This window comes from Lolium perenne, chromosome 2 (assembly GCF_019359855.2).
Source record: "Lolium perenne isolate Kyuss_39 chromosome 2, Kyuss_2.0, whole genome shotgun sequence".
Taxonomy (NCBI): Eukaryota; Viridiplantae; Streptophyta; class Magnoliopsida; order Poales; family Poaceae; genus Lolium; species Lolium perenne.
This window is the reverse complement of record NC_067245.2, coordinates 190,700,083-190,772,171: the sequence shown is the minus strand read 5'-3', so window position 1 is coordinate 190,772,171 and position 72,089 is coordinate 190,700,083. Positions and strand designations below refer to the sequence as shown.

General features: G+C 47.9%; 2 protein-coding genes across 2 annotated transcripts; one reads left to right on the top strand and one right to left on the bottom strand.

Annotated features, from left to right (window-relative positions):
* Window positions 1-26,484: 26,484 nt before the first annotated feature.
* Window positions 26,485-32,556, bottom strand: LOC127310214 (uncharacterized). Its single transcript, XM_051340904.1, has 3 exons — window positions 32,150-32,556; window positions 31,734-32,078; window positions 26,485-26,490 (listed from the first exon to the last, which is right to left on the bottom strand). The coding sequence occupies exons 1-3, from the start codon at window positions 32,516-32,518 to the stop codon at window positions 26,485-26,487; spliced, it is 720 nt and encodes a 239-aa protein (XP_051196864.1). The 5' UTR covers window positions 32,519-32,556.
* Window positions 32,557-40,670: 8,114 nt separating this feature from the next.
* LOC127306858 (wall-associated receptor kinase 5-like) lies at window positions 40,671-53,471 on the top strand. Its single transcript, XM_051337563.1, has 4 exons — window positions 40,671-41,649; window positions 50,453-50,941; window positions 51,718-51,867; window positions 51,951-53,471. Exons 1-4 carry the CDS (start codon window positions 40,737-40,739, stop codon window positions 53,201-53,203), a joined length of 2,805 nt encoding a protein of 934 aa, XP_051193523.1. The 5' UTR covers window positions 40,671-40,736; the 3' UTR covers window positions 53,204-53,471.
* The last annotated feature ends 18,618 nt before the right edge of the window (window positions 53,472-72,089 follow it).

Here is a 72,089-nt window from a genome sequence, read left to right as displayed (position 1 = left end):
CGTCGATTGCAGAGTGAACCTCTAAGAATTTCCAGTAGGGTAGCTCCCAAAATATCGACTTCTTCTTCCACATGGGTACGTGTCCGTCAACATCATGCGGAACAGATTGTCCGCCGGGACCCTTTCCAAAGATCACTTTTAAATCCTTGACCATATCATATATAACTTCCCCAAAGAGGGGCGGGTAGGCTTCGTTCGGTTATCTGCCTCACCTCCGAAATGCTTTCCTCTCTTTCTTACGTGATGTTGTTTTGGAAGAAATCGACGATGCCCCAGGTACACATTCTTGTTTCCCAAATAATTATTGTCAGTCTCACCTAAACAGTGTGTGCATGCATTGTATCCCTTGTTTGACTGCCCTGAAATGTTACCAAGAGCAGGCCAATCATTGATGGTTACAAATAACAACGCTCGTAGGTTAAATTCCTTTTGTTCGTGCTCATCCCACACAGGTACACCTTCGTCACGCCACAACTCTAAAAGTTCTTCAACCAATGGCCTCAGGTACACATCAATGTCGTTGCCGGGTTGTTTCGGGCCCTGGATGAGCACTGGCATCATAATGAACTTCCGCTTCATGCACAACCAAGGAGGAAGGTTATAGATACATAGAGTCACTGGCCAGGTGCTATGACTGGAGCTCTGCTCCCCGAAAGGATTAAAGCCATCTGTACTTAGACCAAATCTTAAGTTCCTTGCGTCATCTGAAAATGACTTGAACTCTCTGTCGATTTTTCTCCACTGCGACCCATCAGCGGGGTGTCTCAGCATCACATCTTTCTTACGGTCCTCTTTGTGCTATCGCAACAACTTGGCATGCTCTTTGTTCTGGAACAAACGTTTCAACCGTGGTATTATAGGAGCATACCACATCACCTTCGCAGGAACCCTCTTCCTGGGGGTGGACTCACCCTCAACATCGCCAGGGTCATCTCGCCTGATCTTATACCTCAATGCACTACATACCGGGCATGCATTCAAATTCTCGTACTCCCCGCGGTAGAGGATGCAGTCATTGATGCATGCATGTATCTTCTGCACCTCTAATCCTAGAGGGCAGACAACCTTCTTTGCTTCGTACGTGCTAGAGGGCAACACGTAGCATCTTCTTTATTATTTTCAGCAACTTTTCAAATCCCTTGTCAGAAGTACCATTCTCTGCCTTCCACTGCAGCAATTCCAGCGTGGTACCCAGCTTTTTCTGACCATTTTCGCAATTTGGGTCCAACAGTTTGTTGTGATCCTCTAACATTTTCTCCAACTTCAACCTCTCCTTTTCATTTCCGCAGTTCATCTTCGCATCAAGAATGGCCCGACCCAAATCGTCATCCGGGTCATCAAAAATCGCTCATCGAAAATGGGCTCTTCTTCAGCTTCGTCTTCCTCCATTCTACTACCACCGTCTTCAGTGAATAAGGGATAGTTGTCACTATCCTCTTCTTCTTCGTTGTCTTCCAATATAACCCCTCTTTCTCCGTGCTTGGTCCAACAATTATAGCTGGGCATGAAACCGTTCTCCAGCAGGTGGACGTGAAGGGTCTTCGAGGTAGAGTAATCCTTCATATTCTTACAGGAACTACATGGACAATACATGAAACCATTCGACCGCCTGTTTGCCTCAGCCACGTTGAGAAAATAATGCATGCCAGTAATGAACTCGGGATGGCACCGGTCACCGTACATCCATTGTCGACTCATCTGCATTTTATATGTATATCAAAAATCATTAAATACACAACATCATGGATATATGAGTGACCAACTTAATTAATATTCAAGTTCATCACATAAAACTAATTGTTTTTTATAAAAAAGAAGAGGGGCTCACCGAGGTGGTACCGTGCCGGCTAGGGGACGACGCTGGCGATCGACAGCGGTAAGGACGGAGATGATACTAATTAAAACCTACAAAACATACCATAATTTCAGCTCAAATTGCATATAAAAAAATAAAATCACTAACTTAGGCATTTCATCGAACACCTTGCTTGCACTACAAAAATAGTACGAGTTAAAACTACCAAAGAACTGAGCTAAATTAGGAACGCCGGAAGGAAGGATGATATTGCTAACCCTTGGATAGATGTATGCCGTTCCTTGTTAAAATGGTGGAGAAAAATAAAGATTATTGGAGTGTGAGAGGTGTAAAATATTTGGAAATGTGAGAGGAGAAGTGAGAATGAGATATGCAGAGCTCGGGCGCTGCCGCGCGCTCATATAGGGCACAGACCCTTTAGTACCGGTTCCTTACACGAACCGGTACTAAAGGTGCAACCCTGGCCCCACCACCGCTTGGAAATCGGGCCCAAACCCTTTAATACCGGTTCGTGTTACGAACCGGTATTAAAGGTCCATAACGAACCGGTATTGATGTCCCACGTACGGAACCGGTATTAATGCCCCCTTTAGTACCGGTTCGTAAGGGAACCGGTACTAAAGTCTTAGATGGATGAGAGGTTTTCTACTAGTGATATAGAAAATATTGCTTTCAAGGTAAGAAGTGGTATCAAGGATCTTGCGTTAAGCCCTGTGTGATTACCTACCGTGAACCATGCATGATGTTCTTGCTAGTCTTCATTTCTTGATTTGTTGTGTTCACCGTGAAATATATTCCTAAATAAGTCATAAAATATATTTGTCTAATTTACTCACATATCATAATATTTTGGATTTTTGTCCATGTGCATCTCATTGTTGTAGCACTGGAGTCTGGAGATCATTCCAAGAAAGAAACACTGCTATTAGGATGAGAATGAAGAACTTCAGAAAGGGAACCATTAGGAACGAAGTCATATTCCAGTAGTAACACTTGAGTTTCAAGGCAACACTGATGGATCTAGTGACTCTCAAACAGTTCGAAAATTAATATGCTAGTTTAAACATTTGAATATTCAATTTAGTCCCGTCTAACATTTTAACAAACAACACACCATTTTTTTTTTTGCAATGGGAGCATCGCCCCAGACTCTGCATCCAAAGGATGCACACAACTATTTTTTTATTAAATTATTCGCAAAGTCTTACAAGGAGATACAAAGATCAACTCGAAACCACCTTTCCAGCGACAACTCGCTATCCCTACAAGAGCGATGAAGGGAGTGAACATGAACAAGACCATTACCCTGACAATACACCAACACGCGTCATCTAAAACCGAATGCTTTCCCAAGCCGCCCATTGGCGGGTGAGAAGCACAACCAGTCAATCGGACCCTTAGCGCACGCCAGTACACACGCCATAGAAATCGCTACCGCCGTCTTCCTCGCACACACCTTCAAGAGGGAGCACCGCATTGACCTTGCCAGACCTGTCGTCGATGTCACCATGACGCCAGACAGCTCCACCATCATGCACGCGCCCAGCAGTCCGCGCCCGTCTTCGATACCCTGCAGCTCCACGCTGCCGAGAATCATCGATGTCAACGTGGTAGATGAACACCACTCCACCAAGATCCACGTCCGTCCAGCCGATGCTCAAATAACGATGCCCCAAGAGGTAGAACGACGCAGGAAGCGCCGTTATCATCCGATCTGGGATACCCGGATCTAGGGTTTCCCCCGGAGCAGCTGCGACAACGATGCCTTGAAGAAGGAAGCGATGCCTAACTGCGCCATCGCCCGCCAATCGTGGCACGGTTTCCACCGACAGCCGCGAGTCCCCAACTCGGCAAGAGCAAGCGGAGAGGCCAACAAAGATGATGCCTTTGCAAGGGAACGACGCCAATAGTCGCCGCCATCATCCGCCAAGAACGATGTCAAGGCGCGGTTTTCACCGGTGGCCCCTTCACCGCTAGCTCGTCGTCGACTAGATCTTCATCGCCGGAGTAGACAGATCTCATGATCCGCCACCCCAGCAACCAGCCGACCTCCTCCGGCGAAGAAGGAATCCATCACCACCAATCCCGGATCAGATCCCGGGCGCCTTCTATGACTCAGAGATATCCAAGAGGAAACCCTGCAACCGCCGAAGGTCGGCAGCGCCGCCGCCCGCCGAGGCCCAAAGGGCTCGGGGCCAACGACTACCACGAACGTCGCCGATGCGTGATCTCCCTAGTTGCCGCCATCTCGAATCACTGCCGCTTGAAAGGAGTGGAGGTACGCCGCCGCAACCCGATCGCCAGGCTGAGGAAGGCAGCCGCCGCCGCGCCACAGGGGCTTTTCCCAGCGACGCTCCGGGCGGCGGTGGCGGCGCCGGAGAGGAGACCGCGCAGAGGAGGGCTAGGGGAGGGAGGAAGGGGCGCGCCGGCCACCGCGCGGACGCGAGGGTGTTTTCTGGACGATGGTGGTCGTCAACACACCATGTATTGTGCGTGTGTTGGGTGGGGGAACTTGCCCCCATGCTCCCTACAAACAATATATAAACAAAATTAATAATACACATGAATGTTATTATGTTGAATATAGCGTAGTCTAACTTATAAACACCATCTATATCATCCGTAACTGATGGGGGGTCTGGTATTCAGTGACACGTGGTACCTGGCTCCGTCTCATCCACCCTCCATTTGCCATTCAACAGCCTATGGTAACCTGACCACAACTCAATGAAACAATCAGTTGTTTGCCCCTCTCAGACGGTGGCCCCCTTCCCATTCTTCCCCTCCTCCTCTATCCAAAGATGGCCACCACCTTCGGCGATCACCTCCTTTTCGACAACGGCAACCACCTCCTCTCTAACGACCACCTCCAACACCCTGATCCGCCACCGCTCCACCACCATCGGCGACTTGCTCCTCTCAGACGACGACGACCACCTCTGACGCCCACCTCCAACGCCCTACTCCGCCACCGCCGATGCCCAGCGCTGGCGACCGAATCCTCTCCTAGATCTCGTCAATGCCACAAAGAGGAGATATGGACTCGATTGCTTTGTTTTTGGTTTTAGGATGTTTTATGTAAAATTACGTGGATAGATGGTCAGTGCCTCACTGGTCCTAGCTTTTTTTTTAATTGCAAAAAAAAAATATTTATATATTGGTAGTGGACCGGACGAGAGCACGCGACTAATAACTTATTGGCAGCGTGACGGATGCGCACGCGACTAGTACCTGACATACTAGTCGTGTGCCGAGTACACATGCGACTAATAGGACCTTAGCACTGGCGAGGTACCAGTAGCGGGCCAAGGCTCGCGACTGGTACCCAAAAATGACACACGGCTGGTAGGAATTTCCCTTCTAGTGCAATCGACACTTTATATGATATTGTTGCCATCTCTCGTTATATCTAAACTCAATTCTATGGAAAATTGATGTGATGATTGTTGTTCATATAAGATGCCTTTTACACCATGGGATGCCCATGTATCATCAAAGTTGTTTGTTGCCTTTTGTAACTCTTCCAAAGTGAGTAACATCAATTTTCTAGTAGGACTTGTTCTTTCTAAAATGCATCTTCCTCATCTACTTCTGGATGTAGCTTCTCCATCTATGGATAAGCTGTATTGCAATCAAGCCAAGAAGTAATATTCGCTAAGAGCAGGTCTAACAGACCCAGTAAAAGGGGCAAACCCGTATAATAACCGCCGATTTGAGGGTTTCGGCTCTACCCGGCCGTCTAGCACGCCCCGTAAAAACGGCCCCCGCATCGTTTTTTGCTGTTTTCGATTACGGGGCGGGTCGTCGCCCCCTACTTGTGCGGGGTTGGAGCGGGGATAGTGGGCGAAACCAGTATCGCCCACTCCACTGCGCGCGAAGCATTTCGCTGAAGCCAACCGCCGCCGCCCGATCTCCTCCCCCGCGCCCTTCCCGGCCGGATCCCGCTGCCATGGATCGTCCGCAAGAGCCGCCTACCGCCGGCGATGCATCTCCTCCGGCCGCGGTGGTCGATGTCCCCGTCGGAGCTGCGCCGAACGCCGGCGAGGTGTCGGCCATGATCTCCGCCACCATCCCGTCGAAGAGGAAGAGGTTTCCGAATCAATTCTTCGAAGCTCCTGTGGCGGCGGCAGCTTCGCCGGCCGCAGCTTCACCGGGCGAAGCCCCGCCGGCTGCCAAGAAGGCGGGCAGGATGAAGACCAAGGCGGCCGGGCCGAGGGGCGCCGCGCCGGCCAAGGTGCGGACAAAGGCAATCAGCCGCATCGGCCTCGCGCCTCCACCGCCCTCCAAGGCCACGCCCTCTCCTCCCTCCGTTCCGTCCGATGCGCCGCCCGCGCCGCCGCCATCCACCATGGACGTAGACAAGGTGTTCGATCTTGAGTTCACAACATCCTACATGGACATGCTCAACGGTTCCGCGGTGAATTTGGACACGTGTATCGATGCATTCGATGGGGAGTGCAACGTCGAAGAGATTGATGAAGAGGAGGAGGATGAGGGTGACGAGGAGGAGGTGGTTGAGGTTGATCCAGCTGCCGCCGGTTCTTCGTCGACGCCGAAGCCACGCACGGCGAACTACAACGAGATCGAAGACGCCATCTTGGTCCGTGCTTGGAGCAAGGTGGGGATGCATGCGTGCACCGGAGTGGACCAAGGCGGCAAGCGCTATTGGCAGCGCATTGAGGATCTGTACCACCAGCTGAAGCCTCGCACGAAGAGCATGGCGGACAGATCCTACCGCTCCCTTGAAGGCCGATGGAACATCATCAAGCCGGCTTGTTCTCGTTGGAGTGCTGCCATGGATCAAGTGGCCGACAACCCCCCTAGTGGATGCGTGCCGGAGGACTATGTAAGTTTTCCTTGTGTTGATGATGCGGAAATATCACAAGCTATCCATATTATGTGTTGATGATGTGGAAACATCTCATACTATTGTTGTGCAGCCCAAGTATGCTCAACAACGGTACAAGGACATGGCCGGCTCGAAGAACAAGGAATTTTAATTTCATCATTGCTTTTCCATCCTTCAACATCTTCCTAAGTGGAAGTTGCGCGACAACGAGCCAAAGTGCAAGAAGGAGGCACTTCTCACCATGGATGATGAAGCGGAGGACATGAGTGGGAGAAACACCGGCAAGCCCGAGGGCAACAAGAAGGCCAAGGAGAGTGTCAAGGTAGAACTTGAAGCAGCTAGCTTCCGGGAGAAGTTGGATCAACTCATGAAGTCCAAGGAGGAATTGACGATGAAGACGTTGGAGACCAAGCTCCTCATCACCGACAAGAAGAGTGAGGTGAAGCTTGCCAAGGTGCAAGCAAGGAGGGAAGATGCCAAGTTGAAGGCCGAGCTTGACATGAAGATGATGGCAGCCAAAGAAGCCAAGGCCATGAAGGAGCTCTTGGCCGAGGAGAGGGCAATCATGATGATGCGCACCGACGGCATGGACGAGGATCAGCTGGCGTGGTGGAACGAGACCAAGGCGGACATCATTGCGAGGAAGAAGGCTGCGCGTCAAGCTCGTGCTCAAGGTGAGTCTCCGGCGAGCGGTGGCGCCGGTGGCGATGGATTCGTTGATGGTTGATCACATTTGGGAACTTCCGTGGCTTGAACATTGCCTATGATCGCGTTGTGATGTTAAAACTATGAATTATGCATCACATATTTTGGATGTGCTATGTTTGATGTGAAATTGTTGTGCAAATTGCTGTCTAAAACCCTGTTTTGAGGGGCCGAAAACTCGGACGAGCTAGCAGAACCCGTATCCCCACCCCGTAAAATAGAATATAAAAACCGGATACAGGGCCCTCTACTCGCGTTTTACGGGGCGAAAAAATACGGGGCCTGTTAGACATGCTCTAATCTTGGTGGGGGTCTAGTCGTCATCGGACAGCTCTTCTGCGACGACGACCATGAAGCCGCCGGTTTGGTAGGCGACGGCGCCGGGATGCCAACCCGGCGACAGCGGGGAGGGAAGCCCTAGCGACCCGTAGGATCCATGCTTTCATCATCTTGATACTAGCGCGCTCCAGCCGGGTGAAACAGGGGGAGATTGGTTGGATTCGTTTGGTCTCTTTGGGTGCTCGCTTTTGGTTCTAGATGTGTGTGGGATTGGTGATTGCGGTGGAGGAACTGGATCAGGCCTCGCCGACGCCGGATCCGACGATACCTCGCCGCCTCGCCGGCTTGGAAGTTCGATGGGAGAGAGAGCTATCGGCAAAGGGGGATCGAAAAGTAGCTACGGTTAGAGCATCTCCAACCGGGCGATCAAAACGGACGCGCTGGGCCGTCCGTTTTGGGCCGTTTGGGTGGCCGAGTGGACGCACGGACGGAGCCTCGCGTCCGCGCGTCCGTTTGGGTCGCGCCCTGCGCCCAAGGCGGCAGGTTTGGGTCGCGCCCCCGTACAGTACTTTTTCTTGTAAATTCACTATAAAAACACAAAATAAATTGTAGAAAATATATAAAATAGTTCAAATGCTCAAAATTTATTACACATTACATTGTCCACGTAATCAAGGATAAAGTATTATTCAAAAAAATGAAAAAATGATACAAATGATCTAGGCTTCCGGATTTTCTTCATCATTGTTGTTTGCAGCATTGTTGCCTACATGCTGCCAGACGTGCTCGATCAAATCTGCCTGCAGCTGGTTGTGTACAGCTAGATCTCGAATTTCATGGTGTGCATGAAGAATTTCCTGGAATGATGTCGGACCACCTTGAGGAGTAACCAACTCTCCCTGGCCCTCCCAGTCATTATCATAGAGTGAATCATCCCGCTCTACCTCAACAATCATGTTATGCATGATTACACATGCGGTCATCACCTCCCACAGAGTTTGCACATCCCAGGCTCTGGAAGGGTGTCTGACGATAGCCCAACGAGCTTGGAGGATGCCAAACGCCCGCTCGACATCTTTCCGGGCTGCCTCATGCTCTTTGGCAAACCTTGCCTCCTGCTCTGAGTTGGGTTTTCGGATTGTCTTCACGAGTGTAGCCCAAGGTGGATAGATACCATCAGCAAGGTAGTAACCCTTGGTGTATTGGTGGCCATTGATCTCAAAATCCACATCAGGGGACTGACCGTACGCTAGCCTATCAAACACCGGAGAGCGCTGCAGCACATTGATGTCATTGTGCGAGCCAGCCATTCCGAAGAATGAGTGCCAAATCCATGTATCCTGTGAAGCAACAGCTTCAAGAATGACTGTGCACCCCTCAGAATGGCCACTGTATGCCCCTGCCAACCAAAGGGGCAGTTCTTCCACTCCCAGTGCATGCAGTCTATGCTGCCAAGCATCCCAGGAAACCCCCTGGAAGCGTTGATTGACAACAGATGAGCTGTGTCCTCTGCATTAGGTTGCCGGAGGTACTGCCCACAATCGCTTGTGAAAGAATCAGCTCTTCTTTGCATGTTCGCAACTGTCTTATTTAGTACAGTTTCAGATTTCCTGATTTTATTTCTCCGAACGAACCGATCACAGCTCTGCAGAACCTGTACATCGCTTTCAAGCAGGTAGACTCACTCATGCGCGTGTACTCATCTACGAAATCACCGGCAACGCCATGTGCAAGCATCCTAATCGCTGCCGTGCATTTCTGGTATGAAGAGAGGCCTACCTTGCCAATTACATCCACTTTCGCGTGGAAGTAGTCATCGTAGAGCTTGACGCCATCCATTATCCGGCGGAACAACGGTCTGGACATCCGAAAATGACGACGAAACAAGGCCGGCGTGTAAAATTCCTTGGGTTGGAAGTAATCGGTGAAGAGCTGGTCGTGGCCGCGTTCTCTTTTGCGGTCCAAGGCGGCGGCGCGCCCCGGCAAGGACCCCCGGTGCACGGGGATCTGCGAGACAATGTTATCGTGGATGATCAGCGCAGCATCCGTGAAAAATTCGTCGTCCGAGTCCTCGTCGGACGACGTGTCGATGAAGTTCTTGAAGTAGTCGTCGTCGCTGTCCACCATGATCTACAGATGAAAAGGGACAAATTTTAGTTTGTCCATTTCATCGAACACCTCGCACGCGGAGGCCATCCAATGCGTCTGTAAGGACCTGCAGGCCATGGCCGTCTCGGCCGACTTGCGGTCTGCAAACACGGTGCACGAGAGCTCACCTCCGGCGGCAACGGCGCAGCTGCGAACGGCGGGAGGTCTCGCGACGGTGGGAGGACAGCGGCGACGGCGACGGCGTCCTCGGGCTCTGCTACGACGCGGCGAAGGCAGCGCGGGGCCGCGACCTATGCCGGCGTCTCGATGACGGTGGCCGGCGTCGACGCCTCTCCCAAATCGCCGGTCCTTGGCTGGCGGCGGAGCGGCGGGAGATGTGTGCGAGGGGTTTGTGTTTTGGGAGACAGATAGGCGGGCCAGGGGCGGACAAGGGGAGGACGCGAGCGACCAGCATCCGGCGTCCGCGGCCACGCAAACTCGTCCCAGATTTGGGCCGGGTTTGGGTCGTCCCGGACATCGCGGCCATCCGTTTTAGGGATGGGTCCGCGCGCTGGGCCGCGTTTTTATCCGGTTGGACCCATCCGGACGCGCGGGCGCGGTTTGGGTCGCGCGGTTGTAGATGCCCTTACGGGTTGGACACCAAGAGGATAGGGCGAATTGGAGTGCGAGTTGAGAAAGAAACAAGCGCGAGGTTGTTTTTATAAATAGCCCATCCGACATTTTTTCGCATCAGAGGGAGTACCTTAATACCGATGCCCCGGGCTCCGCCCTGGTGACCTTGTTTTTTTTTATTCCTTGATCCGTTGCGTTCACAGTGAAATATATGCCTAAAAGAAGTCATAAAAGATATGTGAGCAAATTATAACTCACCTATAAGAATGTTTAGAGCTTTAGGTTACGGTAAACTTGGTCAAAAGAAACAGGCAACATAGCAATAAACGCTGGCTTTTATATTATGTGTTGTTTCTGATACATCCAGTAACTGAAAACTTGTTCAATTCTCCCCTCCAGGAACCTTGAAAAGGTGTAACATTAAAAAAAACTCTAATAATCCATCTTGCCTAGTACATAGTCTCCGGCATGATGGGTTCTGAAGAAACCCCCAATAGAAATCAATGTCAGTTAATTGGTGCTCTAAATATCATTTTTTTTTTTTGAGAATTTAAATATCATTGTTATTGCAGTCTTTGCTCCCCAATTGGAGTCATTACCAATTAAGGCCATTCAAAAAAAACTGCCACACATCCTCCACAATATATATACATGCTTCTGCTCTGAATGATCGATGGTTTCCAATCAAGAAACATAGCTCACATGGAAGAAGAAATAGATGAAATGACTGCCCTTTCTCTTGGCATTGGAGCTACTAGCCAGCACTCCAAATATAAGAGAGGCACTGGCTCCAATCCAAAATCACCTGTTGGATTCAGTCGCCAGTTCCCAGATCAAGGTGACGACGAGAACAGCGATGGGCACACGAGTAAGAAGCTACGGCTTTCCGATGAACAGGTCACGGTACTTGAAGGCGTCTATAGAGAACATTGCACTGTTGATACTGTAAGTTCATGTAAAAATATTTCCTAGCATTTTCAGGCATTAGAACTCCGATGTTATTATCATAGGGAAGTTGATTCATGGTTAAAAAGACAATTAGTCTATGAAGCAAGGGCTGGCGAAGAGGCTGAATGTAAAACCGCGGCAAGTCGAAGTCTGGTTTCAGAACAGAAGAGCCAGGTACCGTGACCAAAATTGTCTATTTATCAGGTTGTTTGTAGTATTAGTTTTCTGATAGTTGATTTGACCAAAATTTTAGGAGCAAGCAGAAGCATATCGCAGCAGATTACGATTATTTGAAGAGAAAGTCTGAAAGGCTAATCAAGGAGAAACAGAAGCTGAACATGGAGCTCCAAGAACTGACGAGTATATCTCACCGTGGCAGTACTCGAAATGGCTTGAATTTAGTTTCCGTCTGCTCATTCTGCAACCAGATTTTCAGAGACCACCATGATCATAAGGATAGATCGGTATCTTACATCTGAGACAGCAAGGATTTTCTTCAGGATTTGTTTTACAAAAGATATGGCAGTGAAATGTAAATAATGGGAAATAGTGGTTTCCTTCCTGAATAAAAAGCGATGCTTTCATATAAAATAGTAGTACCCTTCAGAAATTCTTATTTGTTTTGAATACAATGGCATGCTTGAAGAAGAGAGTGTGTGTGGGAGTTCTTTACACTCCCTGCTTCCCATAGCATGATATAGTTATACAAGGATTTTACCGGCATTTTCTCTGTTAAAGTTCATGTAATAGAAAATACATGCTGAAAAATAGTTTAAAGTTTACTATGTAGTTCTTTGGTCAATAGTTAATTAGAACTACAAATTAGCACCCTCTTGTTTTGGCGCCGGGAGTAGGCCGCTTGTCCGTCGATCCTCGTCAACAAATCCCGGTGCCTAAATAACATCCTTATTACATTGTTTCTGAGGTCCCAGACTCTCCAACACAGGAGCAACGCCTTGCAACGCATAAATCATCTCTGTCGCAACAAGTTAAGTAACTGACGTACACCCGATTTGACAAGTTCCATCAATCCCCGGAGACTCCCAAATGTATGGGAGAGCGTGAACTGCTGTAATTTGTACGAGTCACACTAGTAGAAAACCTCTCATCCATCTAAGACTTTAGTACCGGTTCCCTTACGAACCGGTACTAAAGGGGGCATTAATGGTTCCGTGCGTGGGACATCAATACCGGTTCGTTATGGACCTTTAATACCGGTTCATAATGGTTTGGGCCCGATTTCCAGGCGGTGGTGGGGCCAGGGTTGCACCTTTAGTACCGGTTACCGGTTCGTGTAAGGAACCGGTACTAAAGGGTCTGTGCCCTATATGAGCGCGCGGCAGCGCCCGAGCTCTGCATATCTCATTCTCACTTCTCCTCTCACATTTCCAAATATTTTGCACCTCTCACACTCCAATAATCTTTATTTTTCTCCACCATTTTAACAAGATTAACGGCATACATCTATCCAAGGGTTAGCAATATCATCCTTCCTTCCGGCGTTCCTAATTTAGCTCAGTTCTTTGGTAGTTTTAACTCGTACTATTTTTGTAGTGCAAGCAAGGTGTTCGATGAAATGCCTAAGTTAGTGATTTTATTTTTTTATATGCAATTTGAGCTGAAATTATGGTATGTTTTGTAGGTTTTAATTAGTATCATCTCCGTCCTTACCGCTGTCGATCGCCAGCGTCGTCCCCTAGCCGGCACGGTACCACCTCGGTGAGCCCCTCTTCTTTTTTATAAAAAACAATTAGTTTTATGTGATGAACTTGAATATTAATTAAGTTGGTCACTCATATATCCATGATGTTGTGTATTTAATGATTTTTGATATACATATAAAATGCAGATGAGTCGACAATGGATGTACGGTGACCGGTGCCATCCCGAGTTCATTACTGGCATGCATTATTTTCTCAACGTGGCTGAGGCAAACAGGCGGTCGAATGGTTTCATGTATTGTCCATGTAGTTCCTGTAAGAATATGAAGGATTACTCTACCTCGAAGACCCTTCACGTCCACCTGCTGGAGAACGGTTTCATGCCCAGCTATAATTGTTGGACCAAGCACGGAGAAAGAGGGGTTATATTGGAAGACAACGAAGAAGAAGAGGATAGTGACAACTATCCCTTATTCACTGAAGACGGTGGTAGTAGAATGGGGGAAGACGAAGCTGAAGAAGAGCCCATTTTCGATGAGCCGATTTTTGATGACCCGGATGACGATTTGGGTCGGGCCATTCTTGATGCGAAGATGAACTGCGGAAATGAAAAGGAGAGGTTGAAGTTGGAGAAAATGTTAGAGGATCACAACAAACTGTTGGACCCAAATTGCGAAAATGTTTAGAAAAAGCTGGGTACCACGCTGGAATTGCTGCAGTGGAAGGCAGAGAATGGTACTTCTGACAAGGGATTTGAAAAGTTGCTGAAAATAATAAAGAAGATGCTACGTGTTGCCCTCTAGCACGTACGAAGCAAAGAAGGTTGTCTGCCCTCTAGGATTAGAGGTGCAGAAGATACATGCATGCATCAATGACTGCATCCTCTACCGCGGGGAGTACGAGAATTTGAATGCATGCCCGGTATGTAGTGCATTGAGGTATAAGATCAGGCGAGATGACCCTGGCGATGTTGAGGGTGAGTCCACCCAGTGAAGAGGGTTCCTGCGAAGGTGATGTGGTATGCTCCTATAATACCACGGTTGAAACGTTTGTTCCAGAACAAAGAGCATGCCAAGTTGTTGCGATAGCACAAAGAGGACCGTAAGAAAGATGTGATGCTGAGACACCCCGCTGATGGGTCGCAGTGGAGAAAAATCGACAGAGAGTTCAAGTCATTTTCAGATGACGCAAGGAACTTAAGATTTGGTCTAAGTACAGATGGCTTTAATCCTTTCGGGGAGCAGAGCTCCAGTCATAGCACCTGGCCAGTGACTCTATGTATCTATAACCTTCCTCCTTGGTTGTGCATGAAGCGGAAGTTCATTATGATGCCAGTGCTCATCCAGGGCCCGAAACAACCCGGCAACGACATTGATGTGTACCTGAGGCCATTGGTTGAAGAACTTTTAGAGTTGTGGCGTGACGAAGGTGTACCTGTGTGGGATGAGCACGAACAAAAGGAATTTAACCTACGAGCGTTGTTATTTGTAACCATCAATGATTGGCCTGCTCTTGGTAACATTTCAGGGCAGTCAAACAAGGGATACAATGCATGCACACACTGTTTAGGTGAGACTGACAGTAATTATTTGGGAAACAAGAATGTGTACCTGGGGCATCGTCGATTTCTTCCAAAACAACATCACGTAAGAAAGAGAGGAAAGCATTTCGGAGGTGAGGCAGATAACCGAACGAAGCCTACCCGCCCTACTGGGGAAGTTATATATGATATGGTCAAGGATTTAAAAGTGATCTTTGGAAAGGGTCCCGGCGGACAATCTGTTCCGCATGATGTTGACGGACATGTACCCATGTGGAAGAAGAAGTCGATATTTTGGGAGCTACCCTACTGGAAATTCTTAGAGGTTCACTCTGCAATCGACGTGATGCACGTGACGAAAAATCTTTGCGTGAACCTGCTAAACTTCTTGGGCGTGTATGGGAAGACAAAAGATACACCGGATGACAAGGTATCAACTACTGACATAGGCATCCCAAATGGGCCTGCCGAAGATAGTACCCGGGGTTTACTGGAGGCCCAATACTCGAAGAATAAGAAGATTCGGGAGCCCAAGATCTATTAAGGAAAGATAAGAGTTGTAATAGGAAGTGTTATTTGTAATCTGGCGGGATGAGTTAGAAACCGTCCCGGACTCTGTAACTTGTATAGCACGAATCCCTCGGCTCCACCTCCTATATAAAGGGGGAGTCGAGGGACGAAGAGGGAATCGAATCATTGTCTGCAAATCCTAGTTTTCATAATCGTCGAGTACTTTTCGGCTGAAACCTTCGAGATCTACTTACCCTCTACTTCCAACTAAACCCTAGCCTACAATCCATAGGCATTGACAAGTTGATACCTTGTCAATTGGCGCCGTCTGTGGGAACTAGAGGCGTAAGGATCTGATCTCGATGGCATGCTCAAGATCTTCGACATCGTCAACCGCAAGCAACACAATGGATCGAGGTAAACAGATCGCTGCTGGTCTTGTCGATTTTGTTCCTCACCCACCCTCCCGTTTGGATGCATATGCGTATCTGGCGGAGCCCATGGAGATGACGTTCGGAAGGTTTCACTTTCGCGTCGAGAAGGAAGGATCGTATCGTGTCGAGATTCCGATTTCGTCGGGATCGTCGGTGGTCGATTCCGATTTTTCAAACTATGCATCGTCAACCGAGTCAGGAGAAGAAGAAACCTCGGCGACACGTTACGTCAGCACCAGAGCAAGAGAGAAACTCACCAAGATCTTCAACGACATGTCGTTTGAGTCATCTGCGGACTCATATATAAGCGATGGCTCAAGCGATGTCGACAGTTGCGACTTCATCGACAAATCTATCACAGTGGGCAAGGTCTTCATCAATCTCAACGATGATGTCACCAAACCCAACGTAGATCTGAGTACAAAGTACCATCAGATTTACGCCATTGAAGATCAAGAGGAGACATCCGAGGCTTTCGACAGTCTGGGAAATCCATACGTCGATCCCTCCAATTTGCGCCAAGGCCTGGGCAACAAATACGTCGGGCCAGAGCCGCGAGATAGAGTTCAGCTTTCACAAGCAGCGTGGGACAGAGCCGCGAGAGCTATGAACGGCACAGAACCAATGGCTACCACGGCCACACCAGAGGAATTGCAAGCATATCAATATAGGCTCGCACGAGCTGCCAGGGAATTGGAAAAATAGACAGCTGAGTTGAACAGGAGAAAGGAGGCAGCCTCTGCATCCAGTAGAAGAAGGGCAGATCTAAGCCGACAATCTAGAACTTCAGGTGATAGCCACAGGGAGGCGCGGAACAGAGCAAGATCAAGGCTGCAACATATACCCGAAGCAGAAAGAGAGCACTTGGTTCAAAACCTCGACATGTCCTTTATGTCGATAGATACAAGAGGAAACATCATCCCTAAGACACCAGAGGCTGGGTATATGGCGACACATGCTTTTATCCTTGCATCTAAACCACCCCCAGGTGATCCAAGGGAAACATTGTACAATATGGCGGTAGCAGGAGTTGGAGCCATGGGGACAGCGTTTGTATCAACGCCTCCCGAAGGAGCGGCAAGGCAAAATAGTCCACGACCCGCAAAGAAGAACAACGGCAAAGCACTCGAAGGGCCAAGTGGAGCAAGAGACACAGCAGCACAAGCAAGAGTCGATAGAGCGCGGCAGAGCAGAAGGGATCATCGGCAATCTCCGGAGCTTATCGACGAAGATATGTGTGGCTTGCCATGCTTCACGAGGAGAGTCCAAAAACTCGAGTCCCCTCAGGATTCAAGTTACCCGATAATTTCAAGAAGTTCGATGGCCTCCAAGATCCAGAGGATTGGCTAGTCGACTATCTGGAGACGGTGAAGCTGACAGGAGGAACCAGGGCAACAGCTATGCAAAGCATCCAGGTACATTTGAGTGGAGCCGCACGATCTTGGATAAAGAAACTCGCTCCAGGATCCATCGACAGCTGGGAAAGTTTCGAGGATGTGTTCGTTAAGAACTTCAGATCCATGTGCAAAAAACCCGCGTCGTTAGAGGAGTTGAGAGCATGTCGACAAAAGCCAGATGAGCCAATGAGAAAGTACATCCAAAGGTGGAATATCATCAAAAACTCGGCAGAAAATATATCTGACGAGAGGGCAATAGATGCGTTTGTCGCAGGAGTCAGGCGGGGAGATTTTGTCGAGGACTTGGGAAGGACCAATCCAAAGACAGTATCCGCGTTAATGGAGATAGCAAATAAATGGGCAGATGGAGAAGACGCTGTCCATAACAAACGGCACAGGTCGCCAGAAGAGGACCGTGGTCGAAACTATCAACCGAGGCGAAGATTTCCTCGGCCGTACCAGAACTATGACGCTCCAGGACAAATTTCGGCAGGTTTTCGGACAAATACAGGAGGAGGCAAAAGAGATGATTACCAGAGAAGCAATGAACAGCGAGGTGATAACAGGGATGATTCACGCAACAGGCAAAATAGCGGACCTAGGTTCCCAAGGCCTTTTGTGTCCCCTGAAGAGATGATGAATGGACCGTGCCAGATGCATTTTTTCCTCGACAGCAACGGTAAAAGACAGTCAGGGCACTTGCAGAAAGACTGTCGAAATTTTCAGGCAATGTTGCGGTATGCAGAGAACGCTAACGCGCGGGCAGCACAGAGAAATCCTCGAGAACCCAGAAGCGAGATTCACTTGCCGCCTCCTCCCGCGATTACAGAGGACAATCGGCATCAGCTTAGAATAGCGGCAGCACCTCCACCACCACCTTATGTTGATCCTAACTCCAACGGAGCAGTGTCGATGATTCAGAAAGGAAGGCCGTCCAATAGAGCTCAGAAAGTAATCTCACGACAGGTGTTTATGGCAGAGAAAATGCCTCCACCAACAGTTGAGTACCTTAATTGGTCAGGACAAGATATCGGTTTCACAATAGCAGATCATCCGCAGCAAGTTCCTCGACCAGGGCAGTCAGCACTTATTCTGCCAGCAGTTATCGCGGGATTTGATGTCTCCCGAGTGTTCATAGACGGCGGCAGCAGCTTAAACCTTATGTATGCAGATACATTGAGGAAGATGAACATATCCTTAGCAAACTTGAAACCAACAGACACAAGGTTCCACGGCATCACACCGGAGAAACCAAGTTATCCATTGGGAAAGATCAATCTCGACGTTCAGTTTGGGACCCGAGAAAATTATAGAATCGAGAGGCTCGAGTTTGAAGTCGTGGATTTTCCGTCGCAATACCACGCTCTGTTGGGACGACCAGCATATGCTAGATTTATGGCGGTGCCACACTATACATAACTGTTGTGGAGGATGCCTGGGCCAAAGGGACCAATCACAGTCAAAGGAAGTTTTGCCTTAGCCGATAAGTGCGACAAGGATTTTCACCGGTTGTCAGAAAGTTTCGGGATGCAAGCTGAGTACTTGGCGTCAAAAAGCATGACTGATTACGACGCATCGCGTACGTTGGAAGGCCAAACAAAGAATCAACTTTCAGTACCGAGAAAAATTCAAAAGAGGTGCAGATTCACCCGACAGACCCGAAAAAGACGACATCTATTGCAAACGACATGGATATCGCATAGGAAAGCGCGCTCGTCGAGTTCCTCCGTGAGCACTGGAAAATCTTCGCATGGTGTCCAGCTGACATGCCAGGAGTACCCAGGGAACTTGCTGAGCACCACCTAAACTTGGATCCACTAGCGAGACCAATCAAACAACCTTTGCGGCGTTTTTCGGAACCAAACCGCAAAGCTATGCTGTCAGAAATCAATCGACTACAAGAAGCTGGTTTTATCAAAGAGATATTCACAGAAGCCACATGGGTAGCAAATCCTGTGCTGGTGCCGAAGAAAAACACTAAGGTCCTTCGCATGTGCGTCGACTTTACGTGTCTCAATAAACATTGTCCAAAGGATCACTTTCCCCTCCCGAGGATCGATCAAATTATCGACTCCACGGCTGGATGTGAACGTCTTTCCTTCCTGGATGCATATTCTGGTTATAACCAGATCAGATTGAAAGAAGAAGATGAAGTAAAGACCGCGTTTATTACACCATACGGCGTGTTTTGCTACAGAACAATGCCCTTTGGTCTAAAAAATGCGGGAGCAACATATCAGAGGATGATGCAGAAGTGTTTGGCGACACAGATTGGGAAGAACGTGCAAGTATACATCGATGATGTCGTCATAACATCAAAAAAGGGGGCAACGCTGATCGAGGATCTCAAGGAAACCTTCGACAACCTTGATAAGTTCTGCCTCAAACTGAACCCGACGAAGTGTTCTTTCGGCGTTCCAGCAGGAGAACTTCTGGGGTTTCTAGTTTCAGCAAGAGGGATCGAAGCAAATCCCGATAAAATACAAGCTATCGTAACAATGAGGAAGCCAACAAAGTTGAAAGAAATACAACAGCTAACTGGGCGAGTCGCAGCTTTGAGCAGATTCGTCGCTAGGCTGGGTGAAAAAGCGTTACCATTCTACGCTCTGATAAAGCAAGGAGATAAATTCCAGTGGAACGAAGAAGCCGACAGAGCTTTCGAGGATTTGAAGCGCACAATCTCGACACCACCAATTTTGGTGGCGCCAAAAGAAAGGGAACCCCTCCTGCTGTATATCGCAGCCACGCCTCAAGTGGTGAGCACGGTGCTAGTTGTCGAAAGGGAAGAAGAAGGAAAACTCCACGGGGTGCAGAGGCCAGTATACTTCGTCAGCGAAGTTTTATCACCCTCAAAACAAAGGTACCCTCAGTACCAAAAGATAGCATATGGAGTGTTCACAACAGCACGAAAATTGCGCCACTATTTTTCGGCACACCCGATCATAGTGGTCAATGAAGCTCCCTTGTCAAATATATTGAACAATCCAGAAGCTACGGGTCGTGTCTCCCTTTGGGGAATAGAACTTTCCCCTCGGGACATCACATATGAAAAAAGAAAAGCAATCAAGTCGCAAGTTCTGCCGGACTTCATCGCAGAGTGGATGGAGTTGCAAAACACAGGACCCCCAGACTTATCGAGAACCTGGACCATGAACTTTGATGGGTCCAAGAGACTAGAAGGGGCTGGCGCAGGAGTAGTACTCATATCACCTGAAGGCGACAAGTTGAAGTACATCCTTCGGATGACGTTCCCTAACGCATCTAACAATGAAGCAGAATATGAGGCTCTCATACACGGGATGAAGATGGCGAAAGCCTGCGGTGCAACTCGACTAAAAATCTTTGGCGACTCACAGTTGGTGGCTCAGCAAGTTATGAACCAATGTGACGCAGTCAATGATAGCATGATGGCATACAAGGAGGTGTACAACGAGCTCGAGAAGTTGTTCGATGGATGCGAAGTAAATCATATTAGTAGATTGAGCAACGACGAAGCCGACGTTCTTGCAAACATCGGGTCGCAATGCCTTGCAGTCCCGCCAGGTGTATTCTGGGAAGAGATAACAGAGAGATCCACTAAGTCGACAAAATCAAAAAAGAAGGAGAAGAAACCCTCGGGGGCTACCAAGGAAAAGCAAGAGGAAGAAGAAGAAGATCAGGACCTGGTCATGGTAATACAGATACCGTGGATGCAGCCGTACATATCATACATCCTCAGGAAAGAAATACCCGACGATCCAGTTGAAGCAAGGCGAGTAATTCGACGCTCCAAAGCTTTCACGGTGGTCAAAGGAGAATTGTATAACCGAAGTATTTCAGGCGTCTTGCAAAGGTGCATCACACCCGAAGAAGGAAAAATAATTCTGAAGGATGTACACGAAGGAATATGTGGCCACCACGCAAGTAGTCGAGCTATCGCAGCCAAGGTTTTTCGGGCAGGATTCTACTGGTTGACAGCAATCGAGGACGCCAAGGACATAGTAAGAACTTGCGACGCGTGTCAAAGGTTTGCCGCAAAACCTCACTCTCCAGCAGCAGAGCTAGCACCAATACCATTGTCATGGCCCTTTGCTCAATGGGGACTTGATATGGTGGGCAAGTTACACAAATCCTGGCCAGGAGGAAAGGAGTACATGCTAGTAGCTGTCGATAAGTTTACAAAGTGGATAGAAGCGAAGCCGATAAATTCACCAGACGGAGCATCCGCAGTAAAATTCATAAAAGGCCTCGTCTTCAGATTTGGAGTGCCCCACAGCATCGTCACAGACAACGGCAGTAACTTCACATCCCATGAATTCAAAGATTATTGCGAAGAGGTGGGTATCAAGCTGCACTTTGCGTCAGTTGCACATCCTCAAACCAATGGGCAAGTCGAGAAAGCCAATGGCATCATCTGCAATGGCATCAAGAAGCGCTTGTTAGGACCACTGGAAAAAGCTCGACATACCTGGCCAGAAGAACTACCAAGCGTGTTGTGGAGCATCCGAACAACACCAAACACAGCAACGCAGGAAACTCCGTTTTTCCTGGTTCATGGAGCAGAAGCAGTATTACCAATCGAGATAGAGCACAACTCTCCACGTGTCGCCAAATATGATGAAGAAACGTCGAGAAGAGCGCTAGAAGACGACGTCGACGCACTTGATGAAGCTCGAGATGAAGTATTATCTCGGGTAACCAAATATCAACAGGACTTGAAGAATTACCACAGTCGACGTTTGCGGCCAAGATCTTTTCAGGTGGGAGACCTAGTTCTTCGGCTCACGCAAAAAAGTCATGAAAAACTCGAGTCACCATGGCTTGGCCCTTACATTGTCACGGAAGTAATCGGAGGAGGAGCATACAGGATAAAGGACAAGAAGACAGGGGTGGAGGAGCCAAACCCCTGGAACGTGGCGCAACTCAGGCGGTTCTACGCCTAGAGTCGAAACATAGTCCTTGTAAAACTTCAATGTACTGAAACGCCCGCGAGTTTTCAGACGCACTCTTTTCCTTTTTCGGGGCACCGAGTGGGGCCGGGAAAGGTTTTTAATGAGGCGGACTCGCGGTGCTGCAATATAATAAAGATAGTGTCAATATACCTTTCTCTTTATCGACATGTTCAAAGTCTTCGCTCCGACGAATTTCAATATAGTTCATCGAAAAAAGACAAGCCTTGCCTTGGTATTAAAATACCTCGTGAGCCAATAAAAATACAAAATAGTACTCAATAAAGAAGCTCGGGGGCTCATATTCGCCATAAAAATATAAATGCCTTGGTTCAAAACCTCGCAATATATAAATACAGTAAAGAGTCACCGAAATACTCGGGGGCTAGACAAACATAGAAATATAATGATTGCTTTACAATATAATCATAGTCATGGGTTACAAAGAAGAAATATCTACAAGAGGAAAATAACTAGTCTTGATTCAATATGTCATCAAGAGTAACTCTGTTTTCTTCAGGAGCAGCGCCAAGAAAATTGGCATAATGGCCATCGGCAAAAAAGTCGGCGTCCATCCGAAGAAGGTCCTCAATCATTTCTTCGGCTACAGGCGTAACCTTCGTGTTAATCCTGTCAACACCAACTCTTCGACGTTTTACCTTTTGATGAACTTTCGCGACAACTTGGGTAAGGTCAAGATTTGAGTGGCAGATCTGGAGCATGATAAGAGCAAATCTGGCGCCAGCTACCAGTTGAGCTTTGACAAAATCATGGATACTGCGAGCATCCTTGAACCTTTCCATCAATTCAGGAAGAGTTTTTGGTTGGACGTTCCGAGGAAACATGGAGTTGTAAACCATGGACAAGGTCTTGGTACAGAAGTCAAGGAAATCGCGAGTTTGAGAGGTGCGATCTTGAAATCTGACAATTTGGCGAGTCCTCTCTGGGGTAGCCCAAAACAAAGAACCATGGTCCAGGGAAAGATTAACAAGGAGGTTCGTCCTAGCATTTACCCTCTCTTCCTCGGCAGCAGCATCAGTAAAGGCACCTATCAAAAACAACGAAGTGGAAACCTTTAAGAGACAATAGCATGAAGATGAAAGATATCAGAGGACGAAACAAGCATACCCGACATATCTGCACTGGCTTCATTCATTAATTCGAGCATGAAATTTTCTCGAGTAGTCGCCTTTTCAGCCTCGGAAGCAGCAATTTCTTTAGCAGCCACGGCCTCGCGAGCTTGCTGAAGAGCAACTTTTTCGGCTTCAGATGACTTACGAGATTGCTCCATCATCACAAGTGTTTGCTTCTTCGCATACTGAAGTTGCTGTCGAAGTTCATCCAGTTCTTGCGACAAGGTATCGTCGACAGGTGCAGTATCAGTAAAAGCTCTCCTCGCGCGAGAAGAAGAAGGCGAAACATTGGAAGGAGCGGAAGATGGAGTATAGTTATCAAATATTAACTGAAATTTAAACAAGACAACATCAAACAACAAGCAAAGATAGAGTTTTCATTAATCTCTTGGAATAATTACAAGGGCATTACAGTGGAGCTAAGGAAGTACGTGTCGCCAAATGACTACTTTGGCGACAAGAGCAAAAGAAACAGAAAGAAAAACAGAGGCATGCAACTAGACCTCCGGCCTTGACGAGCTAGGAGTCGACGCTAGTTTAATCCCTAGATAGGCCAAGATCTTCTTTGTGTTGGGCTTGGCTGCTTTAATCAGCGACTTCCATCTTGTTTGCTCTATCTGCTCGGTGTCGCCAACCTTCATCCAATCAACAGACTGTCGACTGTCAGCAACCAAAGCGACAGTGTTTTCAACGGCAACCTTCATATTTTCTTGGCGCATCTTCAGTCCAAGGTCTTCCGGCGTATTGAACATCTTGGCAAGGTTAAGGAAAGTCGCGGGCTCCTCTTTCTTCGGGAAGAAGTAGGGGAACAACGCCGACAATACTGCGTTAGCATTCGACACACCTTCACGAATCTCGGACCCATGAAGCTCCAGATAGGAAAGTGCGTCAAGGAGCGGGTCATCGACAGGATTCGTCAGATCAAAATCCTGGTTTGTTTGGGCTGTCAAGGAAACAAAGCATTAGTCAACAAACAAGAAACAACGATTCTCATAAAAATAGAAGGGATCAGCAATATTACTGAAAGTGCGGCGACTTTGTGTTTTCAGGCGCTTGATAATCCCCTGTTCACGAGAAGCTTGCGCAGCTTTGTGCTCGTTCAAGGCAGATGCAGCGTCCTCAAGTTTTTTCTGCAGTTCCTCGACAATAGCAGCTTTCGCCTTGGCTTCATCAGCCTCGGCCTTGGCTTCGCTAGCAGCGAGTTCGGCTTTCTTGCGAGCCGCTTCACTTTGCTCAAGTTTTTGAGCAAGTGCGTCGGCACGTTCGTTGGCCTCTGCAAGTTTTTCTGTCGAGATATGAAAAAGAGAGAGAAGAAAGTTCAACAATCGCGACAAGCAACAGGAGTAAAAAGCCAAGGAAAAACGGCAAGTATGAAAGTCGTTACCTTCGGCTCTGTTGGCATATTCACGGTACCCAATAAATTGGGATCCGATGCGGAGAAGCTCTTTGATCATGGGCTGTTCAAAGACGAACACAGCAAGAGAAACATCGGCATGAAAAAGAGAATGAAGGTGTGAAAAGACAAAATAAAGAAAATATAGATGTCGACAAACTTACATCATCTAAGAGCAGAGTCGACGAACTGCCCAACTGAGGGGCAGGTTCAACAATCTTTTCAACCCTTGACCTTTTTGGTGAAGGAGCAAGGGGGCTTGCTGGTGGAGTTGTGGTGACGACGTTTTGTTGAGGAGGCGAGGTTTCTTCTCCTTCAACTAGCGTGTCTGAGGCAAGTACAGTACGTGACGTGCTCGTCCGAGGAGCCACGTCAGTAGTTGGTACTTCTTCCTCGTCATCACTGTTGAACAAAAAATCGGCAGCATAAAAAGCAAGACAAGATAAATATTTCGAGTACAAAAATAAGGAGAAATAACGACGACTTACGAGCTGACGAGGGATTCAATATAAGGATCATAAGCTGCCTTCGGACGGGAAGGAACAACTTCTTCAGCCTTAGAGGTGCCAGAATCCTCGGCATCTTTCCTTTTCCTTTTGTTCCTTGGAGAAACAGCAGGAGGAAGGGATTGCGTCGACTCACTGGCTTCAGACTCAAGTTCTTTTTCACGGGAAGCCGCAGATTTGTGAGAACCCGCGACTTCACTTTCGGGAATAGAAGAACCTTGAGTATCTTCGGCAACGATAGCCTATTCTTCGACTTCTCCACCCTCAGGAAGAGGAGGAAGGGAAGTCATAGTAGGATGGTTCTGTAAAAAAATAGTGACAAAGGGAAAATTAAAGAAATACTAATACAATGAGATGCAGAGAAAGTGCGGAATAAGAAAGAAACTCGGGAAGACAAAATACCTCGGGGAGTGGATTGGCGGAGCTGTATGGTTCCACGCGACAAGAGGAAGGAATTGGGTCCTTGCCCAGGCGAGAAAGTCTTCGAATCAACTTCTCCAAGTCCTTGGTGGAAAGATCACTGGACATTCTGTTGGCGTCGTTTTCACCAGAGTACGTCCAAAGGGGATTTTTGCGAGCCTGAAGAGGCTGTACTCTAATCCTAAGGAAGTAGGCAGTGATTTGAACACCAGACAGCTCTTTGCCTCGAGTGTTTTGAAGCTGACGAATACGAGACATGAGTGCCTCTGTCGCCTTTTTCTCTTCCTCGGAAGCTTCGGCATCCCAGGAGCGGCGGCGCTGAATTCTGGCACTTCCGTCGAAAGGAATTATGTTGTGCTCAACGGAGTTGGCGCTTTCTTCGTGAATGTAGAGCCACTTTTTGCGCCATCCTTGGACAGAATCAGGAAATTTGACGTCGAAATAATCGACATCAGTACGAACACAGATAACAACGCCACCTATGTTATAAGTGACGTTGTGGGAGCCATTGCGGCGGAGGCAGAAAATGCGTTTCCACAGAGCCCAATTGGGAGGGATTCCGAGGAAGCATTCGCAAAGTGTGATGAAAATAGAAATGTGAAGGATGGAATTGGGGGTCAACTGGTGCAGTTGAATCCCATAAACGAAAAGAAGGCCGCGGAGGAAATCATGAATTGGGGCCGAAAGGCCGCGGATGAGGTGATCAACGAAACTAACCCGGTACTCCATTGGAGGCTTGGGGTAGCTCTCTTCGCTGGGAAAACGGATGGCGTCTTCCTTCTTCATGAGGCCAAGCCTCTTCAGCATGTTGATGTCCTGGTTGGAGATTTTAGATCTCTCCCACTCAAGATCCTCGGCAGCCATCTTGGATTCCGGAGTGCTGTGGCGAGTGAGTCGCGCGCGCGGTGGCATCAACGGCAATGGGCAGAGCAATGCTCGTGAGTGCGGAAGATCAGCGAGAGTTGGGCGCAAGGGAAGCTTTTGCGAAGAGGAACAGATGAGCGGCGCAAGCGAGGGGATGAACGGAGGTTGAAGAAAGGTTTATATAAGAATTGGGTGAAGCAGTGCGCCGTTGGATGAAGAAATCGTGTGGTGAAAAAAGATCTTCTAGATACAAGGGTAAAAAGGTATTTTTATTGAGATAGGCGTTACCGTACGTGCGCCAGAAAAAGCGGAGGACGTGTGTCCCCCACTTGCCCGACGTGTCAACATGGTGGAAACAGTGGACCCACAAGGCAGAAACATCAAGACTACAAACAGAGATGAAGCAATTTTGTTTAAGGGAAGCATGTCGACAAGAAAAATAAAAGAAGATTGGCGACAGGAGGAATTCTTAAATACTTCGGGAGACTTTGATCAAATACAAGTTTTTGCCCAAACGCTCGGGGGCTACTTCGATAAAAAGTAAAATTTCGAGTATGGCAATATAGAAATTGCGGGAGCCTACAACCAAGCACAAGTCCTTGGCTGTAGCCTCGGGGGCTACTCCCATCGGGAGCGCTATTCGCGCACCCGAGATATAAAAAAGAAGAGAGAGATCATATTGGGAAATAATGACAATATAGCGGCAAGGTGGACTAAAATGTTGAGCCTACAACCAAGCACAAGTTCTTGGTTGTAGCCTCGGGGGCTACTCCCATCGGGAACGCTGTTCGCGTGCCCGATGAAATTAACAGAGGAAAGATAGAAAAGCAAGAGAGTATATTTCGAGTTATAATTAACTCTACATATACTCCCATCGGGAGAGCAATATAAGTCATATTTGACTCGATAAAATGTGCCATTCCAACAGCCGGAAAAGCACTCGACAATATATTCTCAGAACGCCGAAGTTGCGATCAATTTCTGAATGCCGCAAATTTGCGAAGGTAAGACCCCAGATCCGTTCTGCTGGGCGTGGCATCGCCAAAGACTGCGCTCTGCTACTTTTATCCGTATCAACAGATACGAAGAAAAATCCTAACGGACGCGTTAGGTACCCGATAAATTTGACTGGGACTCGACAGAATGGTAAGACCTTAAGCGGCACCTGTCGAAGTTTACACCAGTATCCCGAGATCATGTCCAGGGACGTGATTTTGAAGTAGGTTTTTGCGGATTGCCACTAGAGCAGTTAACTAGTACCTGATCCGTCAGATGAACTAGCCCCAACTACCATTATCCCTGTACAATATAGAATTTTATGTGAAGAAATATAAGAAAGTTAAAGCTTTCGAATAAAAATAAACAGTGGAGATTTTCCCTGACTCTACGATTCAAGCAAAATCTCGGGGGCTACTGACATAGGCATCCCAAATGGGCCTGCCGAAGATAGTACCCGGGGTTTACTGGAGGCCCAATACTCGAAGAATAAGAAGATTCGGGAGCCCAAGATCTATTAAGGAAAGATAAGAGTTGTAATAGGAAGTGTTATTTGTAATCTGGCGGGATGAGTTAGAAACCGTCCCGGACTCTGTAACTTGTATAGCACGAATCCCTCGGCTCCACCTCCTATATAAAGGGGGAGTCGAGGGACGAAGAGGGAATCGAATCATTGTCTGCAAATCCTAGTTTTCATAATCGTCGAGTACTTTTCGGCTGAAACCTTCGAGATCTACTTACCCTCTACTTCCAACTAAACCCTAGCCTACAATCCATAGGCATTGACAAGTTGATACCTTGTCACCGGATGCACGGCAGGACCAGCAAAGTATCCACGAAGGAAACAACCTGAATCCAGAGAAGTATCAAGGTCCTGCCAGCTACGCTCTTACCAAAGAGGAGAAGGAGATCTTTTTTGAAGTCCTGAGTAGCATCAAGGTCCCGTCTGGCTTCTCGTCGAATATAAAGGGAATAATAAACATGTCGGAGAAAAAGTTTCAAAACCTAAAGTCTCATGACTGCCACGTGATTATGACACAATTACTTCCGGTTGCATTGAGGGGGCTTCTGCCGGAAAATGTTCGAGTACCCATTGTGAAGCTATGTGCGTTCCTCAATGCAATTTCTCAGAAGGTGATCAATCCACTTACTCTACAAAATTTACAGAAGGATGTGGTCCAATGTCTAGTCAGCTTCGAGTTGGTGTTCCCACCATCCTTCTTCAATATTATGACACATCTCCTAGTTCACCTGGTCGAAGAGATTGGCGTTCTCGGTCCTGTATTTCTACACAACATGTTCCCCTTTGAGAGATTCATGGGAGTCTTAAAGAAGTACGTTCATAACCGTGCTAGGCCAGAAGGAAGCATCTCCAAGGGCTATGGAACAGAGGAGGTCATTGAGTTTTGTGTTGACTTTATTCCTGACCTTAAGCCGATCGGTGTTCCTGAATCGCGCTATGAGGGGAGACTGCGTGGAAAAGGCACGCTAGGAAAGAAATCAGCAACGTGTATGGACGGACATTCTTTCACTCAAGCACACTACACAGTTCTACATAATTCCATCTTGGTGGCTCCGTACAAAGAGGAACACAAGGAGATCTTACGCTCTAAATACCCGGAGCAACGTGAAGATTGGATTGATGGAGAACACATGAAGACTTTCGGCGGTTGGTTGCAAACACGTCTCATGAATGTCACCGATGACGAGCAGCTGTACTTGTTGGCCAAGCAACCATCTTCTACTATATCGACTTTTCAAGGGTACGAGATTAATGGGAACACATTTTACACTTTCGCCCAAGACAAAAAGAGCACCAACCAAAACAGTGGTGTCCGCTTTGATGCAGAAGATGGCAATGGGAACAAGGTCACATATTATGGGTACATAGAGGAGATATGGGAACTTGACTATGGACCTAATTTCAAGGTCCCTTTGTTCCGGTGCAAATGGTTCAACCTGAAAGACGGGGTACAGGTAGACCCGCAGTACGGAATGACTACAGTGGATTTCAAGAATCTAGGGTACGACACCGAACCATTCGTCCTAGCCAGTGAAGTGGCTCAGGTTTTTTATGTGAAGGATATGTCTAGCAAACCGAAAAAAAAGAAAAGAAAGGCAATAGGACACATCATACGATGAGCCAAAGCGGCACATAGTTCTTTCAGGAAAAAGAAACATCGTGGGAGTAGAGGACAAGACAGACATGTCAGAAGATTATAATAAGTTTGACGATATTCCACCCTTCAAGGTAAAAATTGACCCAAGCATCATCTTAAACAATGAAGATTGTCCATGGTTGCGTCGCAGTAAGAAGAAAGGGAAACGGGCGAAGAAAACTCAGAAGACTAGCTAGCTACATATAGGGATCATAACTTGTGTATCTCAATATGGAAATCACTTTTGTGTAATGATGTTACTGTATGTAAGATATTAACAATGGAGATGGTTGGCTTGTTTTACTAGTTAAGTCACGGGCTTGCAGGGAAATTTTTCCGAGGCGGAACTTCCGAATATGCCATATATAGGGCATGTACACCAAGGGCATATTCGAGAAGTTCCGCCACGGGAGATTTCCCAACCCTTTCCCCAACATTGTTAGAGGAGATGGAGTCTTCCACGGGCTTGCAGGAAAAAAATTCCGAGGCGGAACTTCCGAAGATGCCATAGGGCGTGTGCACCAAGGGCATCTTCGACAAGTTCCGCCACGGGAGATTTCCCAACCCTTTCCCCAACATACTTTATCTCATCGAGCAGAGCGTCCTTATCCCGCCGACAGCTTTAGTACCGGTTGCACCCACCAACCGGTACTAAAGGTTACCCACGCGTCCTTATCCCACGGACAGGGCGTCGTGCGCTACATACTTTATCTCATCGAGCAGAGCGTCCTTATCCCGCCGACAGCTTTAGTACCGGTTGCACCCACCAACCGGTACTAAAGGTTACCCACGCGTCCTTATCCCACCGACAGGACGTCGTGCGCTACATACTTTATCTCATCGAGCAGGGCGTCCTTATCCTGCCGACAGCTTTAGTACCGCTTGCACCCACCAACCGGTACTAAAGGTTTGCCTCTGTCTTCCCGCCTATTTTCTTCCCGCGCTTTCCACCGGTTCCCGCCTCTGTCTTCCCGCCATTTTTTCACTATATATATGTAGGCTTGGCCACCATTTACATATCACATCTAGACTCATATCTGCAAACCTCATCATTCTCTCCCATGGCTTCCATCGCATCTCTAACCCCCCGGGAGGCGGAGGCGCTTTGCGCCTCGAACTACCCCTGCCCGCCGGGCTACCGCGTCCCGACCGGCTGGTTGCTAAGCGTCGGAGGCGTACCGGTCCCTCCAGTCCCTCTAGGTGTGGCGCGCGAGATGGCCATCACGAACCACTACTACTTCGAGCTCACACCAGAGCAGCGGAGGAATCCCCAGTGGCATCCCGACTACAGCCCGACTTGGGAAAGCTTCTTCATCAATCGGCGTGAGAGGGCGCTTGCCAGGCACGAGGAGGGCGGCCCGCCTCCTCCGAACTTCAACGAGGCCGGCCGTCGGCTGTGGTGGCGCGGCCGGACTCTCCAGGGCGTCATGGCCTACCGTGGCCCCCGCCTGCGCTACCCTCAGTCCCAGCCCACGCGTGCTCACCCGCCGACTTTCGAGTACCGCGACCCCGATGCCAGCGACGATGATGACGGCGACTACGACGACTACAGTGGCGACTACTACAGGGCTAGGCACGAGTATGACTGAATGACTCCAACGGTAGAATTTGGCCATGTATCTTTAATTTTCAGTTAAGCTATGTACTTTTAATTCGAGTTCACTCGTAATAAAATTTTATTCCCGCCCTTTCTTTCCCGCCTTTTTCCGTCGTACGTGGCGGGAAAGTTTCCTGCGCGGACGGCGTCGTGGCAGGAGTAAAGAATAGAAATAGATAATATATAGAAAAGAATTAGAAAATATATAGAAAAGAAATATAAAAAAGGATATAGAAAACAAATAGAAAAGAAAACAAACGAAAAAAGAAAAAGAAATAGAAAAGAAATAGAAAAGAAAAGAAATAGAAAAAAAAAGAAACACAAAAGAAAAGAAAAAAACAGAAAAGAAAAGAAAGAAGAAACATAAAACAAAATAAATAGAAAAGAAATATAAAAGAAAAGAAACACAAAAGAAAGGGGAACGAAAATGAAAAGAAAAGAAATAGAAAATGAAAAGAAATAGAAAATGAAAAGAAAAGAAATAGAAAATGAAAAGAAATAGAAAATGAAAAGAAAAGAAAAGAAACACAAAATAAAAGAAAAAAGAAACAGAAAAGAAAGAAGAAAACAGTAAAAGAAAAAAAACAGCAAAAGAAAAGAAAACAGTAAAAGAAAAAAGAAAACAAAAAAAAAAATCTTTAGTACCGGTTGGTGGTCTTTCGTACCGGTTGGTGGTACCAACCGGTACTAAAGGCCATCCCCCTCGTTTAACCTTAACCGCGCGACCAAAAATCCCCAATTCCTCTTCTTTCTCCCCCGCGCGACAGCAGAGCCCCGACGCCGTCGACGACGTCGACGCACCCACGCCGCCGACGACGAAGCCGCCGCCGCAGACGCAGCCGCCACCGCCGACGCAGCCGCCGCCGCCCGCAGGTACCTCCCCGGCCCTCTCCTCCTTTTTTCCACCACCCCTCATCACCGCCCGCAAGGTGTTCGACGGCGAGGAGGTCTCGGGCGCGAGCGCGTAGCAGCGTACGTGGCTACTGGGAATATCGTCGAACGCCCTGCGGTTGTTGACGACGAGTATGGTCATGAGCGCTGCGATGCCGGAGCCGAGCGAGTGGCCCGCGAAGACGAGCCTGCATCCGGCGCCTTGCTTGCGCAGCAGGTCCCGCAGCGCATCCGTCTCCTTCTCGAGGATGAACTGCGCCGCCCTGAGCAGGCCGTAGTGCACGTAGCCGCCGTCGAACATCTGCTTCCCGAGCTTGTTGTCCATGAGGACCTGCGGGCACGCGGGATTGAGGGGACGGGACGGAGTCGATATTGGGTTGTGGAGGGGCGGGGCGGGCGGACCTGGTAGTCGGCGTTGCGGACGAGGTTGAGGCCGCGGACGGCGAGGACGACCTCGTTGTGGCATCGGTCGACGTAGACGATGTAGGGCGGGCAGTCTGCGCCGACGTCGGCGTAGGTGGTGCGCTTGACGATGCCGGCGGCATCGATGTCGGCGTATCCGAGCCCCGGCGGCGCGAACTTGGGGTTGGCGAGGTCGTCCTCGTTGATGGCCATGATGATCTGGCAGATGCGCGGGACGGGGCGGAAGTCGTCGGCGGCAGCGGGCGGCCAGGTGTCGCTGTCGTAGGCGCCGATGTAGGTGAGGCGCTTCCAGGCCCAGCGCACGCAGCCGACGCAGAGCACGCACTCCAGCCCGCACGACACCGACATGGCCGCCGGCTCGCGCTGGCGAGCTCCGTCGGTAACTAGGTGGTTGCTGGTGGTGTTGGCGCTGCTGCCTTGCCGAGTATTTTAATTGGATTGCTTGGCTTGATTGTTCCGGAGGCGACGAGGTGCAGCTGGAGCGGTGGTGGCCTGGTGGGGTGGGCGGTGGAGGAGAGGAGTGAGTGACAAAAAGGAGGAGAGGGCCGGGGAGTGACCTGCGGGCGACGGCAAGGAGGTGTTCCGGTAGGCGGCGGAGCGACATCGCGGATTTCAGTGCCTTTCTAAATGTTGATTGCAATATTGTCACTTCTTGCCTTAGTGCATAAGAGATCGGATTGGAAAGAACAAACTAGGTATTGTGAGCTCAACTAGTATGTAGCTCAACTCTGAACTTGGGTGCCATTTGTGTGTCCGTAGTTACATGTGAACTCGCAAAGACTTCGGGATTAGCTGGCCAGTGTTGTGTCCGTTGTTATCCATAATATTCATATATTGCCAAAACACATCCATTCTACATTATTTGAGCAGTGAATTTCGAAGTTGATTTTGTCTCTGCAAATGAACTGCAAGATTGTTAGGAGGTATGGTCGTGCCGAGTTCTTTTATCATGAATATTAAACTAAATATATAAATGTAGGGAAACAGAGCAAAGTGTTCTATTTGTTGGCATGGATTGGAATTGATAGTTCTTGAACTACATAAACATATGAACATCACAAGGTGAAATCTGGATAGATAGAAAGTACCACAACTAAGTTTTCTTAAGGGCATGCTTGTGTTTTTGTTTGGCATATTCATTTCAAAAGGAGGGCATATGTGTTTGTATTTCACATGATTATGCTATTAATTGCTTTCTTCATTTTGCAGTGACATTGAGGTATGGAGGACGGCACCTTCGTCCGAGATGAGGAGGGGGAAGAAGCGGTGCAGAAATTGATCTATGAGAGTGCCCGTGGTCCGGAACCCGACGATGGAGATGACAACGAGTACCAAGACTTTCTGAATGATTTTGGCGAGGGACTTGAGTCTAAACAAGTTAGAAAAGACAATGAAGTGTCCATCACAAACTCCGGCGAGGTGTATATCTATGTATCAATTAGTCTGTGTTCATCCCTAGATGCATTCATTTATTTGTATTGCACTTATTAACGAATAATTTTTTCTTTTAGCCTTCTGGATCATCGAGCAAGTCTGTTAGAACAAAACGAGGCCCGACGCGGGTGCTAAAGGGCGAGGGCAGGTTAGCCCTCACGGCATTCAAGGATAATGGTGAAACAGTTCATCCCAAGGAGCTTTGCCGCAAATTTACAAGTCAATCCGGAGTTATTGTTAGGGACCATGTACCGATTAGCATTCAAGAGTGGCATAAGCCGAAGAACCCGGAGAGTGGTGCTAGTTATGTCAACGACACGATGAAAAATTTTCTTTGGGACACGCTACTGACAAAGTTCAGCCTACCGGAAAACATGACGGAAGGCCAGAAGAATAAAGTCAAGGAATGGACATTGAAGAAGATGGCCATACAATTCCAGAGCTTCAAGAAAAATTTATGGGACAAATATAAGAATGAAGATCTAGTATTCGATGATAATCTAGTGAAGATAAAAGATCACTGGGCCGCATTTAAGGAGTATAAGAAATCGTCTACTTTTGTGTTCCGATCGAAGAAAAATACCGAAAATGCTGCAAAGAAGAAACTTCCGCATCATTTGGGGTCAGGTGGCTACAAGAGTTCCATTCCGAAGTGGACAGCGTTTGAGAATAAACTGATGGATCATGGAATCACTCCACAGACATGGGACTGGCCCGAACGGTCCAAGTTCTGGTTGTTCGCTCATGGGGCAGGGTTGGACCCAAAGACAGGGCTGATCGTTGCGAAGGGAAAAATGGAAGGAAAAAATTGAGGCAATTGTACCGAAGCTTGTAGATGCAATTGAAAAGGTCAGAAAGGGAGAGTAAGTTCCCGATCGAGAGAATGACGAGCTGACACTCGCTCTGGGGAACCCTGAACATGTTGGACGGGTACGAGCTCGCCCAGGTCTCACCATGAAGGAAGCGTGGCCGGACAGCGCTGACACTTATAGAAGCCGTTCGCGAAAGAAGAAGAAGGACGCCGACATTGTAACGGAATTGTTAACTAGGGTGGAGGCTCTTGAGAGAAATCAGAGGGCACCTGATCAGCCGCTGTTTCTACAGGATCCACAAGCCGATGCTGCCCCATCTCAGCGAAGAAGCAGTGTCGGTTCCTCGCATATTGACGGATGTGGAGGAAGCTACCCCGTGGATTATGTCACGGAGAAGACAGATTGCGAGCTACATATGTTATTCAGGACCGCGTCCGTTAAGGTGGCGGTCGGCTATGTGTACCCAAGTGAAGATGGAGCAATGCACCATCATATGCCCATTCCACCTGGCTGTGTTCGTGTCGGGGTGGATGAAGTTGTTCCGGGTTTTGAAACAGTGGAGCTTGATATTCCTAGAGGTGAAGATGAGAGGACACTGGCCGATGTCAAGCACGGTTTCGCCCTATGGCCGAAGAAGTACGTCGTCCTTTTGCAAAGGCCACCGACTCCTACACATGAGCAGCAAATGCCATCGACTCCTCCTGGTGGCAGTCCTGGTGAGCAGCCAAGTCCACACCTACCTGAGAGGGACCCCAGCGTGAGTCCACCATCTCGAGATCCTCCGCGACGTAAGACAGCGTCCGTTGCGTAACGGTACGCCGCCTAGGAAGAAAGCTAGAAAGGAGAAACAACTGCCGCCTACGAGAAGTTACCTTGGGAAAAAACTCCAGAGGAAAACGCGGAGGCCGTTCAGGCCGAGTTGAAGAAATGGTTTGCACCGAAAGTGCCAGAGATACCTTTCGAGAAGACACTAGATCCGGTGAAAGTTGTGCGTACCGTTGACAATCTATATGACCCTGTACCATCGCCGCCATCTGACTATGCGCGTTCTATTGAAAGGTCGTATGACAAGATGATCGAGGCGACAAAACCCGTTCAATCGGGTATCAGGGAGATAAAAGGGATACACAGTGTCTACCAGCTCGGACAACAACCCGTTCAATCGGTCGCCCCTCTCAAGGTGTTTGACGGGAAGACCGTTCAAAGTTCTCGACAAAACGCAACTGATTACGCCTTCGCTGAACGAGCATATCAGTTTGTTCAAGGGAAAGATTTGGTCGAGAATCTCAGGAAGGTACCAACATGTATGCGTAACTTGCATTCGTGGTACCTTAAGGCCTCAAAGGAAGGGATCGAGACTATCATGGTGCGAGTTAGGGAAGAGCACTACTTCCAGGAGTACTGTGTGAACGTTGACTTCGCCGAACTCTTTCAGTTATACAATCTCCGGGCCCTCGACAAATCAATCATCAGTTGCTATTGTCTGTAAGTGATTTATTTATTTAATTTGAGAAGTCTTTAGCTCAGCTCGTTCATTGTCTGCAGATTATAATCTTTTGTGCGCTATATTATGCAGATCGAAGATGCTCGAATGCAAAAGGGACGATATCACAGACATTGGGTTCATTGACCCGCACACAATGCATGTTAAAACCATAGAGAATCCCCTCTATAACAAGGATACACCGCAGACTTTGCTAAGGTTTTTGAAGCGACAACGTGACAAAAAGCTAATAATTTGGCCTTACAACTTCGAGTGAGTCTTACTGTCTTATAACACATTATATTTTGCTCACCGTATGTCAAAATTTTAACTAATGACTTATATATATGACACTACATATTGAAACGTGCGTAGGTTTCACTTTATTCTTCTCGTCATCAATTTGGAAATTGGAGAAGTTGAAGTCTTTGACTCACTAAGCAAAAAATAGGAACTATACGTGTCTTGTTTTTTAATGCTCAGAAGGTAATTTTAATTCTTATCGGTTTGTTTCGTTAATTTCCTGCTTTGAACTAATTGATGACTCTTTTATGCATTTTCTTTTGTCGAGCAGCGTATGGCAAACTTTCATCAAGGAAGATACGTCCCGTGAATGGACACCGAAGCTGCGATGGCGTGCGAAAGTAAGTAGTACTACCTAGGTCCACACACCTTTTAATTATCATACTTGACTATTGTTTGATTGAATTATATTCTTGTAAAGAAATGCCCGCAACAACCTTCGGGGACCGATCTCTGTGGATTCTTCGTTTGCGAGTACATCCGCAGAATTGTCAGCGAGAGAACGAATAATGAAAGAAATAAAGAGGTACAAAAACAATCTTCACAAATTTGTTTTGTTATCATAAGTTGTGCTGAGTTTCAGTAATAGTTGTTTCATGTATTCATTTGTATCTTATTCTTTTATAGTTGGCAAGAAAGCGGAACAAGCTCTCAATCGATGACCGCTTCATAGCAATAGGCGAGGAATTGGCGGGATTTTTCCTTCGGGACGTCATACCACCACTCGCAGAGTACCACTATGAATGAAGATGTACATGTTACATATATAGTTGACTCGAAGAGTACCACTATGCTACATGTAATAGACATATATAGAGTACGCCTCCGAGAGTACCACTATGCATGAAGATCGATCTTCATGCATAGTGCTACTTAATTTGTGATCTTATGCAATAACATGTGTGTTATATTATATGCACCAACTTGCTATGCATCATCTTGATCTTCATGTACTACCTAAACCCAAACGCGTTTCTGGTGCATCGACGCGATATGAAACAAACCGATATCCCTAAACCCCTCCAAAAACCCTAAAAAACCAATTCTCTGTCGCGGCAGAGATTTGGGCAAATTCCCTGCCGCCGGTGGGAACCTTTGGTACCGGTTCGTATTACCAGCCGGTACCAAAGCTCCTTGGCCCTGAGCTCTCCTGGTGGCCCACGTGGAGGGCCTTTTATACCGGTTCGTAAGCAACCGGTACGAAAGGGGGGCCTTTAGTGCCGGATAATTAATACCGGTTGCTCAACCGGTACTAATGCCCCTCTGGAACCGGTACTGATGAGAGATTTTCTACTAGTGTCAATAAGAGCATGAGATTTGAACTGTTGAAACTCAATCGTTTTCGACGAAAGGTATTGAGAAAACAACGCCAGTCGTATTACCAGATTTTTGAACAGTTTCCCTATAGATAGAGTTGTTTTTGTCGGCAGCTCGTTTTTTCTTACCCCTCCACCCCGGTTTCCACTTGGAAACAAAGACTCCTGCAGGTCAGTCAAGGCAAGAGTGAAGCTTTGTATGGAACTAGCACTGCCGAAAATCCAAAGTCATTCATTTTTCTACACCCGCAAAGTCATACTGTACATTATTGTAGGAGTACACAGACTTCTTCTCACAAGTGTTTACTATTCGAATTCACACTCAACAGTATATACATGCTTTCAGTGACTCTTTACCTAAAAAAGAATTGTAGTTGCTGCATACTGTTCCAATCCTTTTATTCCCTCCGGCCACATTTTTGAGTTTTTTTTGCGAAACACAGTATAGACGTAGACACTCACATATATGCACATGTACTCACTCCTATGAACGCGCACACGTACGCACATCCTATCCCTATGAGCACCTCCTGTAGACTGCATCCAAAAACTTCATTCGATGTGTCTTGAGATTGACGAAGTCACCACAGACGCCTCGCTATCAACGAAAACGTCGCGTCGCATCCCACTGAAGAATATTCCGCTTTTAAAGAGACACCAAAGTGTCAAACCTAGGGTTTGAACTCTGGTGGGCTGGAGGTGCCACTGCTATCCTAAGGGATCTCCAACGCTACGACCTAATGGACGCATTGGACCGTCCGTTTTGGGTCGTTTGAGTGGCCGCACGGACACGCGGACAACGCCCGCGTCCGCGTGTCCGTTTGGGTCGCGCGATGCGCCCAACGCAGCGGCCACCCATTTGGTCTATTTCTTGGGGAAATAGGCCATTTGGCCACACAGATTTATAAATAATATGCAAAAAAATAGAATAATATGAAATAAAATGCTGCATGACCAAGAAATGAAATGTGTCATAGTTTGAACAAATATAAAAATTAAAAATTAAAATTGTCTACTCAATTTGTGCGCTCTAGGATCTCCTTCTGCCTCTTCTCGAACCAACCTCTCTTCACCTCATTCATGGCGGTCAAGTCGGCGGTCATGATCATGTGGTCCTCGGCTTGCCGTTTCAGCTCAACTTCCCTCTCCTTCAGCTCCACCTCTTTGGCCCTTGCCGCTACAATGAGCTCCATTTTTTTCTCTTTGATCTCAACTTCCCTAGCCTTCGTCTTGGCCTTGACCTCTTCAATCTCAAGCTTCCTCATTTGGACATTGAAGTAGGTCTTCATGTCCTCTTCCTTCTCCCGGTGCCTCCTCTCATCCCTCTTAATCGTGGACACCTCTTTGTCAGCATACATCTCGTTCAAGGTGCCAACCAAATGCATGGCCGAAGCATCACGCTTCATGTTGGCCTTGGTTGCCTTGTGGCCCTATGGACGGCTTGCACGAGAAGCGGAGCTACCGCAAGGCTGGCCACCATCAAGTTCAATGACCGTGGCATCTTTGGTAGTCTTGATGCCAATCAAGCTCGCCATGTACCCCTCGTACCCCTCCTGCAACTTGGGGGTGCCCTCGAGTTCCTTCCAACAATGAGAGAAGCCAAAGGTCCTTCCTTCATTCGCTGTTTTGAAGTAATCCAAAGCTTTCCACACCTAGAGCAAAGCGAGACAACAATGACAAACATCAATGAAAGAACAAGTTGAAGTTAAGAAATATACCAAGTCCTTCATGCCGATGCCGCTAACGTTCTTTCAGCTGCTTCTTTTGCTAAACCGGCAACCTTGAGCTTGTGCAACTGCGGCTTGTGTGAGCTCGTCACCGAACAACGGCTCCTCGTCGATGTTCATGGTGCCAGGATGGCCAGTGGTGTCCTCCTCTATGGCAATGAGAGGTGGCGGGGGAGCCTGCTCGGACGACGGATATTGCATGGTGGTGGGCAGCCGCTGCCTGCATAGATGGTTGCGCGTGCTCGCCCAAAAAATCGTCGAACAGGTTGCGGGCACCGATCATCACTGCTACTCCCAACTGCTTGGGGGGCCTTGGAGTGCGCTGCCGGTGCACGGTTGAGGTCAATGGACGAAGGCGACGGCTCCATCATGGACCCGCCCACCTCCGGTGACCCATCCCGTGACGGGTACAAGTACCGCCCCTACGGTGCCATCATTTCATGCGCGCCAGGCGTTTACCCAAATGGGGCAGCCGGCGGGGCTGTTGGCCGGGGAGGAAGGGGCCGGGTCACGGATGAGGCGGAGCTTCCCGCTGAGTCTGAGCCGGCACCCGGGACGGTCAGGTGCTGAGCGAGCGCGGCGTGGCCGTAGAAGAGCATGGCATGCTCTTGCATGGCCTTCGCCTCCGCCTCCGTTTGGAGGAGCTGGAACTGCTCGGCCACCCTCTATCGCTCCTCCGCGGCAGGGGCCTCCTTCTTCCATTGTTCGAGCGCCCTGCGCCGGTCAGCCTGCTTCTTGCTCTCGATCGCCCTTTTCTCCGTGGTGAGCTTGGGCTTCGCCTTCTTCGTGGCCGGCGCGGGCTGCGGGACCACCGGAGCGTCCACGACAGGAGCCTCCTCCACGGCAGGAGCGACAACGGCCGTGAACTTGGCCTCGACTCCGATGGTGGCAGTGGTGGCAGGAGCTTCGTTGATCATCTCTAGGTTTTGAGAGTGGAGTGAAGTGAGTGTGTTTTGGTAGGCAGACATGCGGGCCAGTGAAGGACAAGGGGAGGACGCGAGAGGGCAGCCGTCGGTGTCCACAGCCACACAAACGAGGTGTACGGGTGTATACATGGTGCCCTGTTCCCCAGGTGTACGGATGTATTTTTTACAGCACATTTTTTATGGACCGCTACAATTAAATCAGGCCAGAGGCAGTAGTATGTTTAATTTAGAAAAAAAAACGTCTTGTTTTTATTTTACTTTTGGCTCCAATTAACTTGGACCGCATCCTTGCATGCCGTACCACGCACGTTGTTGAATAGTCGTTTATTAAAAGTCGTGTTGGGTTAATGCCATGAAGCTTCTGTTTATGAATAAAAGTCCTGAAATTCCCCGCAAAAAAATACCATGAAATTGACAGGTAATTCAGCTTGCTTCGCGCGCCTTTAGACAGAAATATATACCGCGTCGTCGCTCCTGAGTACGTACGCCTTCAGATACTCCTCACTAGCCAATATACCAATCCTGTCTAGTTCATTTGTACACCTCGAATATTGGGCGGACGAACATGAGGCTCCTCGACGCACTCTCCTGGTTGCTCCCACTGCTGCTGCTACAGCCGGCAGCGGTGCGGGCATCCGGCGTGAAAAGAAGCCAACCGGCGAACGGGGCGGCTCTTCCCTCCACCGCCACGCTTGCCGGTTGTCAGAAGAGCTGTGGGAATCTGAGCTTCGAGTACCCATTCGGTATCGGGCCTGGCTGCTTCCGGTCGCAGGACTTTGAGCTCATCTGCAAAAACCACAATTCCTCGCATGCTCCCATGCTCTTCCTGCACGACGGCATCACGGAGGTCGCCCAGGATACTGAGTATATCTCCACCTACCCCCACCAATTAATTGAGGTATCGTTTTCCCGTTCCATCCCCTTGAGACCTGAGGTCGATGTGTACAGCATGTCCTGGAATCTTGGGAGATCCTTCAGATTCGATGATTTACAACTAAACTTCACCGGTTGCGACTTCGACATGCACGTGCTTGACAAGAACAATACGGTGAGACAGTGCAGTGCTACATGTCCTGACGAAGACATCGCGGGCTGGGTGGCTCGGGAGAACTGCAACGGCACAGGATGTTGCTCCACCTATGTTCGCTTCGGCTCCTCCGAGACTGCTGCCGCCTTCGAGATCAAGTTTGTCCGCCAAAATATTGGAGAACCAAAATTCAAAGAGCACAATAATAACCAAAGGTCCATATGGGATTCAATTGATGTTACCGCTGATGCCGATATTAGCTGGGGCATCGTCGTTGATCAACCCGGCCCTGCTAGCACCTTCCGGCGCAGGACAGATTATGCATGTCTTGGCAACCATAGCCGTGATGTCACTGATGATCAATCAAACTACGTCAGTCGTTATTATTGTATTTGCGAAGCTGGTTACAGAGGCAATCCATACATAACTGATGGATGTTCAGGTGACAAAGGTAATTACTCTGCGATTTTATTTTTTCTTACAGTGCGTATGCACGCCCAAATTTCTTTAATTTTATTAGTTAACCAAAATAGTAACTAGTTTTTTAAAGGAGAAAGTTACAAAAAAATCACCACAATTAGGTTTTGCGATAAAAAAAAGCCCCACATATATTGGGTAACTGTTTTTCAAAAAACACTTAACCCGCTTTTAAGCCGTGCTAACGAGGTTTCTGACTGATGATTTTTTTTTTCGAGAGCACGCGCAAAACGTGCCTTATCTTTATAGAAGAAAAAGAGCGTAACAATATACAAGAACATCACCATGGTACTGAGGACACACGCACACCACCCTCACTCCGCCTAGGCCTACTCTCTCGCTATATCTAGCCTCCCTCCTCTCTTGGCCCTCTCCCAAAGGTAGAACTCATCTCTGATTTGGTCCACCATTTGGTCCACCGTCTTCTGCTCCCTGTCGTTTCCGAAAACCCTCGCATTCCGCTGCTTCCAGAGTGTCCATGCCGTGCCGATCACCATGGAGTCGAAGCGCTTCCTATCAACCCTCCTCAGTCACTTGAGGGCCTCTGTCCACCATCTCTCCAGATTTCCAGTGAATCCTGGGTCGGTGATCCGTAACTCCGCACTGTGAAGTACCCTAGACCAAACTTGTCTCGCATAAGGGCAAAGGACAAGCATATGGTCAACATTATCCTTGTCTTGCAGGCATGTGTAACATGCATCCGGGAGCTCCTGCAGCCCGTGTCTCGCTCTCCTGTCTGAAGTCCACAAACGGTATTTTAGAGCCAGCCATGCGAAGATCTTGCATTTCATGGGCGTGAAGGAACCCCATACCGGTCTGCTCATACTCCATCTTACACTCCATTGGCAAAGCATCTCGTAGGTGCACTTTGCCGTGTATGCTCCTGACTCAGCACCTTTCCAGGATATATGGTCGGGTCTGGAGACATCTCTCTCCACTGTTTTGACAACCTCCCACAACCTCAGACATTGCCTCCAAAGCTCAGCCGTCATCTCTCCGGGTATGTCTTCCATCCAAACGTCCCCATCCAAAGCCTCCGCCACCAAGCAAGTGTTTTTTTCTCCTGGAGGTTACCTTGGCAAAGACCTCCAGCGCCAGCTCCTCCGCAGTGTATCCACTTATCCATCGGTCTCTCCAGAAATAGGTAAACCGCCCATCCCCCACGCTAAAGCGAGCCAGACTCTGGAACACTCCCGCCACGACTGGATCGTTCAACCCGGGTAGCCCTTGCCAAGGCCTCTCCGGGTCCGTGCGTCTGAGCCACATCCATCTCACTCTCAGTGCGAGGCCTTGCAACCTCAAGTCCTTCACTCCCAACCCACCAAACTCCTTAGGCTTGCAAATACTCCTCCACACCACTAGGAATTGGCCCCCTTGGACCTCGTCCTTGCCAACCCAAAATAAAGCTCTCGTCCACCTGTTTATGTCCTCCAATAGCCACACTGGAGCCTCCGCCACCACCATTTGGTGCACCGCTCTAGCTGCGACCACTGAGTTAATCAGTACTATCCTTCCTTCTCTCTTGATGAGCCCTCTTTGCCACGCAGGCACGCACTTGATAACTTGGTCCAGTAGCGGCTGCCACCCAGCCTTAGTTAGGGGCCTGAGAGCCAACTGGAGCTCTAGGTACCGAATCGGGAATCTCGCGAGCTCACAACCCAAAATCCTCGTAGTCCTTTCCTCCTCCTCATGTGTTCCTCAAATCAATGTGGTTGTCGTCTTTCTAAAGTTTACTCGCATGCCCGAGGCCCCTCCAAAGAGGCTCAGCATATGTCTCACTGCCCACAGCTCCGCATGCTCCGGCTTGAGGAAAATGATGACATCATCAGCGTACACCGAGATTCTCTGTAAATGCGAGATGGAAGCCAAGTTCCCAAATAACCCCTCATCCGCCGCCTTAGTGATCATAGCGGAGAGGGCCTCCATGACCGCTACAAACAGCATGGGCGACGTGGGGTCACCCTGTCTCAGTCCTTGACGATGATATATGCGGTCTCCCGGCACTCCATTAACCATGATCCTCGTGTTTACCGTATAAAGCAGCAGTGCTATCCACTTCAAAAATCTCTCGCCAAACCCCATTCTTCTGAGCACCTCAAACAGGAAGCTCCACGAAATTGAGTCAAAAGCCCGCGCTAGGTCTAGCTTTAGCAGCACTCCAGTCTGTCTCCTCATGTTGATTTTTCTGGCCACTTGTCTCACAAGCACAAAGTTATCATGCAAACTCCGGTGTTTAATGAACGTCGATTGATTCATGCTCACAAACTCTCCAAGCCTCTATCGGAGCTGGTTTGCAATGATTTTTTAGAACAGTTTCGCAAAGCTGTGCACAAGGCTTATGGGCCTAAAAACCTTTATCTCCAAAGCATCCGGTTTCTTGGGTATCAAGGTGATCAACGCTCGGTTCAGCCGAGCAAAGCCTCTACCATCTCCCACACATAGTTTCATGAGGCCGGCAAGGATGTCAGGTTTAATGATTGGCCATGCTCTCTGGTAGAAGGCGCCGGTGAAACCATCTGGCCCCGGCGACCTGTCCCCTGGCATCTCTCGTATAGTGTTCTATACCTCCTCCTCCGTGAACATGGCGTCCAAATCACCGAGGTCCGCAACGGGGATGTTTAAGGCCTCCAGGTTTATAGTGTGCTCTCTGTTTTGAATGCTCCCAATGAGCCTCTCATATGCCTCGGTGAACACCTCATTCTTCCTCTCTTGTGTGGTCGTCGTCTCCTCACCTACTCTCACCGAGGCAATGTAGTTTTTAGTTCTCCTCCCATTCGCCACCGCATGGAACAACTTGGTGTTAGCATCTCCCTCTCGCAACCATCTGATTCTCGATCTTTGCCTAGCAATTGTGCGTTCCAGGGACGACATCCCCAACACCTCCTGCTTGAGCGTTCTCCTAAGCCACGCCTCCGCATGCGCGAGCATTCTCGATTCTTGCGCCACATCGAACCTTAGAATCAAGGTATTGGCCATGGCGATCTTAAGCTTAATGTTCCCCACTTTTCCCTCTCCCCACGCCTAGAAGTGCTCCACCGCATTGCGGAACAAGGCGTTCAGATGTCTGAACAGGTCAACAATGCAAGGGTTGCATACCCAAGCCTCTCTCAGGGCCTCCTCGAACCCCTCCAGATTTAGCCAGAAGGGCCTAAACGCCACACTCAACAAAAGATGGATCGGTGCATGATCCGACACCGATGATGATAACGCCTGCAAGATGGAATCTGGGTGCATGATATCCCAGTCCACCGATGCAATCGCCCGATCGATGCGCGTAAGCGTGGGCACCTCTCTCTCGCTACTCCAGGTAAATCTCCTCCCATGGAGATAGAGATCCTTGATCTCATGCTCCTGAACAAACTGCCTGAACCTCGCCATCATGAGTCTATCTAAACGGTCATTGTTTTTCTCCTCCGCGTATATGATCATGTTGAAGTCCCGTAGGAGCAGCCACTGCCCTAACTCATGTAGGAATCTTAACTTGTCCTCGTTTGTTTGAGGCCCGTAAACGGTGGTGATCCACGATCTATTATTGTCTCTGGGGATGACTTCCCCGGTAACCGCATAGTCGTCGTAGCTCACACGCTCTACGTAAACATAGGATTTGTTCCAGGCTAAAAGGATCCCTCCTCTCGTCTCCACCGCAGGCAAATACACATAACCATCAAATGATGGCCCTAGACATTGCATAACCTGAAAATGATCAATTACATCCAGCCTCGTCTCCTGGAGGCACACCACACTAACTCTAAGACTAGCTATGAACTCACGCACCGCATCTCTCTTGGCTGGATTGTTCAAGCCTCGAACGTTCCAGCACCGAATCTCGAAGGTACAATCCATGGAGAACTACAAAAACACTCCCTCCCTCCTCTGCACCTCAGTGCGCTGGCACTGCCCTCATGCAGTGCACCTCCCTCTCGAAGCTCGTGGCTAGCTCCTTGCCAAAGATGGCCGCAAGGACTCGAAAGTGCGCGTCCTAGATCGGTGAGTCGAAGAACTCCTTGAAGCGTCTCAGATCCTCCTCCCTGACTGAAAGGTTCTCCGGGCAGAAACCTAACGCCTTGAGCAACGAACTATCCGCTGTCGATGCCATCTTGATTTGCGTGCCAGCCAACGCTGCCACCGACCTACGTGTCACTCTCTTAGGCGTGAAAGGCTCTGCATCCGCCCTCAGCCCAGTGGCCTTCTCAAACTCTTGCAGCAAAGGTGGCGCAAGGGCCTTCAGGATGGAGGAGCAAAAGTTCTTGACCCTTGCCAACTCCAATTGCTCCTGTTCACGCACTGTGGCCACCTCCTCGCGATCAGCCTCTCTTGCTCCAACCAAAGTCTCCTGCTCCCTCTCAAGATGATGGGCCATTGCCCTAGGCACCAGTTGCATTTGGCTGTTAGGCCCAGTAAAGGACGTGCCTGCTGGGCTGGTCTCAGTGTTTCTGTTGTTGCACGACTCCACACGCGAAAGAACTGGCGAGCTTGGAGCTGGACGATCCGAACGATCCGAGCCTTCCTCGAGGCGGGACCCACCTGAGAGGGAGATGCGAACGAATTCCTCAACGCGCTCCGCGCAACCTCCAACTCCCGCATCCTTTCTTTTTGTGGCCAAGCCGCTGCTGCAAGGGCCCACAAAATCTCCAGATGGCGCGGGACTCCTATTCCCCATCCCATGATTGTCTCCATGCGCAGGCCCGGTCGGCACGGAAAACTCGCCAGGCTCGGGATCGGCGCCATCTGGCCCGGTCGGCACGGGATTTGCTCCAGCCTCCGGGTCCGCAACCGCTAGCAACGAGTCAGGAGCGTCCGCCCACTCCAACTGGTCCGCGGTGGGGGCACCGGCCTTAGGAGCTGCCACGTCGCGCCCCACCAACGGCTCTTGTCCTCCTATTGGCGGGGCCCTCCACGACCACGCTCTCCTTTCTCTTTTCTGTCTGCACCTCTACAGAGACAGTGGGCAAAGCAACTTTTTCTGAGGAAAGTTGCACCTCCTTGACTGTCAGGGCCAGCGCCTCCCTTGGACTTGGACTGAGATTGACCCTGGCAGTTTGAACCAAGGGCGCGGGCTTGCCAACCCTGGCAGGGCCCGCGTCTTCCTCGGTGCTGGCGCCGCCGTGGCCATGACCGTACTGACGCCAAGCTGCGCCGAATCTCCACCTCCCGGGCCGCGGCGATGATCTGGCACCCCGCGTTGCCAAGCAAAACTCCGTGAAACTCTCCTGGGGTTAGCACCGCCGCCACTCCCGCCGCCGCCGTCCCCAGAACCTCCTTCGAACTCCCTCGGACTACCATGGCCGTGACCCTCTGAGAAACGTGCTGCAGCCACCTCGTCACCCACAACCTCCTCCACTCTCACAACATGGACTAGCACCCGGTACTGAAGCGTCGTGATGTCGTCTTTGCCCTGTCCGGCACCGCGCACCGCCATCGCCGCCGTCCTTGCAGGCACAACACGTGCGCCTCCGCCTGGAGCTGGCTCCGGCACCGCTAGCAGCCTCACCACCGGAATGGCCTCCAGGTCAGAGGTCCACGCCATCAGCCTTGAACAGCGCAAGATTCCTTCTTGCCTTCATCTCCGACGCCACCGTGTCCACCGCGCAACTCCGCCCGAGCAGGTCCTCGACCACCGCCGTATCCCAGGCATGCGGTGGCAACCCCCCCCCCCCCCCCCCCAGCACCAACTCTACCTTGCTCCGCAAAGGCACAAGCTGCGCCTGCGCATGCCGGTTCCAGGGACGAAAGGATAGCAGCGCTCCGGCAACTAAAACTAGCGTCATGACGGCAACATGATCCCTCAGCTCGCTAGACGCGAAGACGGCAATGAAATCCTCCGGCGCGAAGACATGCACAGAGACCGCACCCTCCGGCATGCCGCGCCACCTCAGAGCCGCCTCCACCTGCTCGGAAGACACCGCCGGCCTCCTGCCTCCCACAATGAACACCATGGCGAGCTGGAGCCTCTGCTCGAGGCCGCACATGGCCGCCGTTCATCTGACCACGCACAGCAGCGGCTGCGCCGAGACCATGCCCGCGCCAGCCTCACGAACTAGCTCATGCACCGGGTCCACCACGAGTGGCGGCCACTCCTCCATTGGTGGCAACCTCGAAACGACAGGGGGCGGCGGCGGTGGCGGGGGCGAGGACTGTGGTGGTGGTGGCGACGGTGGTGGGGGCGGGGAAGCCGACCTCATGCCCCTCCCACCCTCACGACCAGACCTGCGGCGTGCCAGCTTGGCGAGAGCAAGCTGCCGCAACTCCTCCTCCGACGAGGGACTCCTCGGACGCTTGCAGTCCAGGGCAGGGTGCCCCTTCTGCCATCATCGCATGCACACCTCGGCGTTCATGCAGTCTCGCTTGCGGTGCCCCGGCAAGAAACACCGGAAGCACAAGCCTCTCATCTCCGGCGCCGACGCGCCCCAACCCGACGCGCCCAAAGCTTGCCCTTCGATGGCTTGGGCATCTCCCAGACCAGCCTGTCCTGGATCCTCGCCCGCCCCTCCAGCGGGTCCTTCTCCCTCACCTCCGGCCGCGGCGCCACGCTCCCGCCCGACGACGTCGAGGATATGCCGAGCCCGGAGACGTGGTCGTGCCGCCGCGGCGACGCCGACAAAACAGACTCGGGGCTCCCCTTCGGTGCCCAGCGGTGCGAGAAACCAGGCGGATGAGAGGCAGTGGAGTCCATGGTTGTGGAAGCGGCGACGCCGGCGCGGCGCCTCGGTGGCGGCGGCGACGTGGTGGCAGCCTACCTGCGCTCGAAACCTCTCTCGCTCTCACCTACCTAGCTGCCCGGCTTTCCACCCAATAAAAATCTTTAGGCAGTAGTAACTCTGACTGGTGATTTTGTCTGACCGTGGCACTGCAATAACGGTCTCGTGCGACATTTGTGAGAGTTAGACTTCAAAATTTTGGACTATTTTGCAATTTTCTAAAACCATTTGTCAGTACCCTTTTTTTTGTCTATTTAGAAAAGCCCACCGATGCATATCTCAATAAACGCGCTGGTGATGATAGAGCGGCAGCGAGTGGACCTGCTCCACCTTTTAGAGCATCCCCACTCGTTGGAGGCCCCCGGGGCATAATCCGGATAGAAATTGGTCCGGATTGGACCTATTTTTGGCATGGGGAGCTACACTTTTCCAGTCATCTCCCCACACACGGCGCTCGTGAGGATGCCTGGAAGGTGTTCGACCAGCATCGACCATGCCGGCCACGCACCCGATGGTGGTGCAATGTCGGCGTACGGCGGCGCGGGCTGCGCGGATCCAGCGTCGGATCTTGGCCTCGAGGGCGTCCCACTCGAGGCGCTGGACGTCGCCGATGCTGAGGCGCTCGACGCCGAGGCGGCGGAGGGAGGCGTCGACGGCGGGCTTGCGGACGGAGGCGTAGACCTGCGCGCACTCGCGGCCGTAGCCGGCGGCGGCCATCCGGGAGGCGATGGCGCGGAGGTCGGCGACGGCGTCGTCGGGGAGGAGGTCGATCTCGCGGATGCTGCGCAGCCGAGCGGTAGTCGCTGCGGCGGCCGACGCGGTAGGCGACGGGGGTCGTCCTCGTCGACGGCGGGAGGTCGACGGAGGAGAGCGAGCCGGAGCGGTCGGCCGGAGATGGTGGAGAGCGAGGTGAGGTCCACGAGCGCCTCGATCTCGAGGTCGAAGGCGCGGGAGGAGAGCACGTGCCGGAACTCGTCCTCGAGCCGCGCCATGGCCACCCGCACGGCGCCGGAGCCGCCGAGCCCGGACGCCGCCGCCGCCCCGAGCCCGGACGGCGGCGCGAGGCGGCGGATGTCGTCCACCGCGCGGAGGAAGCGCTCCGCCTCGGCACGATCCCCCGCGCCGTCGAACAGCATGGGCTCGTCGTCCCGGCCGGCGGCCGCCGTGGATGCCGGGGATGAGTCCCAGCGCATGACGACCCGCTCCGCCGCCTCCAGCTCGGTGGATTGGTCCATGGCGTGTCCAGTTGACTCCTCGTCTCCCGAACACTGCGAGGTCCCGGCGAGGCCACCTGCGATCTCCGTTCTGCCCGTCGTGCTCTAGCTCGGCAAGGTGGGGAAAAGATCAAGGAGAGAGAAGGGCGGTAGGTGGAGAGAAAAATCAGAAGAGAGAGGAGACTAGTCCCTGACAGCGGGCTAGGTGGACGAGAATGTTTCATCCGGAGCCCCCAGCAGCTCCCCGGGGGACCGGGCTTGGCATGGGGAGTCCGGACGGATATAAGTCCAAATCCGGGCGAAATCGAGACTCTGGGCGCACGACTTTACGCCATCCGGATGAAAAAAGTTGGTCCTGGGGGGCTTCTCGGGGGCTGGCTGGAGGTGCTCTTACTCCCTCCCAGCGAGGCAGCAACCTCTCTACCGACACAAGGCCGGTGCCTCCTACCACGCCCCGCAGATCAGAGAACGCCAAGACCACGCCGCCGCGCCCCACGACCAGCTCCGCGCCCCCGTCGACCACACCGGCCCGCTCCGCCACCGCCGAGTGAGGGGGATAAGTGGCCTCGCCGTCGCCGGCGCCCCTAGGATTTTCCCGGCGACGCCCTCTGGCGGCGGTGAGGGGGGGAGGGGGCTGGCGGCGAGGGAGTTAGGGTTCGCCCTGCCGCTCGCGGGAACGGGCAGGACGAACTATTTTCCGCGCGTATGGTCTTCTTGTTCTTAGAAGAAAGAGATGCCCATTCCCGTCGTCGAGAGAGTAAAAGAATTATGGCATGTGACCTCCTGTATTGGGTGAAATTTTCTTCTCCATTGTGATGTGATCCAATGAAAGATGTACTGACCTTTTTTTTCCTAATGATCTCAGGGTATGATCCTTTACAACGGAAGACCAATTGCTCTAAATGGTGTGGGAACATCAGTGTTCCTTTCCCATTCGGCCTAGAAGACGGTTGTTCTGCAAGGATGTCGTTTCAGCTCAGTTGTACAAATTCGACATTGTATGCCTACTCCAGTACTCCATACGCCTCAATAGACCACTACATCCTAGTAAACTATATAGATATCAACAATGGAATATTGAAGGTCAAAGACAATACATACTCGGAAGAAGGATTCTTGTTGCGCATGAATGAAGATGTTGAACTCTATGTTGGATATGGGGAATCGGTATCTCAACACTGGGCCGTAGCCAATTTAACATGTCGGGAAGCGCAGCAAAACAGGACAGGGTATGCATGTGCTAGCATGAATAGCACATGCTTGGATGTCTACTCCGCACGAGAATATGTTGGTTACCGTTGCAAGTGTATCTCCGGCTTTGATGGGAATCCATATATCACAGACGGGTGTCAAGGTACACTCTGCCTCATCCTCATCATCTCTTGCGCACCTTCTAATATGCACTCCTCTCTTCATTATGGAGATGCTATAATAAATGGGTGCTCGTGCATCTTTTTAGAAGGGGACTTTTACCATAGCCCAAAATTAATATAGATCATCAATTTTCCTTAATCCAATGTCCAATATGATTTGGTACTCTGCCGCTAGATCCACGGAGTAGTAACTCGAAAAGTCAGTGAGTACTTCAATCTAAGGGGCAAAATGGTAGTCACAACAATCTCATTATTATTTATGGTAACTTCAGTTTTTTGTAATCTCCAAGCATTCGGCCAAAAACCATTGGATGTTTAGCAATAGTCTTAGCTAGGTTAACTTAACCCGTGGCCGGAGGTTAGGTTCTCCACCGTGTCCCCATGCGCCACAAGTCCACAATCACTTAGACAACACCCATGGTAGTAGAGGGGAAGGGATGAGCCCGGAGCCGGCGGGATGTGCCCAGTAGTGGCGACGTATGGCCAAAGTAGAGGGCAGGGAGAGTGCCTGTGTGCCGTAAAAATTCTCTTCCAGGAAGTGATACTGCAAAACAATCTCAAAGAGGAAATTTTTAGATCTGCAAGAAAGTTCTCAAAGTTGTTTATGTGTACATCCGCTTGACTTTGTTTTGTAATCGATGATTACTTGAAGTCTAAAAGAAAGATATTCTTGAACTACTTGCAGACTGGCCTCCATCTAGCAGTTTAACTGCAGTGCTTATGTATTTCCTCTCGTGTTACTTATTCATTGTTGCAGATATTGACGAGTGCAAAATACCGGGCACATGTAATGGGATTTGCCATAACACCCAAGGAAATTATTCTTGCACCGAATGTCCTACAAAAACAGTGTATGACAGTGCAACAAGGATGTGCAGATCGACTAAAGAACACAATCTGGTCCTAGGTGAGTTCTACTACACAATCAATTCTATCGTAATGAGATAAATGAAATCATGGATATAGTAATGACAAGCATAATCATTACAGGTATCACCATTGGGATTAGCGTTGGTTTCGGAATCATGCTTTTTATCTTGATTGTAATATTTTTCATCCGTAGATGGAAAAAAGACATCCAAAATAAACTACGAAGAAAGCACTTTCGGCAAAACCAAGGTCTACTCCTCGAACAATTGATATCATCTGATGAAAATGCGAGTGACAACACCAAGATATTCTCATTACCAGAGTTAGAAAAGGCAACAAATAACTTTGATGCCACACGAATTGTTGGTCATGGAGGACATGGCATGGTTTATAAAGGCATATTATCTGACCAACGGGTAGTGGCCATAAAGAAGTCTAAAGTCATTGAAAAAATTGAGATTAGTCAGTTCATCAATGAGGTTGCCATCCTCTCACAGATAAATCACCGAAATATCGTGAAGCTCTTCGGATGTTGTCTTGAGACTGAAGTCCCATTGCTAGTATATGACTTCATCCCAAATGGTTCGTTATTTGGAATCCTCCATGTCGATACCACTAGCAGTTTTGTTCTGTCATGGGATGATTGTTTGAAAATTGCTGCAGAAGCTGCAGGAGCACTCTATTACCTCCACTCGTCTGCTTCGGTATCGATATTTCATCGTGATGTGAAGTCCACTAACATACTCTTGGATGGAAATTACACCGCGAAAGTATCGGACTTTGGTGCTTCAAGGTTGGTTCCTATTGACCAAACTCATGTCGTTACGAATATACAAGGCACCTTTGGGTACTTGGATCCAGAGTATTACCACACGGGCATGCTAAATGAGAAGAGTGATGTCTATAGCTTTGGTGTCGTACTTGTAGAGTTGTTGCTCAGAAAGAAGCCTATTTTTACAAGTGATTCTGGGCTAAAACAAAACTTGTCCAACTACTTTCTTTGGGAGATGAGTCACAAACCACTTGCAGATATAGTGGCTGCTCAAGTTCTTGAGGAAGCAACATCTGAAGAGATTGATGATGTCGCTAGTCTTGCAGAGACTTGCTTGCGACTACGAGGTGTAGAAAGGCCTACTATGAAACAAGTGGAGATGAAACTACAGCATATCAGATCCAAAAGGTTAAGATCATCTCAGGTTGCAGTGACAAGTGAAGATTTGCAACATTTGTTAAGTGGACAAAGGCAAGTCAACCTTCCGCTATTGGGTGTTCAAGCTGGTATAGGGAACCGAGCTAATTTACCTTCTCAAAGGGAGCAGAACTACTACAGCCTGGAGCAAGAGTTCATGGCATCAGCAACTCTGCCACGGTAGATCGCTGGATTGTCTGGTTTTGTCCGTTTCAAGCGCTAGCTGAATATTTGCCGTCTTTTGATTGATATGGCAATGTATACCGTATATTGTATTGTAGTACACTTACACTCACCAACGGTTTTCATTATTCAGGTTATATGGCCGGCCAGTTTTCGTTGCATCAAAATAATGTTGTAAAATGCTACTGAATCCACCTTTGTATCTCACGATTGGACATTGATTTTGCATCTCAATAAGTAATGCTGTCATAAGGTACTGGTCCACCTAACTTCTGGGAGTTCTATAGTTTACGAACCGGTACGGTGCCAAGGGAACCCAGGAGGCGGCGGAAAAAAGGCAAAAAACCCATCTAGGGTTCCGTCTTCCTCGCCGGCGATACCGCCGGTCCGCTCCGCCTCCGGTGGCCTTCGGGTCTTGGAGGTGTGGTGGGCCACGGTCCCTCGTCGGCGGGGAGTTTCTGTTCTCAATTTAGTTTGCTTTTCAGTCTCATTTTTGGGATGGTGAGGCGGCGGCTACATCCTGAAGTCAGAATAAGGTCCTCCCCGCCCTATCCTCGCTCCGGTGGTGCATCTAGCGTTGTCGGAGGGCGCATGGATTTGTGTGCCCGTCGGATCTGCTGGGATCCGATCGGTTTTCATGTTTGTTGGTGTGGTTTCATGATAGTCTCTTCCGATCTACGGTTGTCATCATTGGCGATGGTTGCTGCTCTGGTGCGCTGGTCCTTTGGGACCTTAGCACGACGACTTCCCGTCTGTCTACTACAACAAGCTCTGCTACGACAAGCTTTGCCTGACTTCGGCGATGGAGGGGAGAGGACAGCGGCGCGCCTTCGGCTCGTGCTAGTGTTTGTAGTCGTCGCTAGGTGGTCCGAATACCAATTTGTAATTTTCTTTACTTTTTAGGTTATTTGTACTACTGTTGATGATTATTAATAGATCGGTGGATTTCTCGCAAAAAAAAAAAGGTACTAGTCCACCTTCGTATGCATCTCACTATCGGGTATTGTAATTTTGCATCTCGGTAAATATTGGAGTAATATGCTACTATCCACTTGTGCCATCTCACAATTGGTCATTGTAAATTGTAATGGTTCTGAAAAAAAAAACATTGGTCATTGTATAATTTAATGAACATCTGCATGGGAAGCACCACAAGAGGCTAGACGAGGCGCGAGAAAAGGGGCAGAACACGCAGCTGGGCGACGAGGAGAATGCGCTCAGGAGTGCTCCGCGCCGAACTGCTACAGATGTTACAACGATTCGATCGAGTCGGACCACCCTCGCCACCATCGTCTCCCAAGGCCGGCAGCACACTGCCGGAAGGAGCGACGAGGAAGAGGTCTTCTCCCTGACTGTCACACCGCGCATGGTGGCCTACTTCTGCGGATGGGACGTCAAGCAGGAGATCGATGCTGAGCAACCCGTTGGCCGTCGTCTCCGCCCACTCGCTATCCACGCGCTGCACCCTTCAGGTACGACATATACGAGCCAAATTGTTGGACACGCTGTGCAGCCAAAACGCCTGTTACAGGAGCTCGTCGTAGCCGGAGAAAATGTGTTGGGCTAAACTCTGCACATAAACAGTCTCAGTTAACTGTAGCATTTCATGTCATTGCCGTTCAGTTAACTTTTTTTTTTTGATAAAGGATGCTTTATTACTTTGGGTAAGCAATTACATCCAGCCTCTGCACAACCAGGGTGCACACAGCCGTTTATGAGTCTTATTTGATCCATAAAAAGTCGAACTTAAAAAGGAAACTAGGCGAAATACATATCGGAACGATGAAGCATATAACGCCTAAGGTGTGGGTGGGGCTTCGATCCGTAGACTATACTGCCACCCATGTAGGGAAAAAGTATCCCTCGCCGTAGCCTCCAACCATGTACAGACCTCCGTAAATAGGTCTCGATTCTCCATGCGCTGAAGAGGTAACCACGAACGGAGAATACCTGTACATCTGTAGATGACCTGCAACAAAGAGCAATTTTTATCATTAAAAATCTTGTCATTTCTACTTAGCCAAAGCGCCCAGATAACTGCCAGCGCCCCCACCCTAAGAAGCAACTTAAACCTTGAATCTATACCATGAAGCCAATTGCCAAAGACATTGGCCACACTAGTCGGAGGGTACAAGGTAGACGCTACTTGGATGACAGACCAAATAGACCTCGCAAACTGGCATTGGAAGAAGAGATGTTTGATTGTTTCATCATGTTGACAAAAAACACATCGCTTACTGATGTCTACGCCCCCTCCTTTTCCTGTAGACAGTGTTGGGCCTCCAAGAGCAGAGGTTTGTAGAACAGCAGCAAGTTTCCCTTAAGTGGATCACCCAAGGTTTATCGAACTCAGGGAGGAAGAGGTCAAAGATATCCCTCTCATGCAACCCTGCAACCACAAAGCAAGAAGTCTCTTGTGTCCCCAACACACCTAATAGGTGCACTAGTTCGGCGAAGAGATAGTGAAATACAGGTGGTATGAATATATATGAGCAGTGGCAACGGCACCAGAAAAGTGCTTTGCCCAGGACAGTAAACAAGCAGTAGTAACGCAGTAAAACAGTAAACAAGCAGCGATAGCAGTATTTAGGAACAAGGCCTAGGGATTAGACTTTCACTAGTGGACACTCTCAACTTTGATCACATAACAGAATAGATAAATGCATACTCTACACTCTCTTGTTGGATGATGAACACCACTAATTGCGTAGGATTACACGAACCCTCAATGCCGGAGTTAACAAGCTCCACAATTCAATGTTCATATTTAAATAACCTTAGAGTGCACGAAAGATCAATACGACTAAACCAAGTACTAACATAGCATGCACACTGTCACCTTCATGCTAAGAAAGGAGGCATAGATCATATCAATACTATCATAGCAATAGTTAACTTCATAATCAACGAGAGATCATAATCATAGCATACGCCAAGTACTAACACGGATGCACACACTGTCACCGTTACACCGTGCAGGAGGAATAAAACTACTTTAATAACATCACTAGAGTAGCACATAGATAAATTGTGATACAAAACATATTGCAATCATAAAGAGATATAAATAAGCACTTCACTATGCCATTCATAACAGTGAATAAGTATTCTGTGAAATATAGCCTAAGAGACCCACACGGTGCACACACTGTCACCTTTACACACGTGGGACAAGGAGTCTCCGGAGATCACATAAGTAAAACCCACTTGACTAGCATAATGACATCTAGATTACAAGCATCATCATATGAATCTCAATCATGTAAGGCAGCTCATGAGATTATTGTATTGAAGCACATAGGAGAGAGATTAACCACATAGCTACCGGTACAGCCCCGAGCCTTGATGGAGAACTACTCCCTCCTCATGGGAGACAGCAGCGTTGATGAAGATGGCAGTGGTGTAGATGGAGAAGCCTTCCGGGGGCACTTCCCCGTCCCGGCGGCGTGCCGGAACAGAGACTCCTGTCCCCCAGATCTTGGCTTCGCGATGGCGGCGGCTCTGGAAGGTTTCTCGTACCGTGGCTTTTCCGTATCGAGGTTTTAGGTCCAGGGGCTTTATATAGGCGAAGAGGCGGCGTCAGAAGGTCGAAGGGGCGCCAACACTATAGGGGGGCGCGGGCCCCCCTGGCCACGCCGGCCTATGGTTTGGTGGGCCTGTGCCCCCTCTCTGGCGGTTTTCGTGTGTTCTGGATGCTTCCGGGCAAAATAGGAGGCGTTGATTTCGTCCAATTCCGAGAATATTTCGTTACTAGGATTTCTGAAACCAAAAACAGCAGAAAACAGCAACTGGCACTTCGGCATCTTGTTAATAGGTTAGTTCCAGAAAATGCACGAATATGACATAAAATGTGCATATAACATGTAGATATCATCAATAATGTGGCATGGAACATAAGAAATTATCGATACGTCGGAGACGTATCAGCATCCCCAAGCTTAGTTTCTGCTCATCCCGAGCAGGTAAACGATAACAAAGATAATTTCTGGAGTGACATGCCATCATAACCTTGGTCATAATATTGTAAGCATATGTAATGAATGCAGCGATCAAAACAATGGTAATGACATGAGTAAACAACTGAATCATAAAGCAAAGACTTTTCATGAATAGTACTTAAAGACAAGCATCAATAAGTCTTGCATAAGAGTTAACTCATAAAGCAATAATTCATAGTAAAAGCATTGAAGCAACACAATGGAAGATTAAGTTTCAGCGGTTGCTTTCAACTTGTAACATGTATATCTCATGGATAGTTGTCAATGCAAAGCAATATAACAAATGCAATATGCAAATATGTAGGAATCAATGCACAGTTCACACAAGTGTTTGCTTCTTGAGGTGGAGAGAAATAGGTGAACTGACTCAACAATAGAAGTAAAAGAATGGTCCTTCGAAGAGGAAAGCATCGATTGCTATATTTGTGCTAGAGCTTTGATTTTGAAAACAAGAAACAATTTTGTCAACGGTAGTAATAAAGCATATGTATCATGTAAATTATATCTTACAAGTTGCAAGCCTCATGCATAGTATACTAATAGTGCCCGCACCTTGTCCTAATTAGCTCGGATTACCTGGATTATCATCGCAATGCACATGTTTTAACCAAGTGTCACAAAGGGGTACCTCTATGCCCCTGTACAAAGGTCTAAGGAGAAAGCTCGTATTGGATTTCTCGCTATTGATTATTCTCAACTTAGACATCCATACCGGGACAACATAGACAACAGATAATGGACTCCTCTTTTATGCATAAGCATGTAGCAAGAATTAATTTTCTCATATGAGATTGAGGATATATGTCCAAAACTGAAACTTCCACCATGGATCATGGCTTTAGTTAGCGGTCCAATGTTCTTCTCTAACAATATGCATGCTCTAACCATATGGTGGTAGATCTCTCTTACTTCAGACAAGACGGACATGCATAGCAACTCACATGATATTCAACAAAGAGTTGATGGCGTCCCCAGAAGCATGGTTATCGCACAACAAGCAACTTAATAAGAGATAAAGTGCATAAGTACATATTCAATACCACAATAGTTTTTAAGGCTATTTTGTCCCATGAGCTATATATTGCAAAGGCGAATGATGGAAATTTAAAGGTAGCACTCAAGCAATTTACTTCGGAATGGCGGAGAAATACCATGTAATAGGTAGGTATGGTGGACACAAATGGCTTAGTGGTTGGCTCAAGGATTTTGGATGCATGAGAAGTATTCCCTCTTGATACAAGGTTTAGGCTAGCAAAGTTATTTGAAACAAACACAAGGATGAACCGGTGCAGCAAAACTTACATAAAAGATATATTGAAAACATTATAAGACTCTACACCGTCTTCCTTGTTGTTCAAACTCAATACTAGAAATTATCTAGACTCTAGAGAGACCAAATATGCAAACCAAATTTTAGCATGCTCTATGTATTTCTTCATTAATGGGTGCAAAGCATATGATGCAAGAGCTTAAACATGAGCACAACAATTGCCAAGTAGCACATTATCCAAGACATTTATGCAAATACTACATGTATCATTTTCCAATTCCAACCATATAACAATTTAACGAAGAAGAAACTTCGCCATGAATACTATGAGTAGAAACTAAGGACATACTTGTCCATATGCAACAGCGGAGCGTGTCTCTCTCCCACACAAACATTTATTTAAACAAAAACAAAAAACAAAAGCACACAGACGCTCCAAGCAAAGCACATAAGCTGTGATGGAATAAAAATATAGTTTCAGGGGAGGAACCTGGTAATGTTGTCGATGAAGAAGGGGATACCTTGGGCATCCCCAAGCTTAGATGCTTGAGTCTTCTTGAAATATGCAGGGATGAACCACCGGGGCATCCCCAAGCTTAGACTCTTCACTCTTCTTAATCATAGTATATCATCCTCCTCTCTTGACCCTTGAAAACTTCCTCCACACCAAACTCGAAACAAACTCATTAGAGGGTTAGTGCATAATCAAAAATTCACCTGTTCAGAGGTGACACAATCATTCTTAACACTTCTGGACGTTGCCCAAAGCTACTGGAAGGTAATGGAACAAAGAAATCCACCCAACACAGCGAAAGAAGCAATGCGAAATAAAAGGCAGAATCTGTCAAAACAGAACAGTCCGTAAAGACGAATTTTAAAATGGCACCAGACTTGCTCAGATGAAAATGCTCAAATTGAATGAAAGTTGCGTACATATCTGAGGATCACTCACGTAAATTGGCATAATTTTCTGAGTTACCTACAGAGAATTAGGCCCAGATTCGTGACAGCAAAGAAATCTGTTTCTGCGCAGTAATCCAAATCTAGTATGAACCTTACTATCAACGACTTTACTTGGCACAACAAAACACAAAACTAAGATAAGGAGAGGTTGCTACAGTAGTAAACAACTTCCAAGACACAAATATAAAACAAAGTACTATAGAAAAATAACACATGGGTTATCTCCCAAGAAGTTCTTTCTTTATAGCCATTAAGATGGGCTCAGCAGTTTAAATGATGCACTCGCAAGAAATAGTATTTGAAGCAAAAGAGAGCATCAAAAAGAAAATTAAAAACACATTTAAGCCTAACATGCTTCCTATGAAAAGGAATCTTGTAAATAAACAAGTTCAAGAAGCATAATGCAACAAGCATAGAAAGATAAAATAAGTGCAGCTTCAAGATTTTCAGCAAAAAGAGAGGTATTTTAGTAACATGAAAATTTCTACAACCATATTTTCCTCTCTCATAATAACTTTCAGTAGCATCATGAGAAAACTCAACAATATAACTATCAAATGAAACACTCTTATCATGAGTCTCATGCATAAAATTATTACTCTCCACATAAGCATAATCAATTTTATTAGTAATAGTGGGAGCAAATTCAACAAAGTAGCTATCATTATTATTCTCATCATCAAATATAGGAGGCATATTGTAGTCATAATCAAATTTATCCTCCATAACAGGTGGTACCAAAAGGCTACTATCATTATAATCATCATAAATAGGAGGCAAAGTATCATCAAAGAAAATTTCCTCCTCAATTCTTGGGGGACTAAAAAGATAATGCTCATCAAAGCCAGCTTCCCCAAGCTTAGAATTTTCCATATCATTAGCAACAATGGTGTTCAAAGTGTTTATACTAATATGTTCCATGGGTTTTTTAATTCTCTCTTCAAACACATCATGTCCTAATTCAAGATAAAGCTCATAAAGATCTCTCATATTTTTGGTGTTTTCCATTCTGCCTAACTAGTGTAAACAAGAAACAAAAAGTTGCAATTGCAGGATCTAAAGGAAATAGCTTCGAGCACAAACACAATGGCGCCAGAAAAGTACTGTTACCTGGAACCGGAGTATGAGTGCCTTTTACCTTTCCTTCCCGGCAACGGCGCCAGAAAATAGCTTGATGTCTGCGCCCCCTCCTTTTCCTGTAGACAATGTTGGGCCTCCAAGAGCAGAGGTTTGTAGAACAGCAGCAAGTTTCCCTTAAGTGGATCACCCAAGGTTTATCGAACTCAGGGAGGAAGAGGTCAAAGATATCCCTCTCATGCAACCCTGCAACCACAAAGCAAGAAGTCTCTTGTGTCCCCAACACACCTAATAGGTGCACTAGTTCGGCGAAGAGATAGTGAAATACAGGTGGTATGAATATATATGAGCAGTGGCAACGGCACCAGAAAAGTGCTAGTAACGCAGCAATAGTAACGCAGTAAAACAGTAAACAAGCAGCGATAGCAGTATTTAGGAACAAGGCCTAGGGATTAGACTTTCACTAGTGGACACTCTCAACTTTGATCACATAACAGAATAGATAAATGCATACTCTACACTCTCTTGTTAGATGATGAACACCACTAATTGCGTAGGATTACACGAACCCTCAATGCCGGAGTTAACAAGCTCCACAATTCAATGTTCATATTTAAATAACCTTAGAGTGCACGAAAGATCAATACGACTAAACCAAGTACTAACATAGCACGCACACTGTCACCTTCATGCTAAGAAAGGAGGCATAGATCATATCAATACTATCATAGCAATAGTTAACTTCATAATCTACAAGAGATCATAATCATAGCATACGCCAAGTACTAACACGGATGCACACACTGTCACCATTACACCATGCAGGAGGAATAAAACTACTTTAATAACATCACTAGAGTAGCACATAGATAAATTATGATACAAAACATATTGCAATCATAAAGAGATATAAATAAGCACTTCACTATGCCATTCATAACAGTGAATAAGTATTCTGTGAAATATAGCCTAAGAGACCCACACGGTGCACACACTGTCACCTTTACACACGTGGGACAAGGAGTCTCCGGAGATCACATAAGTAAAACCCACTTGACTAGCATAATGACATCTAGATTACAAGCATCATCATATGAATCTCAATCATGTAAGGCAGCTCATGAGATTATTGTATTGAAGCACATAGGAGAGAGATTAACCACATAGCTACCGGTACAGCCCCGAGCCTTGATGGAGAACTACTCCCTCCTCATGGGAGACAGCAGCGTTGATGAAGATGGCGGTGGTGTCGATGGAGAAGCCTTCCGGGGGCACTTCCCCGTCCCGGCGGCGTGCCGGAACAGAGACTCCTGCCCCCCAGATCTTGGCTTCGCGATGGCGGCGGCTCTGGAAGGTTTCTCGTACCGTGGCTTTTCCGTATCGAGGTTTTAGGTCCAGGGGCTTTATATAGGCGAAGATGCGGCGTCAGAAGGTCGAAGGGGCGCCGACACTATAGGGGGGCACGGGCCCCCCCTGGCCGCGCCGGCCTATGGTTTGGTGGGCCTGTGCCCCCTCTCTGGCGGTTCTCGTGTGTTCTGGATGCTTCCGGGCAAAATAGGAACCTGAGCGTTGATTTCGTCTAATTCCGAGAATATTTCGTTACTAGGATTTCTGAAACCAAAAACAGCAGAAAACAACAACTGGCACTTCGGCATCTTGTTAATAGGTTAGTTCTAGAAAATGCACGAATATGACATAAAATGTGCATATAACATGTAGATATCATCAATAATGTGGCATAGAACATAAGAAATTATCGATACGTCGGAGACGTATCACTTACTTCCCCGCCAATTCCGCTTAACAAGATTGTCTTTGTTGAGGATGACCCCTCGACGAAGATACCATCCGAATATTTTTATTTTTAATGGTATCTTCAACTTCCAAATTTTCTTATTATTATCCACCGGTATATCAGAGTGGAGTATAGCATTGTATAAAGATTTGACCGAGAACGAGCCATCTACGTGTAAATTCCACCTAAATTCATCCGGTTCAGGTGATAAATTAATATCCTCCAGCCTTTGAATTAAGGTGTTCCACGCTAATAGCCTCTGTCCTAGCAAAACTCGTCTGAACGTCACATTTGGAGGAGAAGTAGCCATTACTGTAGCAATGGTATCCCCTTTGCGATGAACGATACTATACAACGCATGATACTGTTCACATAGGGGTGCATTGTCTAACCAAGCATCTTCCCAGAAACGTATATGTGCTCCATTCTTAATAGAGAAAGTTCCATGGCGGAAAAAGACATTTTTCGTCGCTATTAGACCAGCCCAGAAGTGTGAATCCCCGGGTTTCCAAACCACTTGGGATAGCGTCTTGGAGCCGATATATTTTCTCCGAAGAATAGTTTGCCAAATCCCATCCTCGGTAAGGAGCTTAAAAAGCCATTTACCCAGCAGCGCCGAATTCTTGACCTCTAAGTCATGAACTCCAAGGCCGCCTTGATCTTTTGGACTACAAACTATACTCCATTTAACCAGTCGATACTTCCTTTTCTCGCTGTCCCCTTGCCAAAAGAATCTGGATCGATAATAATCGAGTTTATACAGAATTCCTTTTGCCGTTCAGTTAACTGAGTTAGGGAAATAAAGGATCGGTCGATGAGTCTGTTCACGACACGGTTGTAGTTTTACTTCCTATTTGTAAGTTATGTAGTTAGGCCGCACCTACCGCATCATGGGATGGCATGCGAGTATTCCGCAGTAGCGATCACGCCTGACTTGGGCATCGTGAGATGGCACGACTTGTAAGCTCAGTTAGCGTTTTGATCAGGTTGATAGCTATTTTGGTGGATCGTTGGAGTCTTGGAGACCACATAAATAAGGTGAATGAAACAGAAAAGCTGCACTTACTGCAGAGCAAGAATCCTCTTGTGTTCACTGTGTTCAGGTGAGCTGAGACCTGAGAGAGAGCAAGTGCGCGATTGGCAACGTCAATTGGTATCAAAGCTCGTGTGTTGATCATGGTTGGAACACCTCCACCTGCGAAGAAGCCGGCGGCTGCTGCCTCCAGAACGCTTGAAAGATCAGCAACGTACCCAGCGTCGCGTGTGCTCACCGAGTGACGGAGCAGGGGGAGGAGGGGCGGCGGTGGTGAGATCATGGTGCGGGAAGTCGTGAGGGAAGCCGGCGGCGGCGGCCGTGTCCTGGGCTCCTGGCCGACCCTCACGAAGACGATACTCATGCGCGTGAAGCTCCAAGCCGCCGGTCTATGGGAGGCTGTTTACCGTCTATGGGAGGCTGTCGGCGCCGACGACGCGACAGAGCGGCAGTCGCTCGACGCCATCCTATGCTCCGTGCCACCGGAGATGGTGCTTGTCCTCGCCGCTAGGGACAACGCGAAAGCAGCCTGTAACGTGATCTAGATGATGCGCGTTGGTGTCGACCGCGTGAGAGAGGTGCGCGAAGCTTCGGAAGGAGTTCTAGAACCTGGCGTTCAAGTCAGGGAACGTGGTCGAGGACTTCGCCCTCCGCCAGTCAAGCATCGTCACCGAGCTGCAATCCCTTCGTGACAGCACCACCGAGCTGGACGCCGTGCAGAAAATGTTGCGAGTCGTGCCGCTATGGTATGGCCAGATGCCGTGCTCAAGAAATATTCATCGATCTCAAGGATATCTCGATTGAAGAACTAAGCGTGTGGCTCGCATCGTCCGACGGTCGTGGCGCCCCGGAGGAAGCCAATGTCGGTATCCATGTGAAATGAATACATAAACTTTGTAGTTTACTACCACGTTTTTTTACATATTTGCATTATATTATTACTCCCTCCGTTCTTATTTAATCGACGCATAGATGATCTATCTGGTGCGCACCGCGTCGATTAAAACAGTACAGAGGTAGTAGTTATTATAAATGTGCAAAATGATTTTAAGGATTTTATAAACAATCCACCTCCTCTAGTTCTAACTATGCCTGGCAAACAAATCATCTATTACTATTCTGGACTTTTCAGGAGCTACGGGACTTGATAAAAGACAAGGTCACATGCCACGCTTCGGAATTTTCGAGATAAATGAAATAAGCTAAAGCGGTACAGCATGAAATCATGGATCGGGTAAATAGGCCAGGTGGCATGAGGCACCACCTAGGCCACGCCACCTGAGGCCTTTTCCCCCTCGACCGTCCGATTCGTCTCAATCTTTCTCCCATGGACATATTTTGACCTAAAACCACTATATATACCCCCTCTCGGCCATCTTCGGCACATAAGGAGACATAGGTAAAAAAACAAGAAATAGAGAGCTAGAAGGCTGTCTTCGATGGAGTTCGGATGAGGGAAATGCTGCTAGGATCTCCTCCGGTAGGCTCAACCTGAAAGGAATATGTCCAAGAGGCAATAATAAAGTGGCTATTATCTTACTCCATGTTTATCATAGATGTTTATTTCTCATGTTAGAATTATATTAACCGGAAACGTTAATACATGTGTGTCTAATAAACAAACAAGAGTTCCTAGCGAAGCCTCTCTTTTTTAACTAGCTCGTTGATTAACCAATGATTAAGGTTTCCTGATCATGAACATTGGATGTTGTTAATAACGGGGTCACGTCATTAGAAGAATAATGTGATAAACACACACCCAAGTAGATATAGCAATATGATCAAGTTATTAAGTTTAGATTTTAATATCAAACACATATGAAGAAGATTTATTCCTTAGACCATGGGATCATTTCAATCACTAAGAGCATCTCCACCGGCGCCCCCGATAGCGGCCCTGATAGCTTTTTGGGGGCCGGGGGCGAAAATGGGCTCGCACCGGCGCGCCCCAAACGGCGCCGGCCAATTTTGGAGCCCAATAGAATCGCCGGCAACCCCGTGCCGGCCCCTTCGCCAAGGGCGCGAATCGGGCGCGCCGGCGCCTCGCGAGGCTGAAAATTATGGGTGTGGGAGCCGCCTGTCAGCGACGCCAGGGCGCCGCACGGGATATTTTACCGCCACGATGCTGCGCGGGAAATTCTCCCGGCGCGACACCGCGCGGGAGGTTTCCCGCCTCGCGGGCGTTCTTTATAATCCCACCTCCCATGCCTCTATAGTGCAAAAACCCTAGAAAAATAGCACAATGTTCGATTCGTGGGACGAGGCGGCGCTAGAGGCGGCTGTAGAAGTCATGGAAGCGGACCCGCAGCTCGTAGAGTACGAGGCGTGGGAGGAGGCGGTGCTAGCGGCGACCGTGGATGCCCACGTCGTGGACGAGCGGCAGGGCTAGGAGGCGGAGCGGTGGCTTCGGGTGACCGAGGAGGCGCGACGGCGGCGGGTGGTGCGGCCGGAGGTGGCGCGGCAGCGGGAGGAGGTGGAGCAGCGGCAGCGGGAGGAGGCGGAGTTCCTGGAGGCGCGGCGGCGGTGGGAGGCGGCGAACGAGCGCCGATGGGAGGCGCGATGGCAGAAGGGGTGGGAGGACCTTGCGCTGAGGCGGTTGTAGTGGGAGGAGACGCATATTCAGGAGGAAGTCTGCGAGCGGCGGCGTTTGGCGGAGTTGCAGCTCCGCCTACGGAGGCAGGAGTTGGATCACTGTCGGCGGCGGGAGGACCTGGAGCGGCAGCTGCGTCAGGAGGCGGTGGCCGCGGATAGAGCCACCTACTTGACATTCGTGGCGGAGAGAGCATGGGATTATCGACGGAGGAGCAGCGGAGAGAGTAGAGGAGAGACCACCGGAGAGAGCAGCTCCACCTCCATAGAGCCAAGTGGCCAGTAGGTAGTAGTCTAGAGATGAAGCAAGTTTCATATGTCATCAAGGTTGAGGAGTGAATAGTGTTTTACACTGATTTATCCGAAAATATTATTCATTCCTCGATCCTGAATGACATTAAAATGAAATTTTAAGTATAATATGTAGTTTTTGTACAAAAAATATCTATCCGGGCCGCCTGTTTGGGGGGGCGCCGGTGTAGGAACAGCTCCCCCAAATAGAGGATGCAGTCCCGGTGTCCCCCAAACGGAGGTGTCAGCGCCCCTGTCAGCGCCTATTTGGGGGCTGCCGGTGGAGATGCTCTAACACATGAAGAGTACTTTGATGACATCAAACGTCACACCGTAACAGGATGACTATAAGGGTGGATTTGGGTACTCTGAAAGTATTTGTTGAGACTCATGTATCAAGAGTCTGATTTATCCATCCTGATGACAGAGAGATATACTCAGGGCCCTCTCGGTGATACCACATTGACACCACTTCCAAGCATGTGACTAGGTCATATGAATATCATATCATGGAACGAGTAAAGAGTAATTGCCAGTAACGAGATCAAACTAATTATAGTTGATACGAATGATTGGATCATGCACAAGTAAAATATCGCGAGATAAAAGGAATTGGTTACGAAGTTTATGGTTCACACGATCAGAAGTTTCATCACTAAGTGAGTGGGAGTCATTATGGATCTCCAGACCCTGCTAATGATTATTAATCGAAGAGATGTCTCGATCATGTCCGTATTATTCACGAACGGTAGGTTACACAATTAAGGATTGTCGATGTTTTTGAGTGGATACAGAACACCAGAGAAAAGGTTGGACAATATAGGGACTATTTCGAGAATCGCTGGAAGAGATGTGAGCGGAGTGTCCACCACATAATGATGGAAGAGGTGGGGGCACCTCTTATGGCCGACGCCTCCCCCCTCCTTAGGTTGCTGCCCTCTCCACCTCCAATATAAGATGGGTGGAGCTCCTCATCAATGAGAGCTCATCTCTTGACCCTTTGGTTGGCCCCTTCTCGGTCTTCCCGCCGATAAACCATACGAGCTATGGCTTAGAATAAGGCCTCCTGAAATTGTTTCTCCACCAACACCACCACGCTCGAGTTCTGTTGGATTGTCCCGGTGGATCCACTACTTCCGCTGCCCCGCTAGAACGAGGGGTCGGAGGTATTCATCAAGCCGTACGTGTGACCGAGTACAGAAGTGGTACCCTTTGTAGCGCTTGTATTCTTCACGATCTTGAGATTGGCAAGTGATCCTCTACATCAACCATGAGAACCGTTCTTGTTAACGCATTGTGTCTTCAAGGGTGAGTTGATCTGAACCACGGTTTATCCGTCGTTAGCATCTCCTAGATATGATCTTGGTGCGTTTATAGTTGCAACCGTAGGATTTTTTATTTTCTATGCACCGAACCCATCACCAACCCCTCCGGCGTGATCATTGTCAACATCTTCATCAACACTACATCAACATCCACCATCTCCCTATTGTAATATCTTGCCAAACATGATGTGTGATGCCATATATTATTTTCCCATGATCTATTGTGTCTGTATGTCAATATTTGAGTAGTGACTTGTTTATGAAAATTGTGAAATAGTTTGTTTTTAGTTCCATACAAGTATATGTTGTCTTCTATGATGATCTTATGTATTGATATATGAATGCATACATATGTTGGGGGATGCGTAAGGTTGTCACCGTTGCATGATGATATGAGGAGGGATAGCTAGAGCTTGACAGAAACCATGTCACGAGTCTTAAATAGGCATTGCTACTATTTCTTCTCCTCTTTCCAAAGGATCTCATGAAAACTCTTTATTAAAAACAAAAACAAACAATGGAATAAAACATTAAACTAAACAAGGACAAGATAGAAAAATTTATTAAGCACGGGTTGCCTCCCATGAAGCGCTTCTAGTTAAGGTCAACTAGCTTGACCCAAATGGTGATCACCTAGATGCTATAAGTGGAAGTCCCACTCCAAAGTAATTAGGTTTCAAGGTGATGATCCCATTATCATCATGTTTGGCCTTCTTCTTTCTAGGAAAGTGTACTACGAATGGGTCTTTGGATGGTAGTCCAATTCTCACATTTCCTTCATGCAAATTGATTAGAGCTTTTATAGTTCTAAGAAATGGCCTTCCTAAGATTATAGGAGCTATAGGATCTGCAGGCATGTCCACAATAACAAGATCAATAAGTGCAGGGCATCCTTTAATTTCTAGTACAATATTATCTTTAATACTCACAACTTGTCTATAAGTTGAATCAGCTAAGTGAAGTCTTAGCTTAGTAGTTTCAAATGGACACATTTTTAATTTACCAAATAAGATTTTTGAAATGGTGGAGCCGCTTGCACCAAGATCACAAAGTGCGGCCACCTCATTCATTCCAATATGGATCTTAATAGTGGGCTCAAATATATCATCAAGCTTAGCTGGGAGTTTTTCAGCTAGCTTCTTATATTGTTGTTCTAACTCACGAACTATGCATGCTACTTCATGAACAAATTGGCTGTACATGGTACCATTACCTTCATCGACTCTGGGATGCTTGAGTGTGATCATCTTCACTAGATCTTCCATCGAATACTATGGTGATCGAGCATTGCGATAGTCCAGTTCTTCACGTGCTTCACCTTCCCTGTCGATCCTCGTCATCTTGAGATCTTCAACGGGTTTGGTTCTAGCTTACCTGCAAATCTTGCAAGTATTATAGTTTGGCTATCAGCTATCTTCCCCAACTGTGCCTCAATGTTGTTTGTCCTTTCCTGTAGAACTTGAACATTGTTCTTAAGAGAAATAGTTTGATTAGATAAATTCCCTAACATAGTGCTATGATTTCCAGTAAGCTTTGTAAGGGTGCTATTCTGTTCAGTTAGAGCATGCATAATTTTTGTGAAAGTATTTTCAATTGAAACATTATCGTTGCTTGCTCCACTACCATTAGTGTAATTATTATTTGGAACTCCTACAGTAATAGTATATTGCTTTGGAAAATTAGAGCCATAGTTTCGACTCTTCCATGAAGGGTTATAAGTATTTCTTGCTATGAAGTCTACTTCCTCAACATTAGAATTGGTGATGGCATTAACTTGGGTACTTTCCTTACCCTTTAGAATATTTAAAAGCTCATCTACATTTGAAGTAACATCTTCATTGTTACCTTGGGTGATCGAATTCACCTTTCTTGTGGAGGATCTTTCTACATGTTATTGGGCATGGTTGCTATGCATATCATCTAGGAGTCTTCTTGCCAGTTCAACCGGCTTGCTCATGAATTTTACTTCAGCTGCAGTATCAAGCATAGACTTTGACATTGGGTTAAGGGCATCGTAAAATAAGTGAAAATTAACCAGTCCTCCATTCCATGACTTGGACAGTTCATGGTGGCTTCTTTCATCTTTTCTCATGCAAGCCCTAGTGGCTCGCGGTCTTCTTGTCTAAAATATGTAATGTTAGAACGCAGCTTCATAGTCTTTGCTGGTGGGAAAAACTTAGTCATGAATATATTAGTATATTCATCCCATGAAGCAATAATGCCTTTAGGCAAAGCTAGCAACCAGTCTTTTGCTTTTCCTCTTAGTGAAAAAGGAAACAAGCGTAATTTTACTACATTGGAGTCAACATATCTAATGCGCATCATGTCACATATTTCAGTGAATATATTCAAGTGCATAGCTGAGTCCTCAATGGCCGAGCATCCAAATTGGTTCTACTGAACCGAACTCAAAAAGTTAGGCTTAATTTCATAGTTCTCCGCTGTAACAACGGGCTGAGTTATGGGTGCACAAATAAAATCATCCTTGGGGATAGCATATGGCACAAGCTTCTTTTATGCCATGGTGATTATCTTTTTGGTATTTTCTCCTATGATTGTAAAAGAACAAGTAACTAATTCTTTGGGTTATCAAGTAGAGACTAAAACAGTAAACTAATAAAAGTAAACAAAAACTTAAAACGAAAATAAAACTGACTAACAAGGTCTGTAGTAACCTTGCTGGAATAGCGAAATTGCTTCCCCGGCAACAGCGCAAGAAAAAAGGGTTGATACCTTCGATTTGGATTACGGATTGTAGTATGATAAACTTTTTCCCTAGTAGACCTAGGTTTAATCGAACCTTGGGAAGCACTGCTAAAATGATGTAAAGGAAACATCTACAAGACTTGCTAGTTAATTTGATTTTATGTTTACCGGATCTATCTAGTTTACTTTTAAGGGGGTTTTGTTCAATGATGGAAAACAGGCCAGGGTTAAGGTTTCTCCTACAGCTATGCATGCATATATAATTGAAGTGCAAATGTGTAACAAATAAAATAGAGATAAGAGATTTATGAGAAGCACATCCGTAAATACTCTTGCCCCTAAACACAGAGGTGACAAGAGCCTCTTGGTCCAACCACTGTCCTCACAGCCGCGGGCAACAATAGTTACTAAGCATATGAATACAGACCATAGCATTAAGCTAAATGATTGTGTTGTGATCCCGAATGAATCACTAAACATGTACTGTTACTTTCCCCTTTCTTTCACCGAGGTTTCGCAGTAGCACGCCGTTCTCCACTCATCCCACCTCTTCCCTTGATCGATTTGAATGATATGGGTACCTGCAGATCATCGAAACGAGGCAAAGATACAAGGATACAAGATTGCAAAACTCCTATTCAATCCTTACACATATAATAAGATTAGATCCACATAAACGCTGTGAGGATTCACCCAAACCCGCAGCCCATAAGGACTAATCACACATAATATCAAGATCAATAACAAAGATTGAAATCATTGTGGCAAATACTTGGATTGAAATCACAATATTCTTACAATGGTCACCAATTCTCAAGGAGATCTCTATTACAATGGTGATGGCTATGGAGGAGATTGGAGATGGAATGGATGAACTATGGAGGTGGATCTCCTTCGGTGTGGTGTAGATGGATCTGATGGATGGCGTCTCTGTTTGGCGACGAACGGCTCTCTTTTTAGCGTCGGGTCCTTCACAGAATTTATAGGGTTTGACCTCGGGAAGGCTGTGGCACATGGTACGGACGGAAGGTATGGGCGGAGCTTGCCCGTATCGATGCCCGTTAAAGTCCCTGGAACCGCCTCTTCGAGCGTACTCAACTTTTTCGTGCTCTTAACGCTATTTTCTTCAGTAATTGCAGGTCCATTCGTCCTTATGACGAGATTTGCTGCACACCATTCAAAAATAGAAGAGATTGCACATCTTTGCATTAATTAGTCATTAGTAGCAAGCTGAGAGGTAAACTTAATTAATTTCTTGACTTAGCTAAGGGTTTAAATGCAAGAAAAAGTTGCATATTTCACAGCCATCAGGCAAGAACTAGAAAAACCACAAGCTTGGGGATGCCCATGCACCCCCTCTCATTTTAAGTACAAGTAATATCATTTCAAACTTATGTTTTAGTTTTATCCTCATGTTCTCTTTTGTATGTTTGTGGAGACCATGTTTTCATTTATATTTTTAGTTATGAACTCGATTCTATGTTAGAATAATATGTTTAGCTTATATATACATATTCCAACAATAAAGTACCATGTTTAACCCATTTGGATGTCTAAAAGTTGATGAAACATATGGAGATGCAGTTTTTTGCAGAATACTATTCACAAAGTAAATTTTTAAATTTTTATGTATCTCAGATTGTGCCCATATTAATACTGTAGTTTAAAATTTGCAACCTTGACATGCACCAAAATTGGTTAAAATTTATGACATGTTTAAGTGGTCAAAAAAATTAAGTTATGCAACTGTTGTTTTTCAGTACAAATTATGTCACTTATTGTTCTATGCATGCCTTTAAGTTCCAACTTGATTCATTTTGGGTCTTTTGATAATTTAATA

Coding starts and splice junctions, on each gene's coding strand:
- LOC127310214 (XM_051340904.1), bottom strand. CDS start 32,518: ATGTCGGTGTCGTGCGGGCTGGAGTGCGTGCTCTGCGTCGGCTGCGTG. Junction 32,079..32,149: donor TCCGCAACGCCGACTACCAG/GTCCGCCCGCCC, acceptor GCGTGCCCGCAG/GTCCTCATGGACAACAAGCT.
- LOC127306858 (XM_051337563.1), top strand. CDS start 40,737: ATGAGGCTCCTCGACGCACTCTCCTGGTTGCTCCCACTGCTGCTGCTA. Junction 41,650..50,452: donor TGGATGTTCAGGTGACAAAG/GTAATTACTCTG, acceptor TAATGATCTCAG/GGTATGATCCTTTACAACGG. Junction 51,868..51,950: donor AGAACACAATCTGGTCCTAG/GTGAGTTCTACT, acceptor TAATCATTACAG/GTATCACCATTGGGATTAGC.